The sequence below is a fragment of the Protobothrops mucrosquamatus genome, unplaced genomic scaffold (assembly GCF_001527695.2).
Source record: "Protobothrops mucrosquamatus isolate PMUCROS unplaced genomic scaffold, P.Mucros_1.0 scaffold511, whole genome shotgun sequence".
Classification (NCBI taxonomy): domain Eukaryota; kingdom Metazoa; phylum Chordata; class Lepidosauria; order Squamata; family Viperidae; genus Protobothrops; species Protobothrops mucrosquamatus.
This window is the reverse complement of record NW_015386825.1, coordinates 2427-74515: the sequence shown is the minus strand read 5'-3', so window position 1 is coordinate 74515 and position 72089 is coordinate 2427. Positions and strand designations below refer to the sequence as shown.

General features: G+C 39.6%; 2 protein-coding genes across 2 annotated transcripts; both read right to left on the bottom strand.

Annotated features, from left to right (window-relative positions):
- Positions 1-18695: 18695 nt before the first annotated feature.
- On the bottom strand, positions 18696-35293 carry RSPH3 (radial spoke head 3). The gene is made up of 9 exons (XM_015816852.2): positions 35169-35293; positions 34094-34178; positions 31202-31343; positions 30166-30311; positions 29210-29413; positions 27621-27783; positions 23340-23426; positions 20705-20796; positions 18696-18779 (listed from the first exon to the last, which is right to left on the bottom strand). Exons 1-9 carry the CDS (start codon positions 35291-35293, stop codon positions 18696-18698), a joined length of 1128 nt encoding a protein of 375 aa, XP_015672338.2.
- A 6061-nt stretch (positions 35294-41354) lies between these two features.
- TAGAP (T cell activation RhoGTPase activating protein) lies at positions 41355-50833 on the bottom strand. The gene is made up of 9 exons (XM_015816853.1): positions 50792-50833; positions 50630-50683; positions 49420-49486; positions 48113-48282; positions 47417-47578; positions 47014-47123; positions 45015-45210; positions 43488-43593; positions 41355-42834 (listed from the first exon to the last, which is right to left on the bottom strand). Exons 1-9 carry the CDS (start codon positions 50816-50818, stop codon positions 41561-41563), a joined length of 2166 nt encoding a protein of 721 aa, XP_015672339.1. The 5' UTR covers positions 50819-50833; the 3' UTR covers positions 41355-41560.
- Between the last annotated feature and the right edge of the window lie 21256 nt (positions 50834-72089).

Below are 72089 nucleotides of genomic sequence, written 5' to 3'. Positions count from 1 at the left end.
GAAAGTAACCAGGATGACAAGGGCCTTGAAAGGAAACTCTTCTGAGGAATAGCTAAAATTATTGATTATATTTAACTGGGAAAAAAGAAGACAGGCCGAAGGTACAATAGCTACTTTCAAGAATCCAAAGGGCTTCCAAGTAAATGCCGGATCAGAATTATTCAGAGTTGTTCCAGAAAGTGAGTAAATTAAATTACAAGGAAGTATATTTTAGTTGGACATTGGGAAACGTTTCCTAAAGCGCAGTTTAATAATAGAACAGACTGCTTTGGAAAGTGGTGGTCTATCCTTTGCTGGATATGTTTAAGCAGAGGCTAGATGACCATTTGTTAGGCATTCTGAAAAAATGGCTTCCTGCACAAGGGTTACAGCAGGGGTCGGCAACCTTGACAACTTTATACTGGCTGAGGAATTCTGGGAGCTGAAGTCCACAAGTCTTAAAAGTTGTCAAGGTTGCAGACTCCTGGGTTACAGGGCTGGACTGCACGATCTCCAAGATATTTCTCAATCAGACTGGAAATGTATCTTATTATATACAAAGTTTCAAAGTCTTGGCTTAGTGGCACAGCTTAATCATACATTGTTTGCAATCCATGTTTTATGGTTTAGCATGTTATGTGAACCCAACCAAATGTAGCTTATTCAATAAGCCATGATTGAACAAACCATGCCTTAATTGAATGTGTGTAGACTGAGTCACTGTCAGCTGAAATCTATTCCTTTCTTCAGGTTGACAATGCCTTTGGGCTATAAAGATTAGAGAAATAATATATCCAACAGGGCACATTTAATGATGTGAAGTACATAACATTTCATCAGCCTAATCCTATGCCATAATGAGATAGGATTGATGGCTAATGGGAAGCTAACCTTTTACTGGGGTGTTAGAAAACAGTGCTGCCAAATTCTGCAGGCACAGTGTGTGTGATCTGTCACTCCTTTCTCATTCTGGGTAGTCAGTCCCTTCTAAGAGAATGCCCCAAAATGAAGTGTGAATCTCTAAAGCAGTTCCCTAGGCCTGTGTTAGCATATTGTTGCCCAAAATACAGAAAAGGCTCAATTTCTCCTCAAAGTGTTTACATACATGTGCTTACATGCATATGCATGTACATGTACTGGATACAGAACAGAACAGAGTTGGAAGAGACCTTGGAGGTCTTCTAGTCCAACCCCCTGCTTAGGTAGGAAATCCTATACCATTTCAGACAAATGGTTGTCCAATCTCTTCTTAAAAACTTCCAGTGTTTTGGAGCATTCACAACTTCTGGAGGCAAGTCGTTCCACTGATTAATTGTTCTGTCAGGAAATTTCTTCTTAGTGCTAGGTTGTTTCTCTCCTTGATTAGTTACCATCCATTGCTTCTTTTCCTGCCTTCAGGTGCTTTGGAGAATAGCTTGACTCCCTCTTCTTTGTGGCAACCTGTTATAGATGTTGATGGGAACAGAGAAGTGGAAATAAAGGAAAATTGAGAAAAGAATATATCTAAAAAAAAGCAATGCTTTTTTTGTACTGGATTTGATAGAAAATGAAAACAGTGTTGCAGAATTGACAACCTCTCCATAGCTACAATTACTGGTAGTGATACTGATACCACAATACAAACAAAATACTTTTTTCTCTGGAAAATAAGGTGGAGAAAATATTCATATCATTTCATTTTTGAGATCTTCTGTACCATCAAACCCTGACTACTAACTGGATTAACAATTAATTAATTAACTCTAGTTAACCCTTAATTAACTCTAGTGAGGAGAAGGAACTAGAGAAGAATTAGCAGAAAGGCTGTAATGTGATTGTACTAGAATGGAGACCTTTATACCAGAGGAAGAAAAATAAAACACTTGCATAACTTCTCTATTCAATAAATAGTTCAAATTAAAATTTCAGAGCAGAGCATGATCTGAGCCCCCCCCATGGCTCAAAGCCAATCGATGGTTGGAATTTCAATAACAGTTATTCAATCATTACCTATATTCTAGAAGTGAGAAACTTAAGGACAATTACTTTCCAAGCTGCCCCATTTGATTATATGAACTATTTAAGAAGACAGAAAAGATTTTTGATCTGTGCTGCCAGTGCAGCTATGATAGCATATAAGAAATTACCAACAGAAACAATGTTTAAGTCACAGTGTCTTGTTTTGGGGATTAATCTTGAATATACCTTTAAACACACCTTTTTTATTTGGTATTCTATTCAGGATGAACGTAAATTGAAAACTCCCTGATTAAAAAAAAAATGTGGTTGGCTTTATGAGGCTTACGGTATTAGACCATCAAAACCCTTGGCATCTGACAGAAAATGTGCTGTTACAATTTTATTCATTTCTACACCACTTGCCCAACTACATACTTGCTTGAGTCTGCACCATGAAAGCAACTCCTACTCGAAACAGTGACACTACTTGTTGCATCATTGTTACACAATACCTGCAAGGCTGGCTTCACATCCCTTTTTTGTGAAGCATATCAAGTTCTGATACGCAGAATCCTGATTTGCCTAAATAAAAACTTACAGGCATCGGCTTGCTTTTTCCTCGCAGGAACTTTTGGGCAAGTTCTTATCTCACCTACACCCCCTTCTGCATTTGATAAATCCTAATTTGCATGGCTGAAGGAGATTGTTCAATCCAAGGAGATACGGTGGCACCAACTTGGATTACCCCCTCCCTTTTCCTAACCAACTTGCCAGAGGAAAAATTCTTGAAACCGAATGCCTACGGTGGTATTTGTACAATTTCACTGGGCCTCAGAAAGGTATGGCCTCTAGAGCAGGGGTCTTCAAACTTGGCCCTTTTTATGACTTGTGGACTTCAACTCCCAGAATTCTTCAGCCAGACACGCTGGCTGAGGGATTCTGGGAGTTGAAGTCCACAAGTCATAAAAGGGCCAAGTTTGAAGACCCCTGCTCTAGAGATCTCAGAATCCCCCAGAATAAGAACCATTGCAGATGAGGGCACCACGCTGTTTCATGTTGAACATTTCTTTGCCACCAGGAAAATTATCAACAGCGCGCTCTTAAGTATTCCTACTCAATGGGACTCCCCCACGCCCCAGTCTTCTTGCATCGGTCCCTTCGTTTACCAAGGCCGAAAAGATCATTGAATCTTCAACTAGATCAGGGGTTCTCAACCTTGGCAACTTTGCTGGCTGAGGAATTCTGGGAGTTGAAGTCCACAAGTCTTAAAGTTGCCAAGGTTGAGAACCCCTGAACTAGACCAAGGCGGGGAAGTTCCGTGATTAAAACTCCGACTCAAAATATTTCAGAAAAGGAAGGCGGAGGCGGGGGGTGGCGGTGGCGGTGGTGAGTTTGGACCTTCCCCTCCGGTTTCTTCTAGGTCGCCACCAGCTCCTCGGAGACGTCAGGGACGGGACTCCTAAACCACCTTGTCCTTGGTCCACGTTGTCAGAGGTGGCGACGGCGCCGCTTGCTGCAAAAGCCAAGCCTAACAGGAGGCCAGATTATTAAGTATCTGTACATACAAGAATCGCAGACGGAAACTTCCGCCTCTGTAAACCGATCGCCTACCTCTCCCCGCCTAAGTTTCGTTCTCTCGGGGCGGGGGGGGGGAAACGAAGGGCGGGCGGTGGAACTTTGCCCTGAGCGCGATTTTGCTGTCATAAAGATCGGCAGCCAATGAACGGGACAGGTTAAAATAGAGCCTTATATATAGCTGAGCAGGCCGGGCCGTGAAGGCGACACGGAGCGTAGTTACCTATTGCATAGATCCTGCGGATTGCTGTAAAACTTCAGTCGGTCTCTTGATCTGGAACGCTGCCCCGAACGCATTATTATGCGTTCAGTTATTATAAAACGAAGCGTCTCTAGAAGTTCGCTTAACTCTTGTCCTCCGTTATTATCATTTTTACCATAGCCAGATTTAATGTGGATAAGAGTACGCCTTTGTAAAGGTGGTGTGGTCAGTAACGAGTTTCATCTAGTTCAGGGGTCCTCAACCTTGGCAACTTTAAGACTTGTGGACTTCAACTCCCAGAATTCCTCAGCCAGCTTTGCTGGCTGAGGAATTCTGGGAGTTGAAGTCCACAAGTCTTAAAGTTGCCAAGGTTGAGGACCCCTGAGTTTGTTTCCCTCCTGCCGAATTGCGACAGAATTTTATTAAGTGGCCTTGGTTTAAATATTTGGAATGGTCTCATATTATTTTCCCGATTGGCATCCATTGTATTTCCTAGCTTTGGTTTGTAGATTGACTTTTTCTTCTCCATTAAACTGCAACTTGCATTCTCCATTAAGTAAGCATTTAATGGAAACGTTTCAAGGAGAAAAAAAACTGAATTCCCCTTTGCTGTCTTTCTATAGCTCTGGATAATTTACAACAGCTTAAAAACAGGAAAACCACAATCAAACTACTGTATAATTGGGAAAAAACGGACCTCTTTCCTGAATACATGAACCTTTTTTTAAAAAAATGAAAGTGGGTTTTTTTTTTGTCAAACAGTGCAGTTGATCTGATGTTGAACTAGTGATCTGCCTTTGAAAAGATTTTTTTTAATGATAAGTATTATGGAATTGCTATCTGTAGCAATGTGTGGTGTTTCTTGTATATTTATATTTTATTGGTCAATGTAAGAAGCATACATGAGACTGCCAAACTCATCTCACTGGCTGGGCTAACACAAGACTGCTATGGTTTACCATAGTGATCAAATTTGTGCATTGTACCAAGTTATATTGTGGCTTAGGATGCATGAACTAAAGTTACCCCAAATCTGACCTGCAAAAACCCAGACCAGATGACAGCAAAGGAAAGGAGATTTTCGTTTCTTTGTCTTGCTATCAAGTGGCCACCTAGATTTTTGTTGCCAGATCTACTAACTCTAGATCAGACATGCCAAACACAAGGCCCGGGGGCCGGATGCGGCCCGCGAAGTGGTTTCATGTGGCCCGCGAAGCCATCCTGGAAACTGAGGGAACGACCCCTGCTGCCTTGGCCCTGGCCCAGGCCGGCTGGGAGCCAATGTACAATTTTGTGGTGGCCATCTATGCTGAAATGCATTCAGTCTTAGCTCCACAAGGCCGTCTGGAAACAGCGAGGAACCAGCCCCTGCTGCATCGCCCCTGCCCCCTGGGTGCATGCTGGGGAGGTGTCACCCTTTGTGAGGAATGAAGAAATGCACCATTGCCTGGAAGTGGCCAGCAAATGGCCCTCGCCTACTTCACATATCCGGCTTGATGGGTTCTGCCCTGGTCTCACCCCTTTCTGCCAGAGACCCTCAGATCTGTCCCACTCCTGCCCAGGCCCCCACAGGCATCCTTGATGTGAATGATGTAGAGCTGGCCACACCCACCCAGTAGGCCACACCCATTCCATCCACGCTCACCCAGTAGGTCGCACCCACCCTGGCCACACCTGGCCCCCCGAGGGCAACTGCAATGCTGATGCAGCCCTCAATGAAATTGAGTTTGACACCCCTGCTCTAGATAGAGTAAACTCAGATGTTATGGCTTATATGTGATGCTTTCTGGCTTAACATTATTGTCTGGGTTAATAATCACAAACCATTATTTATGAAGCACATTGGCTAGGTTAAAATGTGAAGCCAAAGAACTCATACTCTTATTAAGTCCAATATGAGAATCAGGTCACTGTGTTAATGGTAATGAGATATATAATTCTGTTTTCTGCTCACTGAAGGTTTCAATCATCAAGAAAGACAAATTGATGACTAACAGATATAGCTAAAAAAACATAGTAATCTTGAGAGAGATGGTATAAACATCTTTCTAAAGTAGAATAAGTAACTGTCAAAATACAGGTTTTAATCACGTTTGCCTAATTCCATTTGGGATGTGCTAGCTTTTGAATTTGGAACATTTTGACAAATAATTATTTAAAAAATAAAGTGTTCATGATATTCCTGGATTGAAGTCAATACAAATGTGTTAATCATACTTTGCTGAACAAACCATAACAGGCTAAGATGCAAAACATGGTTTACTAACCATAATGGCCTTGATTCACTAAACAAGAATAAATCATGTTATTTTGAATCAGGATAATAATATAGAATCGCTTTCTTCAAAAGCTGAACAGTAGTTTTAAAAGAATTTTTAGAATATTACAGAAGAAAATATTTTAACTATTTCCACTGAACTATTAGAATTAGATGGAAATATACTCTAGATACCTTACTAATCTAGTTGTACGAAAGCAGATATTACCTTGCTTATATGAAGTATAATTTTCAGAAGGATTTTTATTATTTATTTATCCTCTGTGCAAAGTAGGCACACTTCTTGATGGCATGTTAGATACTGGGCATATAGTCAAGAAGAACATATAAATCTTTGAGAAAAAAATAATCACCGGTAAATTTCCACCAACAATACACTGTACTATAGATTTCTGCCCAAAGAATGGTAATACTAAGATAAGCCCAGATCATATGAGTGAATGTACATCATTTACAGTAAGATAATTGCAACCACTCATTAGGTTTCCTCTAAGGATTCATTTGCACAAATAAAATTTTATGTTGTGTTAACTTTTTATAATCAAAAGAAATAATGTCCATTTTGAAAGACATTTTTACTTGTATAACAAACATGCTTCAGTGAATAAACTGACAAACACTCTAAAGTAATGTAAGTTCAGTTTTAAAATCTGTGAAGGTCTTTAAAACCGTTCTGTTAGAATTAAGTTGATTTAAAGTAAAACAATCATGAAAAATCTTTTTTACCCACAACATAGACTTAACTAGCCATTCTTAAAGTTTGGTTGTCCCATAATATAAACTTTTATTGGATAAAGGATCATTATCTGTGTGACCCATTATTGTCCTGTGTATTTTGCAGCATTTAGTGCAACTATTGTAACCAAATCTCCAATAAACAAGGATCCCAATATAGTTCTGCCAAAATTTCAGTGGAGTCAAATACAGTAGTGGCCAAAATTGTGGAAACCTTTTGGGAAAAATGTACAGTAGAAATGCCACCTTTGTTTAAGTTTCCACCAATTTTTCTTCTAATTTCTTTTATAACTGTAGCTTTGTTCACTTAATAATACTATTTTACATTGCTTTCTGGGCAACCAGTCAACTCTTTGTACCATTACTTTAATTTTATTACGTTTTACAAGCTCACTAAAGGAAAGGAAAAAAACCAACAACCAGCTTGATAGCGATCACGTAACACACTGACAAATGTCCTCCTCTCAGCTTCAATACATGACATCAATAACTGAATCCTATTGTGATCTGATTGACTCATTGCCAAAACAAGATGACACCTGATTGGCTCTCTAAACACTTATGCTCATTGGCTACAATCAGATGAAGGAAAGCTACCTGATATCAACCTAAATAAATTGTGCTTCCTTTTTCTGGTTATTTGGCTATAACTTTTCATAGAATACAGTACAGATAATTGAACAAACTATGTTGCATTATATTCTTGATTAAATTATCTTTCCGTTGACATATAATTTTATGGTACTACTCCAAAAAAAAAGTGGTGTTATTAGCCATCAAACCTTAAATGTACACTTTTCCCAAAAGGTTTCCACAATTTTGACCACTACTGTACTTTAGTCACTTTCAAGGTGAGCTGAAAAAGGAACTGAATTCTGATGTTTCCTGTTCCAACTAAAAGGCCAACAGTAGGCCTAAAAGTGTGGAAATTTGTATCCAGTTGTAAGTGGTGGAACCAGAATTTCAAAAGTTGTTTTTAAAGTGTAGATTCATGTAATATAATGTGAAGAAATAAAAAAAAACAGGAGAATCTTGCTAAATTATGTGGCTTGCAGTTTTAGATGGCTCAATAGTTCATTTAACTGAAATTAGCGCTATTTCAGTGACTGATAGCAGGCATCAGATGAATTAAAATCTTCCTTAATTGCACTTATTGAAGAAAGTGGGTATTAGAGGAAACATTTTATATTTGTTATAGATTGAAATACCAGTGCTAAATATGATTAGGTTACAACAAAAATGTGATTTTGAAATTTGATTGTAATGATATCTTTAGCACAGAAAATTAAGACATGTTCTACTCTTATTCTTTATAAAATGAATGAGACATAATCATATATGGACTGAAATGCAAATAATATCCCCTTCCCACTTTCTCTGTTGTACTGGTTAGCATTATAAAAACTCATTTTACATAAACGAAGAAATGAATGAGCGGGTCTTCTGTTGTGTTTTGGGTTAGAGACAAATACATTATCTCTTCCTTTGTTCTCATAGTTTCTTGTGAATTACCAAGGTGTTTTTATGAACCATAAATTTCTCTTTTACAGATTTATCATGATCATTACTTTTCATAAAACAGAAATGGAAAAGCTTAGCAATTAAGTTTAAATGCCATTTGTGTATTTTTGGAATCTATGTACTACTAAAACTCTCATCGTGAGCTTTAATTGGGTGAAACAGTGCATCATAGGGCAACAATTTTTGAACCAAGGTACTCAAAAGGGCTAATTACAGAATGTGTCCAAAATCCAGGACCCATGGCTCCCTTGGGAATGAAACTTGGCAAGGTTGTTACTGCTTCAGTGGTGGTTGCTGCTGCTTCAGACATGTGATCTTCATTTTCAATATTCCATGACAGTTTCCCAGCCAGTTTTGCAATTCACTGCTTTATCCCCCAGCAACATCAGCCACTGCTGGAAAGGAAAGTGAATGGGAAAGGCAGGCAGGCAGGCAGGTAGGCAGGCAGGCAGGCTTTCCAATGCTCCCTGCCAGATTCCCACAAGGAAACTATGGGGAAACTGGCAGGAAGTCAGAAGTCACTCCTCTTCCCATGCTTTTCTTCCCACCCTTGCTCATTCCATTTCTCTGTTTATTTGAGGAAATATCTCTGAAACGTTGACCCAACCGGTTGTCTAGTTATTTATAAATTGTGTGCCGATCTTCAAAGGGGCACTTAGCTTCACTAAGCTTGGTTCAAAGTGTTCCTTCAAAGTAAAGCAATGCCCCGTTTATCTTCATAGAGGCAGAACAGCTGTACTGCTTTGCTCAGTGATTGTGATTTGTGAAGAACACCATCAGAATCACCTCACTCTTCCTAGAAGTGAACCAATGTAGCACACTGAGATAGAGCCATAAGGCAATCTTCATACTTCTTAAATCAGTGGTTCTCAACCTGTGGGTTGGGACCCCATTTGGGGTCAATCGACCATTTCACGGGGGTCGCCAAGCAAGGCTGTCCGCCATTTTTTTGTCCGCCATTTTTTTGTCTGCCATTTTTTTCCCCTTTTCCGGCGGGTGCCTTACCTCCCTTGGGCTGGGCCAGCTGGTGGTCAGCCTGCTCCATCTCTGCCGCTTGCCAGCTACGCCTCAGCTGGCGCAGGGGGCGGAACCACGCATGCGCGGCGCTCCTGGGCAGGGAAAGTCCTCGACTTACGACCGGTTTAGTCCTCAACTTACGACCGGTTTAGTCCTCGACTTACGACTGGTTGGGGTTGTGGCATTAAAAAGGTTGAGAACCACTGTCTTAAATTTTATATGGCCGACATCTATTCTTGGCTTTCTAGCATTTGGTTGGAAGGTTTCTATGTATCATTGTAGGTGGGGTTATTTTTGGTAGGGCTTCGTGATAAAACTTGACAAGATCCAAAATCCAGGCATTTTATCAAGCATGACAATGCAGGGAGAAGCCAGTTTGCAGACCAAAAAAAGGTTATCCTTCAAATAATTATAAAATCCTTTGCAGATCAATAATTTGCACATGAGTCAGACAGCCACACAGATAAATTTGTCCTATGCAACTGCCACTTCTTCTGATGAGTTTAGATAAATAATTCTATTACCTCTGTTATGTAAGTTATATTTTCACAAGGATGCACTGTTCTCGTGGCATTAGAAACACACCCTTTGTATGCAGCATTTTTTCCTTTCTTGAAATGTTTGTTCTGCCCAGAAGATTAATGTTGTGATTTTTTTCAGGGTTCAGGTTATTCACCAGAGGTTAACCCTTTACCATGGTTTAGAAGAAGGAAAGCAAATTAAGAAAAGCAACTAAAACATTATCAACATCTGTCCTCTTTCAGTTTAGCAATTAAATAAGGGCAAAGAAAAACTTACCGTAGATCAAAATAATGCTATTGGGGGAATTCAGTCCCAGCAAAAACAAGATGGCCAAAAAGTACGTAATAACTACAATCACACTTTTTCTTAATGGTGTCTCCCTGATGATTCTTCCCTTTTCTCTCAATACTATTTGCCTGGTTAGGGAAAATTATATGCAGGGAGTGTAAAGAAATTAAATAAATAAGTAGAGAAATAGCAATCTTTTTAAAAAATCTCTGTATTCCATCTTTTCCCACACTTTATTACTGCATTAAAACTCAGTATTGAATATAACCATCCAGAAATGATGTCTGGTATAACTTGGAGAATTCTGGAATATGGATTCCTTACTACTCAGGTTTACCAGGTAGGGTGTTCCCTAAAGTAGTATTATCTATATGCAACTTCTTTCAAAACAGATTTATCTGGCTAGTTCATTCTAAATATTTAATGGATGATGGAAAGACTAAGTACTTGTTTAGATTATATTTTTCCAACTTAGTACCTATGTTGTGATTTTGGACTGGAACGTCCGAAACAGGCAATTATAATGTAGATGTTTTTTACACTGCTGACAATGTTTTGGGAACTGATTTTCTGTACCACTCCTGTTATTCCAATGCTTTAACTGAAATACAGATTTACATTTATAAACATTTTAAATGATTATTTCTGGGGATTTACAGGTTGGTGACCTACTGTGGAGTAACAATACAGGAAGAAAAATAAGTCAGATCTCTTTGAACGCACAAAGAATTATTTTATATTGTGCTTCTTTTAGCAACACTGCATTCCATATGAATAAACTATTTTAACAATACTCAAAAACTATTCAAATATAATACAAATAGTCCTCAATTTACAACAATTCATTTTGAGACCATTCAAAGTTACAACGGCACTGAAAAAAGTGACATGACCATTTTTCACACTTACGACCGGTGCAGTATTCCTATGGTCACATGATCAAAATCCAGACACTTGGCAACTGACTCATATTTGTGATGGTCACAGTGTCCTGGGACCATGTGATCCCCTTTTGCAACCTTCTGACAAGCAAAGTCAATCGGGAAGCCGGATTCACTTAACAGCTGTGTTACTTATTTAATGACTGCAGTGATTCACTTAGCAACTGTGGCAAGAAAGGTCATAAAATGGGGCAAAACTCATTTAACAAATCTCTCACTTAGCAAACGAAACTTTGAGCTCAATTGTGGTTGTAAGTCAAGGACTACCTGCATTCCCTTTTTAAAACATTGGATGTTCACTAGCCAGCGGATCATAAAACATGCACCATTGGAAACCAGACTGAGAACCTGTCAAGAGAATTTTTATCATCAGAAAAAGTTTACATCATACAACCGTCACATCATATTTGTTTTTACTGAAGTAATCTGAAAAGTGCAGATATGATTGCAAACTTAATACGATTTGTAAATATAAAAGCAACAGAAATGTTCTAATATCAAAAACATGACCTTGTGGGAATCAAGAGTAGACTATACTTTTTAGAACCGGTCAAACAGTCATCTTTTTTTTTTTTTCAAGGTCTTGACTTTATATCAAAAAGATAAGCCAAGGGGCATGTCCTGATGTCAAAAAGGAGCTATGGACACTGATGACATGCACCTCTTCTTGATGTTCCAGGTGTAGTAAATGAAATACTGTATATAATATTATGTAATTACACTCAGTGCATTGCAAGGAATTTGGTTTGACCTGAAACTGTTCCATAAAATGTTTATTCTAGCTGGTGCCAATCAGAGCTAATTTTTTAGTATTAGAGTTTTCAGCATGTCTGTATGCTTTATTTCCCGCATTTATGAAGGATCCTGTATTTCTCATTTATCATTTTTGTTACAATTTTCACACAATTGGACAAGCGACCTTGAAATGCTAATGGGAAGTCAGCAGAATAATCCGTCCAAATCTTGTTTTTTCTTTCTAACTGACATTTTGAAAAACAAACCAGCAAACACAGAACCATTGTTGTATTTTGTATAAATATGTGCATATAGTCCACAATTGAATACAAAATAAAAGAAAAATAGTGACGTGAAAATAATTTATTTTACAATAGAAGCATATGCCATAGTATAGATACAAGCATGTAGTAGATGGCTATCAGTCCATTAGAAAGGAAGATAGCAGTTTTTTAGAATAACGTTTAAATGCAATTTAGCTTCATTACAGGATAAAGGCTATATAATCAAGTGAATATTTTTCCCCAGTATATTTGTTATAAAATGTTAATATCTTTCCTTAAAAATGGACTTAAACAAAATAAATTAGAATATAATTATTAAAATCAGTAACAGATAAAAATAGCATACTGTAATGAAAGATTAGTATAGATCCAGTGGAAAACATGAGAAATAACTAATTAAGCTAATTTAGGTCATTTTGATTTTAATGGGTATAATTTAATAGGGCTAAACCCAAATTTCCTCCACATATCGGAATATATATATATTTTTACAGGAATAGTATACTGTATTCCTATATGTTTCTCTCAATTACAAAAGATTATTATAGAAATTATAACTATAATGACAAGAGTTTAAAACAAAATGCCCAGTTAACAGCTTTCTTCACAAGTATTCAGTAGATTCTCCCAAATGGTTATATAAAATCTTCTTAGATTCTGTGGAGACATAAAACAAACAAAAACATGATTTAACATTGGGCATTATCTATTTCATTTAACAATTTTTTAAAAAACAAAAACAAAAACATCAAACTATACTATTTGGGTTACTTACAGTGCAAATAAGGTTTATGTGATTTTAATCACTGTTTAACAAGTTCATTATTTAGTTTTTTCTAAACTCTGAGTTTATATAGTTGGTTAAGAACAAATTATTAATAGAAAATGACACCAGAACACATAATTAACAGTGCACAATATATATAACATTATATATCTAACAATCCAGCCAAAATGTTGACAAGATTTTGAAGCTTCACTGAGTTCTGTGAAAACAAGTTAAACAAATGCTAATTTCTCCATTGAAAGTTGTGTTACAAATTCCTTAACTTGGTCCTGACAGTACTCATAGTATATATTATATTGTTTTTACAGAAATATTTATTGGGTAAATATACCAAACTAATTTATTAAACAGAGACAGGGTTATTATGGCTCCTGATTCTCAAGTAGATTGATGGCTAACAGTTCAAAATGAAGGTTTATGCTTTATTAAGGTGACCATGATGGTTATATGAACTACTAACTGAGAAACAATTTTAGGATTGGACAGACAAAACAAACCAGTAATATCTTATCTGGCAAATGGACACCCATATGAATTAACTTTAAAAATACATACATAAATATTGCAATGTGGTGGATTTTCTATTCAGGGTTCAGACTGTTTCATTCAGTGGCTTCCATGCACTGTTTATAATTTTCTGCCCATTAGCCTGCTCAATCACTGCTGAGCTGTTTACTTTTCTTCCTCTTAAATGACTCTTTTAATATTCCTGCAAGGGCTGAATGAAATTTTCCCCTTGGTGTTCTCTCACTTGGATGGTAGATTCTTTTTTGACTACAGAAGCTAATTTGTCCTCACACTTCATCCTAAGGTAGAGGAAAAAGGTTTGGAGAAGAAGGGTGGGCCCGCAGAGTTAGCAAAAACAAAAATTTGAAGGCTGAAATGGAAAGAATGTGGAGAGCTTCTGGCTATATTTAGTTTCAAGAGGCTGATGGTATCCAACTTTCTAGTAGAGAAGAAGCTGTAAAAGATACTTTTCAGGATTTCAAAGACAGGAAATCTGTTTGTTTCCAATATATTCATCCTACATATTTGTAAATAAAGCAAATATTACAAATCTTGCATCTCTTTCTCAGTAATAACCTGACTGGCTGAATTCCTATATCATGTTAAACAGTGGTTTGTTTAAAATGGCTTGTATATAGTATGCTAGTATAATACCAGTAGTATAGCAGAAAACTCCACCTGGAAACCCAATGTACATAGAAACAGCAAGCTCTCAGGTAGGATACATATGACAAATATGTATAATAATTAATCTTTTTTTAATAATTCACTTTCAGACTTTGGTTTATTAATAGTTAGCAAATTGCTCAGAGAGTAGCCTTAGTTGGCATACGAGGTTGAGCAAGGTGGGACTGTTCATAAGTAGTTAACAATTAAACTAATTTCCTGCAGTGGAATGCAGCCATGTTCTTTTAAGCAGCTATGTTCTTGAACTGCTGGCCTGCCTAGGCATTAGAGAGTGGCCCCCAACCTTTTGGGCACTAGGGACCGATTCCATGGAGAGGCGTTTTTCCGTGGACCGGAAGGGGTGTGGTTTCATGTGCTGCCTGCATCCTGTGGATGGGGCTTCGCTTGTTTGCGCGGCCCGGTTTCTGGCAGGCTGCGCCCAGTGCCGGTCCGCGGACCAGGGGTTGGAGACCCCTGCATTAGAAACAAGGTGAATTGCACTGACCAGTTAGTACAATTATGCTAGAATGCTTCATGAAAACTAACTGGCACAAGTTAAAGCTCCTTACATGATTAGGCATGGTTCCAACATCTCTAGCATAGATATATTTAAGGATCAGAAGGAGATGTAGGGTGTTTTCCACATTGCAACTCTGCCTTGTTTTTAGTTTTAAAAAGTACTGGATATCCTAATGCAGTGGTTCTCAATCTGTGGTCTGTGCATCCCTAGGTGGTCATGATGTCATCACGGGGTCCATGAAGGCTTGAAGAAATGTTATGATTTAAATCTTGAGTTAAGTCTTGGTGGTCTATAGCCATGGTTTGTGGCCACAAAAAGGTATCTAAAAGAGGTCCGTGGTGAAGAAAACGTTGAGAACCACTGCCCTAATGTATCATGTGCATCTGACAGAGTGCACATGGCTAGATTAATACACACTATTCTCCTGTGCTTTAATTTGTTTTAATCATAGTTCATTGACTATGCCATAAAGCAGGGGTCCCCAACCCCCGGTCCATAGACTGGTACCTGGCTGCAGCATGCCAGCAACTGGGCCAGACAAACAAGCAAAGCCTCATCCATGGGATGCAGGCAACACACAAAACCACACCCCCTCTAGTCCGCAGAAAAACCTCTTGCCATGTAACCGGTCCCTGGTGCTCAAAAGGTTGAGGACCTCTTCCATAAAAGGTGGGTTTACTTTTTACATTAAACTATGGTTTTCTTAACTATGATTTATTGAATAAACGCAGCTGGCTGGGTTCTCAATTTGTAATCCATTATATATAAGCACAGTGACTGGCTTCACCTATTAATGAAATAGTGACTGCAGTCTATGTATGAGTTAGGACTAATGGATCGAGGTCCAATAGTGCTTCAGATTTTTGTAGCCCAGCATGGAAGAAATGTGAATTTTCTAGGTGAATGAGAAAAAAAAAGTCATGATATGATTTAGAGATGCATGGCTGGCTAATTACTGCCTCATCTGCCAATCTTCTATCTGGGAAACCGTGATTTAATGTACCTTAAGAAAGAACTTTGCCAAGGAAACTAAGGGGAAAATGGAAGTCTGATTTGACTTCTTCCAGCTAAAATGTGGTTGCCTAATGTATGGTGTAGTAGTGCATTGTAAAAACTTGTTTAATACCCCATGGATAATTTAACCATGGGTAATCTTCATTGTTCCGTCACATTCAGTACTATTTGTATTTGCTGTTAGCAGCACTCTAGGTGTTTTTAGATAAATTCTCATGTTTTCTTCCTAAGAATCTGAAAATGGACTTATCAAAGGCTACACATAAGAGATTCATATATATGTATGCAGTTCAGCACTAAGCTGTTATTACTACATGCTACACATGGAGCTATAGATGCTACTTATATCTTATGTTACCCATATACTATTCTCTTGGTATATAACATATAAGCAGTATGCTCTAGCATTGTACCGTTCTGGTGTTTTGTAGTACATCCCTGTTAATTAGCCGATGTGGCCTTTGGTCACATTAGTTGACGATGGTACTTAGTGCCAGGTCACGGATTACAACCAGAGTTGCTGGTACTCTGAAAATCCACTCAAAATAAAATAAGAGTGTTGCATATTCTATCACCTTTCATGAATGTTGTCTATTAATTTTCAGCTAATCCCACCAATGATGATGTAGGCCAGTGATGGCGAACCTTTTAGGGACCGAGTGCCCAAATTGCAACCCAAAACCCACTTATTTATACTGGGTACCAGGTGGGCGTGGCCCACTGGGTGGGTGTGGCTGTGGTGGTCATGGCAGACTGGGTGGGTGTGGGCGTGGTCACCTTGATGTTGCTCATGGTGAGGGATGCCTGTGGGAGCCAGGCAGGGTTCGGGGAGATCCAGGGGGTCTCTGGCAGGTGGGGCAGTGGGCAGGAGGCTTGTCCTGCAGGGTGAGGCGAGGCAAGGCAAGGCAGGGCTGGGGTGCCATTGTCGCAGGGCGAGGCAAGGGCTGGGGCGGCTGCTGCCTGACATCATCGGCCCCCGCACACAGAGGCTAGCAAGCACATGGGGGCCAACAGTGTCTTCAGCAGCCACAGCCTGCCGGCCCCTCGACCGGTGCACTCTGGGGCTCCGCAGCCCGTCACCAGAAGTTCAGAGAAGCCGCCAATGAGCTGGACAGACGGCCGACAACTGAAGAGGCAATGCAGTGGGTCGTGCCTGGGAAAAGCTGAGCATGCGAGGCCAGGAGGGATGGGACAGGGGGGAGGGAAACTAGTCGTGCTGGGATGCATCCGGCCACGTGGGACCTCGGTGAGTTAGCGGGTGGCTGGTTGAAGAGGGACGGTTGCCATCTCTGGGGCATGGCACGCGTGCCCACAGAGAGGGCTCCGAGTGCCGCCTCTGGCACGTGTGCCATAGGTTCGCTACCACTGATATAGGCTTTTGGGGGAGGTGGGGGTTGCAATGCAATCAGATTGGTTTTAATTCTGAAGGAAACACACATTGCTCAATATCAAATGACCAGTACTAAAAGATATTAAGGCTGTGTTCCCATAAATTCATGGGACTTGAGTGAGTCTTTTTGGTCTTTGTGAGTAGCTATGCCTAATACATGCATACTTAAAAATGTATTGCATGCTCAAGAACACAGAAGTATAGTTTGCTTCTAATAATTTTACTGACATCTAGTGGTAACATTTGCAGAAACTGTGAGAAATTATTAATTTAGAATTAGAATTTCATGAAAGGCAAGATCCAGTCACGATTAAAAAAACAATAAAATGCATTCATTCTTATTCTGCCCCTGCAATACCTTGGCTGTTTGCTAAATATCTCAACTTTGTTACTTCTGTTACTTCTTGATTTTTTTCAAATTTTAGTTTTAAAAATCTATCATATATATAATCCTCCATAGCAAATACAATTGGAGGCAGCAAAACTGATCAACATGAAATATACGAAAGTGTATATGTAGTTTTTGACTTATGACCACGATACAGCTCAGAATTTTGGTCATAAGTCACTGCAGTCATTAACTTGAGGCACCGCACGAGAGGACTTGATTTTACAAACATTTTAATAATGGTCGTAAAATGAGTCATTCTGGCCCTTAAGTGAACCACATGCTTATTAAGCAAATCCATTCTTCTGAATGGGCGGGTTTTTTTTTCCTGGGATCTGGCAAAAAATATCATGAATTGTGGTCATGTTGGTCATGTGACCGCAGAACACTGCAACTGGTTGTCAATGCGAGTCAGTTGCCAAGCACCCAAAATGTGATCACGTGACACAGAATAGCGGCAGTCATAATTTCAAGGATGACTTGTAAGCAGCTTTTTTGAAATCATCATAACTTCGAATGGACTTTAACAACAAGTTGTAAGTTGAGGACTATTAGTAGCATTTTACTGATCTTTCCTTTGTCAGGTTTTCATTTTAATGTCTCAATCGGGGCAGAAATTGCACACACACCCATACCCTTCTGTTTGAAACAGTACCAGATCAAGTTGAAATGTGCCCATACAAGAGATTTTCTTTCCCATCAAATCTAATCAGGATTTTACCTTTTCTGAGTTACAAACAAGTGCATTGATTGGATTCAAATTCTAAACCAGGGGTAAGCAACCTTGGCTCTTTTATGATTCGTGGACTTTAACTCCCAGAATTCCTGAGCCAGCATGGCTCAGCTTGGAAACCTCTCCCTTTCCCCTCAGCATGGCTGGCTTAGGAATTCTGGGAGTTGAAGTCCACGAGTCATAAAAGAGCCAAGGTTGCCTAGCCCTGTTCTAAACCATTGTTTTCTCCCAGAGCTCCTTTCTGGGAGGGCCACTATTGTTAGCATGTATGGAGGGTTAGGACATGCTCTGGATCAGGATAAGAAAAACAGTTCGTGGTAGCAGTACAAAAGGGAAGTCGGTTAAAATTAGGGAAGCAAATTAGGGTTTCAAATTAGACGTTGTAGGGGCTTCATCACTGGAGGCTTTTAAGAAAAGACTGGACAGACACCTATCTGAAATGGTATAGGGCAGGGATCTGCAACCTTGACAACTTTAAGACTTGTGGACTTCAGCTATGCTGGCTGAGGAATTCTGGGAGCTGAAGTCCACAAGTCTTAAAGTTGTCAAGGTTGTAGACCCCTGGTATAGGGTCGAGCAGGGGGTTGGGCTAGAAGACCACCAAGGTCCCTTCCAGCTCTACTCTCATTGATTGATTGGGTGGAACACCCCCCCACAAAATTATATAGAGAATTCTTAAGTCTTTGCTGCCATCTGAAGATTATCTGGATTTTTACACTCCAGATCTGGCTGTCCTAATTTAAACATTCTCAGTTCCATCTTCCAGCAAGGAAAAAGAGTTGGAACCCATCTCACTCTGCGTATGAAAAAGCATTTGCAATAATGACATCCAGCTGTTAATAAGGACCATGTGAACAATACGCAATTCCCCCAGCCCAGTTCATTGGCAGCACAAAACTGTTTCTGTTGTGTCTCCAGTTCATTATTTTAGTTGTACTACAGGTAGTCTTCGATTTTCAACCATAACTGAGTCCAAAATTTTTGTTGCTAAGCGAGGTAATTGTTACGTGAATTTTGTCCCAATTTACGACCTTTCTTGCCACAGTTGTTAAGTGAATCATTGCAGCTGTTAAGTTAGTGACACAGTTCTTAAATGAATCTGGCTTCCCCAGTGACTTTGCTTGTCAGAAGATTGCAAATGGTGATCACATGATCCCGGGACATGGCAACTGTCATAAACATGAACTCAGTTGTCACACATCTGAATTTTGATCCTGTGACCATGGGGATGTTGCAATGGTCATAAGCGAGAAAAACAGTCAGAAATAAGGTTTTTCCCCCGGTGCCATTGTAATTTTGAATGGTCCCTAAATGAACTATTGTACGTCAAGGACTAGCTGTGCTTTGTCTGAAATGGATGGCTTTTCATCCAAATAGTTCAGCAAGATCTCTGTATCGATCCTTCACCAGATAAAACCCCAAGTTCCAACAACCAGTTTCCACAGAGAGGGTCCAGTTGATTTCCAGAGAGCATTAATATTCCTTTATTACATCCCTGACTGTGATCAAGCATATAATTTACAACATAATAAGCAGAAAAAAATGAATCGAGAATTCATACAAGAGTAAGTCAGAAGATCCAATGTCTTGTTTTGCTTAGAGCAGGTGTAGGCAACCTTGGCTCTTTTATGACTCGTGGACTTCAACTCCCAGAATTCCTGAGCCAGCCATGGCTGGCTCAGGAATTCTGGAAGTTGAAGTCCACGAGTCATAAAAGAGCCAAGGTTGCCTACCCCTGGCTTAGAGCATAGCTGGCTGGGGGATTCTGGGAGTTGAAGTCCACCTGTCTTAAAGTGGCCAAGGTTGGGAAACACTGACTTGGAGAATTATGTGTGTCTTGAGAATGACGTATTCTGTTTTTATTCTCTTTTTAACTGTTAGCTGCCCAGAATTATACATACGAGATGGGTGTCCACGCCAAAACAAATAAACTTATTAACCAGAATATCCATATAATCTTTCAGCTTGTCTTATTTTGCTAAATATGTAAGGTCTTAACAATACTTCATTTTTTTCACATTTCTGTGTGGCCTATCTTCCTCAAAGTGTAAGGCATTAAAGTGTTAACTGGGTAAAGCAACAAATATAGTGCTACATTTTACCAAATAAACAACATGATCTATATCATTTCTTGGTAATAAGAATGGAATAGCTAATCTAACAATACCCATCCGAAGGGGGCTAATTTGCAGATAGGGCAGCCTTTTCATGTAATATAGTGAAATGACTGCTTCAAGATTTTTTTTTTTATAGAGATAGTAACTGTTTGAACGATGTAGTCCTTCTCGATGGAGAGGTAGTATTGCTTTTGGCTAGCCAGCAGTGCACCAAAGGAGCTCACTGACCCCAGTCAGACTTGGGTGGTGACAGAGACCATTGAAAGAAATTGATGTTCTTTAACCCCTTGATCTTGTAGACTACAGTCTACACCGGGGTGTCCAACCTTGACTACTTTAAGACTTTTGGATTTCAACTCCCAGAATTCCCCATTCCTCAGCATGACTGGCTAAGGAATTCTGGGAGTTGAAGTCAACAAGTCTTAAAGCAGCCAAGGTTGGACATTCCTGGTCTAAACTGTGCAAAATCTTCACTAAGATGATAGCCAAGAAGTATACAGTATCACCTTGGTAGGACTATTTTTTTTCTAATTACCTGAATCGTAGACATCCTCCTTACTGTCTCACCAAAGGTCTTTTTAAATTAGAGCCAGACTTTTTCAGTAATTGATTTTCCTTGTAGTTGTCCAATCTCTTTTGGGTGATTTCATTAATTAAGCCTGCAAAAGTAATTACCTTAAGTTAACATTTACCTGAGCAGATAATCTCTTAGCTATAGAAATAGCTTTAGTTTTGAAATTGCATTTTGTTTCATCAGCATGGACTCAGAATACACATCATTAAGGAAGGCAATAGAACTGAATAAAAAAAAAGTCAAAGACATAATTTGAATGCAACCAGGATAGTGGGTTAATGTTGAAATGTATGTTCAGAAAGGAGTAGATAGATGGAAGCTAAATTTGCTGCTCCTGCATCTTTGGGTTCTTTTGTGTTTTCTGAGCAGCTTCACAATAGACATGTGTAGAATATCTGGCAAGAAACTCCTTGGAGTTTCACATCATCATTTTCAATCTAGAGGTAACACAACATAAGCAGGCAAGAAACCAAAAACTTCACTCCAAACACGCCACTCGCCAGTTGTTTTACAACTTCTTTTCCTGGAAAACAGCTTCTTTTCCTTACCTATTTCTCTGCATACAAAAGTTCTCTTTCTGACATTCTCATTCTCCCATGCTTTGATTGTGTTGGGGTGGTTCAGGGTTAGCCACTCTTCTTGCCTCTCACATCATCATTCAGCCAACAACAGTAACTGCACTCTAAGAAGTGCAGTTAATGGGGGCAGTGTAGTGAAAAAGCAGATTTATACACGGAACAGCTTGCAGATCACACCTGTTATGTTCACTAATAATAGCACTTAGACTTATATATCGCTTCACAGTGCTTTACAACCCCCTCTAAGCGGTTTACAGAGTCATCATATTGACCCCAACAATCTGGCACCTTATTTTACCGACTTTGGAAGAATGGAAGGCTGAGTCAACCTGGAGCCAGTCAGAATTGAATGCCTGGCAGTGAGCAGAGTTAGCCTGCAATACTGCATTCTAACCACTACACCACCACATCTCCTGGTTAATAATGTAAGAGAGTTTAATAATGTAAGAGAGGTTTAATAATATAAGAGAGCCAAGGACATCTTAATGCAGCATTTTATTTCTTACAGGGCGTGACCAAATGCCACAGAATCTTGCTGCTCTCATCAGAATGACAAACACAGCATAGCACCAAGCAAGGTCTGGCCCTTTGGGGCATGCATGCAATGTGGTGACATATGTGGAAGGGCTTGCACTGAGAAACTGCAGTGCTGAATCAGTCTGACCCACTGTCCCCTTGCTGCCCCTCAAGCAGAAGATGAAGAATTTAGATTGTTCTGTACAAAGAAAATTCTCCAGGTTCTTTGGAATACTTAGGAGCATGATTATGGTGCCTCTGTAAGCAGAGATTTTTTTTTTCAGTCTCACGTGGATGCCTGAAAAAAAGATGCAGCTGCTTTAAAGAGATGTTATGTTCATGATCCTATGCATTCTGAAACTATACTTCTGAAATATTTTCAAAGCATGCAGAGTCTAGGAGAGAGACTACTCTCCCACCATAGGTCCCCTGCAAGCAGTATTTGGTGGCATGCTTCCCGCAATAGAGAGGGAACACTCAGGCATCACTTCTAACAGTCTATTAAGCCTGTCTTCCATGGATGTAAAGGCAACGGAGTTAGTGGCCATTGCCATGTCTTGTGGAAATGAGTTTCACAGGTTAATTCTACACAATGATTAGGTGTTGTTTCTTTCAGCTGTTTTAATTTTCCATCCATTCAGTTTTATTGGATAGTGCCTGATTCTTGTTTTTGAGAGAGAAAGAAAAAATTATTTGGACTATTTTATTGATACTATGTATGATTCTATATACTTTGGTCATCTCTCCTTTTAGATGCCTTGTTTTGTATGTTAAAAAGTCTCAAATCTGCTTTTTTCACCTAAGGGGAATATTTGAGCCCCAGATCAGTTTGGTAAACCTCTTTTGTACATTTTCCAGCATAAAAGCACCCTTTTTTCAAATGGATAACCAGATTTGCACACAATATTCCTGATAATAATTTGCCGTAGATGAATATATGGACATTACACTGTTAGCAGTTTTTCAATAAAGACAATATCATGCAACCCTTTGCACACCCTCTTGGTCTTTAGATCTTGCACACCTTACAGCCAGTTATAACATGACATGGTCGTCTGCTACTGCTAGATAACCAAAAATTCACATGTAAACTTTCAGCTATTTCAGATGGATGATTATTAAGTGGTATGCCAGGGATTAAATGTAAAAAAAAAAAAAAAGAGCGTGCCTAAAGTGAAAACTACATGATTAATCAAATCATGCAGTTTTGCCCAAATGAAATCAACTCAGGGCAGTTACTATGATGACCATATATGTGTTTAATACCTTCCCTTTTCTGTCTTATTAAATGGATGACAAAAATATTGGATGGGATTGTGGAAGCTATGACCAAGCCTCTTGGTGGTTCACACAATTATGCCTTCCTGCATTAAAGCAAGCATTGAGTTCTGGCCATTATACTAGTGTCCTTTCCTCTGATTTTTGTATAATTCAGGCGTTCAAAATGCTAAATGCTTGGCCATCATATTGGTTTGGCTATTCTCTGAGCGGCAGGAGAGAATCCTGGATAGACAGAGCATTTCTGCATACTTACAATCTGTCATTATTCTTCCTAGAAGCTTCTTCTGCAGTCGATTTTCTACACGGCCCATCACATATGGAAGGAATCCTTTCTCAATATCTATGCAAAATACCAAACAAGCATTATACTGTGATTCTTAAATATATAAAAAAACTCCTGTGTCTGCTAAAGCAGGGCTTTTCAACCTTTTCACCAATTGTACCACTTTTAGGATATGGCAATATTCGAGTATCATCTAGGAAGGTGTCCAAAAACTTAATGACAAAAAAAAAGGAAAAAAGTGATAAAGTACAGGTAGTCTTTGACTTACAACAATTCGCTTAGTGACTGTTGAAAGTTACTTATGACCATTTTTCACACTTATGACTGTTGCAGCATCCCCAGGGTCATGTGATTTATATTTGGATGTTTGGCAACTGATTCATATTTATGATGGTCACAGTGTCCCAGGGTCATGTGATCCCCTTTTGCAACCTTTTGAAAAGCAAAGTCAATGGCAGGGCTGCTGGTAGCCAAGTGCTAAGGCGGGACTTCTTTTAGACCCTCCCTCCCTTTCATGCCAATCTCCCTCCCTCCTCTTTTCCTTCCTGTTTCCCTCCCTCCCGGCCTCCCAGCTGGAAAGCAAGCCCCCAGTTTTTCCTTCCAACACATTCTTCCTTTCCGTTTCCCTCCCTCCCTCCTGCTCTCTGCCTCCCTCTTTCTCATTGCTATCTCCTTCCTTCCTTCCTCCCTCCGTGCCTCACCTCCAGCCGATGCTGCCTTTCTTCATTCCTCGTGGAGGGTGACTCCTCCCCTGCTGCGTTTCTTGCCTTTTTGTCACTCCCACCTGTGTGCACACCTGGCACAGATGGCTGCCACAGAAGTTGTAGATCGTCTCCCAGCTGGCCTGGTTTGATCTCCTCTCCTCTTTCCCCTCCCTCCTCCTTTTTTCCCCTTCGGTGCAGCTCCAGCTGATTCCTCTTCCCAAGGCTGCATCTTTTTTTTTCTCCCTCTCACGCCCAAACTGCCTCCTTTTATAGCCTCTCCTGTCTTGCCCCCCCTCCTTTCTCTTCCGGGTGAGCTGGAAGTGCCGATTCTAGGGCCTTTGCCTCGCCCCAGCCGCCCTGCAACTCTTGAGGACTCTCTCATGGCAAGTCCTGCACTGCGCCACTTTGTCTTGTTCTCTCCCCCGCTACGCTTGGCTGGGGAGGGTTGCGTACCACCTGCCAGGTGCCAATGTACCTGTCAACGCTGCTAACATTGGATGCTCCCGCTTTGACAACTGATGAAAATGCAGCCATTTTCTCTATTCCTTTAACATGCTTTTTCTTACTTTAGAAATTAGGTGCAGCAAAAAGAAGGGGGGATTGGAATGTAAACTCAGCTAGCCATAACATAACGCTGTGGTGGGAACCCAAGGACAAGTTGATAATGTTTTGGCGGACTGTGGAGCTAAGGGGAAAGCCTGCGCTTTAAGTTAATTGGGAAATGTGATTTATGACATTTTATTGGGGGTGGGAATTGCACTTTGTTACTTTGTATTGGGGGAAGGGAATTTAGTTTTTGGGTTCAACTATGTAGTGCCGATACTTTGTTTCCCAAATAAAAAGTTTCTTTAAGGTAAACAATGCCTCGAAGTTCTTTTGAAGGGTTTCATCTATCGGAACCATGACAGTACCACCGGTGGTATGTGTACCACTGGTTGAAAAGTCCTGTGCTAAAGTACAATGTCTGTCTCTTTAGAAATTATAATAAATAAGATTACTATTTATCAGGTTGACATTTTTTGTATATAAGTTAGATGATTTTATATGTGAAGCAAAGTAAGAAAAATGAAATATAGCATGACCCTGGATATAATTACTGGGTGACATATCCATTCTGTTCCATAACATTCTTCCCAAATACATAAGAACTTTTCTAGGATTAGCTAACTATGCAGTGCTATTTCTTTATTTCCTTTTGCATATGTGCTATCTTTTTTTTAAACAATAAATAATTAGAAGAATTTAATGTTTTAAGTAACTTTCAAACTATCCAGAGAACTGACTTGGATTAAAAGTTTAATAGAGCAGCTACTTAATACATAATATTTTACAAATAGGTTATAAATCACTGTGGGTTTTTGTATTTATCAGCATAGTCCTTGCGTTCAGAAAATATTTCTAACTGTAAAATACTAAGCACTCTTACTCTGAAAGAAGAGTTAAGCCTAGTACTGATTCACAAAACATGGTTTGTGAAATATGTCCTGTGGAACTCAAGAGTATCCTCTATGGAACTAACATGGGGTTCTGTATGGATAGAATTCCATAAGAAACTAATGGTTAAAAAAAAGTCACTTAAGCATAGCTTTTTCTTTGACTCTCAATCAGGGGTTCCAGAGTATTATTACTTTTTTTTTAAACAGGTATCACAGTCTGGAAACTTTGAAGTCCTTGCTTTAACGGATAATCCAGTTCTCTTGCCAGGTCCTGCTCCCCCCCCTACTTGGCCTAGGATATTTTCTATATATCCATCTTGTCTCAAAGAGTTTGTGATTCCTCTCTGAATGTTTTGGGAAACCAATAGCTTTTTGTTTGTTTTCTTCTTCTTTCCTTTCCCTTTTTTAATATGCAAAAACAACAATATGTGGAGTCTTTAGGATTAGCTATTAAATTTAAGACAGAAAGCTTTAGTATATAATAAATGTTTGTGGTTTATTGATGCCACACTCATCTTTAAATCTAAGTAACCTTATGCTTATCAAATGAATATTTCAGAAATCACAGTTAATATTGATACAAACCTTTTATTTTTAATGGTTAATTGCCTTTAAAATAATACTTAGTCAACATTGTGTAAATATCACTGCTAATTATGTGCCATCAAGTTGTTTGTGACTCCTAATAACCACATAGATAGATTTTCTCCATGGCAATCTAGCCAAATACCACTGTCCCCAAAAATCTATATAAATAAAAATGTAAATGTTCGTTTGTTCAAAATCTTAAATCTCCGAAAGTTCTTCACCAATTGCTTTGAAATTTTGACACAACATTGCATTTGAATACGCGTGTGTTTTTATATACCTATCATTATATAGATGTCACACCTGTGACAGGTAAAACATGCTTTTTTTGAAAAACAGCACCATCTGTTGGACGTAAAAGCAACACACGCTAGCATTGTGAAATTAAACATATTACAAACGTGCGCTTTCTCTTTTCTTTCTTTTCCATTTAACCAGACTGAGCCACAGCAACACGTGGCCGGGTACAGCTAGTAATAATAATAAAAATAAGGGTTTTGGATCAAGCAATATAAACATTTTAACCATCTGAACCTGCTTGCTGCTTAAAAATAAATGATTGAGGCTCGTGGTACTGTACAGATTATCCTTCTCCAGAGATTAGGCAAGATGATTAATGGAGTTTAAAGCTCCTTTCATAGGGAACTTTGGCTGCTGCTGTTTTTAGTGTCCTCTAAGTATCAGCTTAAGACACTTCTGCTTTCTCAATAGAGCTTAACCATCAAGGTTCTTACGTAATTATATTACTTGCCAGTTTAAGCTACTCATTAATTCTTACTGTAGGGGTTTTTCTTTTAATCTCATCCATATTATAGAGTTTATCAGGATTGATTTTTTTAAACAAAAAACTCTGCCCAAGATATTAAAAGGCAGTCATATCTGAACGTATCAAGCAAACACCACGTACAATCTTATTAGCCACCTTGAGAATTTTAAAAAATGTAAAATAAGAAAAAAAATGAAGCAACACACGAACAAGAGAAATACTGTCCTAGCCAAACCTTTTTAAATATGCTACACATTTGGGCTTGGCACATTTTGGGGGCAAAGTGTTATCACACAGGATGATTTAAGGCAGTGGTTCTCAACCTTTTTAATGCTGCGACCCCCAACCGGTCGTAAGTCGAGGACTAAACCGGTCGTAAGTCGAGGACTAAACCAGTCGTAAGTCGAGGACTACCCAACCGGTCGTAAGTCGAGGACTTTCTCTGCCTGGGAGCGCCACGCATGCGTGGTTCCGCCCCCTGTGCCGGCTGAGGCGTAGCTGGCAAGCGGCAGAGACGGAGCAGGCCGACCACCAGCTGGCCCAGCCCAAAGGAGGTAAGGCACCCGCTGGAAAAGGGGAAAAAAAATGGCGGACAAAAAAATGGACAAAAAAAATGGCGGACAGCCTTGCTTGGTGACCCCCATGAAATGGTCGATCGACCCCAAATGGGGTCCCGACCCACAGGTTGATAACCACTGATTTAAGGGATTACTGATATAGATTTAAAAAAATTATTTTCAGTCCAAATGACACTTACCGCTTTGTACTTCATCATAGAAAAATCCTTTATTCCGAAGGCTAAAAAAGACTGAAGGAAACAGATCTGCCAGATATTGCAAAGCAAATGCCCGGGATGCCACTTTCTTAGACACCATTGCTCCCTTTTGTTGTATTTCGTACTCCTTTTCCATGCGACGTTCCTTTAAACAATCATCAAATTTTTCCAGATGACTTTTTGTACAGATATTTTTACATAATATATAAAACATGCGGACTTTCCCCCTTTTCCTAATCTGTAAATATTGAACAATTCATTGATTCCAGAAAAAACCCCAGTAATAATTACCTTCTGCTGAAAGTGATTGTTGTATTATGATTGTCTTGTTAACATTTGTATGGATCCAGTTACAAGTCATTTCTCAGACTGCTTTCACAAGTCAAGAAAAGCAAGGGTCTAACAAATATATAGCTGGGTTATCTATCCCAAGGAACCTGTCTACTTTCTCAGGAGCTACAGGACCAAATTCCTTCCAGGTAACCAATTATACTTCTGTCACCTCGACCCAATCTGCCTAGTTGGAATTAAATTCCAAGTGAATATCAGCAACACTGTTTGTTAGGTACTTGGCATATATTAAGAATATGCTGTATGGATAAAGCAGTAGAAATCTATTTTTTACCCTGAAGGCAGGACAAAAGGCACTGGATGGAAACTAATCAAGGAGAGAACCAACTAAGAAATGAAGATAAATTTCTTGACAGTTAGAACAATTAATCAGTGGAACGACTTGCCTTCAGAAATTGTGGATACTCCAACACTGGAAGTTTTTAAGAAGAGACTGGACAGCCACTTGTCTGAAATGTTATAGGGGGTTGGACTAGAAGACCTCCAAGATCTCTTCTAACTCTGTTATTCTGTTATGTGATGTATTTATACACCTTGATCCTCATATTTGTATTTAACAGTATCAGTTTGTCTTACTTTACTTGCTATAAAAGAAGCTGTCTTTTTGAGATCATATCTAATTTAAATAATTTGTAACTTCAAGTCACGGAGAACTTGACTGATTTGAAACTAAGTACATAAAAACCACTAATTTTTAGGGTGGGATGAAGACAGTTTGATGCTCAAGGCAAAGGACAAGATGCCACTCAGCCTCAATTCCTTGTTTAAAAAAATATATACAGCAAAATATATAAGCATCAAAGCAAACCACTAAGTCAGTGGTTCTCAACCTTTTTAATGCTGCGACCCCCAACCGGTCGTAAGTCGAGGACTAAACCGGTTGTAAGTCGAGGACTAAACCGGTCGTAAGTCGAGGACTAAACCGGTCGTAAGTTGAGGACTTTCCCTGCCCGGGAGTGCCACGCATGCGTGGTTCCGCCCCCTGCGCCGGCCGAGGCGTAGCTGGCAAGTGGCAGAGACGGAGCAGGCCGACCACCAGCTGGCCCAGCCCAAGGGAGGTAAGGCACCTGTCGGAAAAGGGGGAAAAAATGGCGGACAAAAAAAATGGCGGACAGCCTTGCTTGGCGACCCCCATGAAATGGTCGATCGACCCCAAATGGGGTCGTGACCCATAGGTTGAGAACCGCTGAACTAAGTAATGGTTTCTACAGCAGTTCTACCTTCTCCTCTCTGTGTCGCCGCTCATTTTCTTCAAGGCGTTGCACTTCAGCCAACTCTGCATTGCGCAGTTCCTGATAAGCATATTGGTGTGCCCGAAGATTGCTAAGATCCTCTTCTTCCATGACTTCAAGGAAAGCTTGCTCCAAGGTTTTCCCTACTAACACCTCAAGCATTGGTTTAACTTCAATGTCAAAGTTAAAGAGCTGAGGGTTAAAAAAAGAAGCGAATGAATGCTGTTCAGTATCATTCCAATCCATGACAGGAAACAAGAAAATATATTCTTCTGATTGGGCCATAGACAAGCCTTTCATTTGTCAAAAGGAGACAATCATTCTTATAAAGGAGAATATTTGTAATTCAGGGTTGAAATGAAGGGTCCTTGGGTGCTCTCTGAGCTTGATTGTTTCCTTGCAGATGTTTCATTACCCAAACTAGGTAACGTCATCAGTGCAACCAATTCTAGCAATGAGTGTGGGCACAATTAGGGCGAGCTGCCCTTCCGTCATTGTATCTGAGCATACTCAGATGCTTTAAACATGCTGAGAATGTAAATACAGCAAATGTTGTTAGGAAAGCAGGTGCAACAATGATTTTTCTGGAGCATCTGCTAGATACCTCTTGGTCATATTGTGTCACATGCTGCTTTCCTTGCTTTACTGAATGATTGTTAGGACCTTAGAGACAGGTCTTTATGGGCACATCACTGCCCCCTCCAAATTAGCTGACTCCTATTTTCTTGCAAGCACTTCAGTTGAAAAAAAAATAGAAGTGGGGTTCAGAATATCTGATGTGGTGTTTCACAGTCCCCATAAGGTATTGAATTTTAGTATGCTTGAAAGAACAGAGTATTACAAAATGTTTTAACTTCTAAAGCTTCTAAAATTAGAAGTTTTTAAAAATGTGTTTGGCATTATCTCTTGGATTATTTAGAATAGTATTGAAATATTGTTGGTACCTCTCCTTCTTCAATTTGTGTTGCTACATCAATGCCAGTCTTCTGTGGGATGAACACTGGGCTGGGTAGCCTTTTTATAAAAGCATCTGTTTGACACTCCATGTCAACTTCAATAATGCGATCTAAAATCTCTTCCAGGTATAATTCTGAAAAATAAAATACATGGAAGTCTGTCTAGAAAGACTTCATGTTCCTAGGCTCTATTTGTGGTTCCTAAAATAGCCACTGAAAAAAATATAGATTTCTTTTTTATTTTACTTATGCAGGTGTACTTGTGGATGGCATTAAAACAAAAAAACAAAATGGTGGCCTTGATCGCACAGTCATGTCACTAGCTAGATTTTTTTTTTATTTTCTCCCTCTTGTGAATATCCATTTTTAGGACACCCTTCTTGCCCAAAATATATAACAATATAAGTACAGTATTGACAGTATTGTTGACTTGTTGCTCTAGGGTGATTTGTTGTTCGTTAAAAAGCAAGTATTGAAGCTATTACCATGATTGTTAATAATAATAATAAAAAAACAAGAACAAATAACGCTGTGTATTGAATGTATCCTATAGTGCAGGGGTGTCAAACTGCTGGCCTGCAGGCCACTTGCATCATGCAGAGGCCACGCCGACCCCAGCTCCGGCAATACAAAAAAAGTCACGATACGTGATGACACGTCACGTGACGTGAGTTTGACACCTGTGCTATAGTGAATATGTTTTGGATGTCATCTTGAAAATGATACGCAGTATGTACAGTGCAGAGAATGCTAATAGGAAAGACAAAAACTTTAAACCAGATGGCCCCTGCAAGATATTAGAATGGGATGTGTAACAACATATGCCCTAGCAACATGCTCTTTTTATAATGTCATGAGAAAAACACGAAAGTATAAAATGTAAGAAAAAAAAGGAAAGTTGAAAAGAAAAAGGAAAAGTCCTTGATGGTCCATCACTTGGGTGGGTATTTGGGCCTGACAGATTATCATTTGTCTCAGGTCTAGAAGCCATTTGATAATTGGTTGATGCTGTCTGGTGCTTTACCTGTCTGCACATCACTGCGATGTTCAATATCCTTAATTTCGGGTACATGGATCTCATTCTCTTTCTTTCTTTCCTTCTGTTCAAGTATTTTCTTGTGAGCTTCATGTCGCTTCTTGATTTCAGCAGGAGCAGGTTCTGGACTCTGGAGAGGAAGGAGAAGAATTCTCTGCTATTTTACATGGTGTTCTTTCTTATTTTCTTATGTATAGCTGGCTTTTCATTCAAGAGATCCTGGGGGCATACACCATGCTCCCATCTCCTATCTTCCCCATAACCACAACCCTCAGAGGTAGGTTGGGTTGAGTTAAAGAGTGTTAAAGTCTCCCAGGGCTGAGAGTGGACTTGAACCTTGATCTCCTTGCTCCTAATCCAACTACATCACACTGACTCTCATTGGAGACTGAAAACCTTATAGTATAGTCCCCAAGAAACTCTTCAAGCTGCTGACAGTATCATTTTATTCTTTACTTTCTTTACTTCTTGTTATCTCCCTCTTTTGCAATATAGAACTAATTTGTTTACATATAGGATGCTAGGATCATCACACACATCTTTGAACTATCCTAGCCTCATTCCTCAGTTGATAATTACTCGAAGTCCAGTCTGTGCTCAACCAAAAATGGCCCTTCATTCAGCCTCCCTTGCTGGCATTTATCAGGCAATACTGTCCTCTGTGCTTTTCCCAAGCAAAGCAATGGTGCTGGGCAGCTGCTCTTCCACAGATGGGAGAGGAACAACGAGTCACAGATGACTGATAGAATAAGCCAAAGAAAACTAAGCCTTTTCAAACTGTGTGGAGAGCAATGGGACACACAGTGTAAAGCATGTCTGTAAAGAATTAAACCTTGCAGAATTCCTTGGGAGTTATTCTGGAGTAAATAAGGCCTTTGAGACTGAAATACAATCATCTTCAAACTATATCCCATATTTATAGAACACTAGTGATGTCCAGCAAAAGTCAGGGGAGATAAGGCCACCAGGTTTTTAACTTGCTTCATTCATGCATCCACAAATATCCAATCTATCAGATACTACACTCTTCTCTCAGTCCTCAGAATTGGAATGACTTTCTAGAGCAGAGGCCCCCAACCTTTTGGGCACCAGGTACTGGTTCTGTGGTGAAAGGTTTTTCTGCGAACCGGAGAGTGCGTGGTTTTGTGTGCTGCCTGCATCCCATGGATAGGGCTTTGCTTGTTTGTGCAGACTGGTTGCTGGCATGCCACGACCTGGTACCGGTCCACGGACCGGAGGTTAGGGACCCCTGTTCTAGAGCATGAATATCATAGTATTCCTTGGCATCAAGGACAATGTTAGAAGGCCTCATCGCACATTACATTGATTGGACTAAAACAGGGTGGATGCTTTGCATATTAATACAATTTTCGTGTTTGTGTTCCTTCATTAACTGTCTTAGCCATGTTTACTCACAAGTACCAAGAAGACCCATGAATCCTGAGAACTGATAGGACAAGAGCTTTAGGATATTTCATGTACTGGTTATGTTAGGATTATTATCATGACAGATATTTTGAGCATAAATGGGCATTTATTTCGGAATTAAAGTCTCCCTTCTCCTGGGAATCTGCATTTGACTTATAATTCATGAGTTGCTGACTCCTGAGGTACATCTAATACATGACATTGTATGGCATTGCTAGTTAAATTGCTTTATTGCAGATAAAGTAGAACATATATAGCACGCACGTGTGCACACACACACACACACAGAGAGAGAGAGAGAGAGAGATCAAGCCCTATATACATATGTCTGCCTCAGCTTTCAAATTCTAGTCTTTTCCTCCTACCTGCTTTTGAATCAATGGACATTCCTCACCTGGAGTTGGGAGATATATTCCAACTTTACACAATGGTTCTGTGTAGTATGAAAAGGTTGTTTCTCAACTTTAGTCCTTATGGAGAACCTTTGAGCACAACCATGCAGGATATTTTGGGCAGTATTATGACAGTAATTTGCCATTACCAATTTCTGGAATATTTTGCAACTTCTCAGTATAGTATACGGAGATTCTCACTAACAAACCTGACTTTTCTTAGAGTTGCTCAGACAAGTCAGCTGAGCACTATCATCTGAAGAGATATTTTGCAACACATATGTCCTAACTATAATAGTCCATTGCATAAACTTTCCATTAGCTATCCAATTTTGATTTCTTTTCTAAAATCATGAGTATGCTAACCATATGATCATGAAGGCTATTTCCTACAGTGTGCTTTTATAGATCATTTATGAAGATATTGAAAAGTACTGGGCCTAAAACTGAACCTTGGGTACCCCACTACTTACTTCCCTCCATGTGGATGTACTTCCGTTGAGGACTACACATTGAATATGGCTTGTCAGCCAGTTACAAATTCATCTGGTGATGATGCTGTCTATCCCACATTTTTCTTATCTTACCAAGTAGGTTGTGATCTATTGTGTCAAATGCCTTACTGAAGTATAAGTATATTATGTCCGTGGCATTTCGCTGATCCACTAATTTAGTCACTTTGTCAAAGAATGAAGTAAGATTTGTTTGGCATGATCTGTTTTTGACGAACCCATGTTGGATACTGATTATAATTTTATTTGTTTCTAGGTATCTAGAAAGCCAGATATTTATTTGTTTCTAGATAATTTTGATATTATTATAATGATTATATTTAGATACTTGTTTCTGGATATTTGTTTCTAGGTCTCTAAGAAAGCTGGATATTTGAGGATGGAAATGTATTTCTTCAGTGATAAATCTATCCATGAACATCACTCACTGAGCAGCACATGTGAATTAGATATCACTACACCCTCATAAATACGTATATTTCACCAATAACATTCCAGCCTTCCCATAATTAAAAGAGGTAAAAATATTTATAAGAAAGGGAACCTACCCAGGATAACAACTGCATAGCATATGTGTTTCCTCGAACCACTCTACGATCATACATGAGGTTCCCGTAGTTAAGTGGCCCTTCTCTGTAATTCATAAAATTAAGAAGGGAATATATCAATGTCTCAAAAATACTGCCAATCAGGGATTTATGAAAGAGACAACAAAAATATAGACATTTGATCCCATAAATAGAGCGGTGGGATATTGCTAATTGTTTTATGAAACGGGAGCCATTTTAAAATGTAGAATATAGATGCGCTTTGTATCCATTCGGTTTTAGATTGCCTACTTTGACTGTATGTCTTCCTGATCTCAGATGGCAGCTTTCCCCACATCTGGCTACTGTACCTGATATTTTCAGAAAAACAGAGATGGAAGAGTGATTTGGGGATCTTCTGCTTGCGAAGCAGCTGCTCTAAACCAAGCTTTGGTACCTCCCATGGAAACAAATTGTAACTTTGGGTTTTAGTGATGGTGGTGTTTCACTTGGTATTTTGTTTCCAAATAAAAAGATTATACTGGCACAACTCAATAGAATGATTGAGTAACTTTGCACACTCTGGGCAGTGTGGTTTATGACTGGGGTTTACAAATTCATCTTGCTAGCAGCAGAAAAGGCACAGACACATTCCCTTTCAAGGATGTGCTCACCTGTAATGCACAACAGGATACATTCGTTAAACATAACATGAATAAGAGCTAGGTCAATAGAACCCATTGTCCTTTCTTCAGTTTGCAGTGCACTGTCCCAAATGATAGGGTTTTTTTCTCAATAGTAAGAAAGACATAAAGACATAAAGAAAAATATCCAGTGTATAGTGCTGCTGTTATCTGGAATAAGCATTCCAATAAAAGGAAAAGATCTGATAATTTTATATACAGTCAAGAGCACTTTAACAGGATAGATTTAATGCTCATGTGAATGCAAGGTTAGAGTTGGAGAACAGAAGGTAGCCAATTGGCAAGGGAGGGGGAAAAAAGGAGAAAGAATATAAGCTTGATCAGGCTGAGTCAGATTTGTAATGGGGTTAGATGTTGAGTCCAAAACTGTAAAGTTAAATGTCATTACTCACTGCACATTGTTTACGTAATGTTCTTGGTACCGCTTTCTGTTGGGTAGCACTCGGGGATGGCTGCTATAGGTGTAGGTTTCTGTAGATACTCTTGTATCCTCCTGGTTGAGAACCACTGAGGTCATGCTGGGTCTAGGCTACCATGGGTTCCAAGAGAGCTTACAAAGCCTTAGTGGCACATTGTGGAACAATCCACCCCGCCTACTATTGTTATGCGATGAGGAATTCCATCCTAACAACAGTTGTCAAGATAAACTGATCCCAGATCAGGGAGTTGGGTTGATTCACTGGAATTGTTTGAATGTTCCCAATATATACATTTTCTGGCATAAAAAGAGCCAGGAGTCAGGTTGCGGTGCTTGTGGAATTCACATCATGTCTCGTATAGCGCCAAGGAATTATGACTTGCATCTAAACTAAGCTTCCAGGAATAGAAAAATCATATTTCATGCAGAGATAGCAGAGAATTGGACAATGACCCGATCATGATAGTGGAAGGGGAGCCAGTTGAGAAAGTGTCCAAACTTGGTAGAATTTTTCCCAAGTAGGAGGAAAATATCAGATAATATTCCCAGCACCTCATAAGATGATGTGGTGGTGGTAGCAGTAGTATGATTCATGTCCTCTCCACCTTCCTTTTGTCTTTCAAAACCTTCAGATATTCTACTTAGATTTCTGATTTTATACCATAAAGTGCTGGAATGTTTCATAAGACACTCATTTTAAAGATCTGCTGCTTTTAATTTTTTTAAATTATAATAATAATAATAGTAAAGTTGGAAGGGACCTTGGAGGTCATCTAGTCCAACCCGCTGCTCAGGCAGGAAACCCTATACCATTTCGGACAAATGGCTGTCCAGTCTCTTCTTAACAACCTCCAGTGTTGGAGCATTCACCGCTTCTGGAGGCAGGTTGTTCCACTGGTTAATTGTTCTAACTGTCAGGAAGTTTCTCCTTAGTTCTAGGTTGCTTCTCTCCTTGCTTAGTTTGTTATTTGTTATTGTTATTTTCAAATGCTGTTTTTAATGAACAAGCCTGCTTTGATGCTCATACCAGTTAGGCAGAATGGACAGGGGGAAAAAAGAGATTATACTAGTGATTGCATATAGATGATACACGTCAAAAATACCAGATCTTTTTTTTTTATGGTTACTCATGAGAATTTAACCACAAGATGTCACTTCTGTCCTTGTTGGTGTCATTGTCATGTGCCTTGGACTACCAGCTTTAGATTGCAAGAAAAGCAAACCACAGTGCAGATATTGTACAGAAACTGTCACTACATCTGCAAAATAGAAGCAGATAAGTAAGGACTGAATGATTAACAGGAAAATCAGAATAATGTGCAAAGCTTAGCAGCATCAATGATAAACATAAAATAAAGCCTGCGATATTACTGGGAAGAAAAGTTTCAATGATGTCATTTTCTATTAAGATCACATATCTTTTAAACTAGAGATGGGGAATCTATGGCCAAAATGGAAACAGCCCTTTGAATAGTACAAGGGAGAGTGGAAGAGACTGAACTATAATGATAGAATAGAATAGAATAGAATAGAATAGAATAGAATAGAATAGAATAGAATAGAATAGAATAATAGAATAGAATAGAAGGGACCATGGAAGTCTTCTAATCCAGCCACCTGCTCAAGCAGGAGAACCTATACCATTTCAGACAAGTGACTGTCCAGTCTCTTTTTAAAAACCTCCAACGATGGAGCGCCCACGATTTCTGGAGGCAAGCTGTTCCACTGGTTAATTGTTCTCACTGTTAGGAAGTTTCTCCTTAATTCCAGGTTGCTTCTCTCTTTGATCAGTTTCCAATCATTTTTTCTTGTCCTTCCCTCTGGTGCTTTGAAGAATAATTTGATCCTCTCTTCTTTGTGGCAGCCCCTCAAATACTGGAAAGAAATTGAAATGGAGAGTAAAGAGAAACATCCCTTTGCAATTAATCAGTTCAATTCTTTGGGAAAAAGGACAAGAAAGATTCAGCAACTAAAATGGACAATGAAATCAAAGAAGGATGAGTTGGAGAAGAAGACATCTGGTCTGTAGGGTTCTAGCTGGGTGTATTACATATGTGGGTAATCAGTTTAGACAGCTTTTTCCCAAAGACAAAGTGTATAATTTTTCTTATCAGATGACTTTAAAATATTTCTGAAATAGCAAATCCTCTTCATGGAGTTTGAATTCCAATGTGTAATTAGTGATCTCTTAGTTAACTTAAGACTGTTCATATCTGTAATCAGGGATACTCAGAGTTCTGGTGCAAATAGCTGGAAAGCTCTAGGTATCCTAGTCTTCGTGTGGCATATACTGTATATGTTCAGAGTTTTGTGTTACTTTTTCTAAGTTTAGCAGAAAGGTTGCACATACTTATAGAAGAAGAGATGAATGAAGTGTAGGGTTAATGTTTAGGATCAGGATTTGTAACACATAGGTTCAAGGCCCATTAGACATAGAAATCAATTTATGAAAAATTGATTTGGATTAGAAATAATCTATCCATCCATCTTGAATGTACTGGGGAGATTGAACACACAGGGAGGTAGATGCATGGATCGCATCTGGCCATTACTAAATCTTCTCCAAATATTGACTTGATTCCGATTGAATTATGCTGCTGAAAATAGACCTAAAGAAAAATTAACAGAAACCTCAATGATACGAATGAGCCACAGAATTCTTTTATGGAATGAAGTTGCAAGTTTCCATATATGTTTTTGTTCATCTATTTCATCCTTTCCTTTAGTTGGTGTTATTCTGATCAGAAAATGGTGTAACTAATATCATATTGTAGTAGAAGACAACTTCAATTTATTCGTGGAAACAAAAGTTCAGAATTGATTGTACCCAACCTGACAGGCATCATGAGTCATATCATGGCAACTTTGTTTACCTTAAACCGTCAGGAAAACACGGGGAAAGTCTCAAGATCTGTGAACAGATGGAAGCACTGAGTCATTTTCCTAGAATATGATGGTGTCATACAGGCACAACAAAACAGGCAAAGAAAATATCTGCTGATGAACCCAGAAATTTGCACAAAAAGCAGGGATAGAAACGGCCTGGTAAATAGAAACTGTCTTGTCCTCTGACACTGAAGCTTAGGAACATAGATTAAGAACATCTATATTTTAATCTAGATTAAAGATTAAGATTAAGAACTCAAGTCCCTGATGAGAGAAAATCCTGACTAAATTTGGAAAAAACTCACCAGCAATAGGAAACAATCTGACTTTGATTTTTATTTTCCATGTTAATGATTTGCTTTGTATGGAACATAAACAGCTGTGATTTCCAATGCCCCATCTTCTATAGTTTTTAAATGAAACTGTGTGTGTGTATGTTTTTCTCAGCCTGGTTAATAAATACATGTAATATCCATAGATTTCAGTCATATAGGTGGAAAAAGAATCAAACGTGCTGTATTAACCGTATCAGATCCACCTCACACCCGAGTTCACACAAAGCACTCATTCCCAAATACCAATTCTCACATTTGATTAGTTTAGCATTCTGTTCAAACTCAACTCTGAATAGTCCAGCCAATGCCTCCCATCAGTTAGGGGCCAATTATACCTTACCAACTTACCCAGCCTGATGTATTGAAGATGTTTTTGTACTAAAACACTAAAACTGCTAAAAGTCCATACACACAGCTGATCTTTGAAGAGATATGCTTAATGGAGAACCATTCACTTTCATTTAATCAACTATAAAAGGATGCACTGAACATATAGGACCTTGTGAGCTTTCCACAACTGGCCTTGTGAAAATGTTAATATTGGGAATATGGGGACCTGTGTGAGACTTTTATGCAAGCTGTATCTGGGCTTGCTAGTTGTCTCATATCTTTCATCTGAAAAGATGAAGAACAAGAAGAACAATACCTCCTTGTCCTTCTGGAAATATTTACTTTTTGGGTCCTTAAAGCATTCATGTAATATGATCTGGTGGTCACAGAGTCTGTGATCAAGCAGCCACCCCAGCTAAAATCCTCATGGTTCATCAATCCTCATGGGGGATGGAACAGAATCCATTGCATTAACATCAGGGCTAAATAATTTGTGTGGCTGCTTGAGGGATAGATCAGGAATGTAAGGAGCTTAGGAGGTGGCAGACCCATTACATCACCCAGCATTCTTCAGGCATATCCTTGATAGGTCCTGTTTTGATCCCAATATTTCTGCCATTATTGGGGAAAACTTCTGGCAACATGCAACTGATATTCTGCTAGATACCTTTGAGGTCTTCTGCTTCTCTGGCTCATCATTCGCTATTCTGGCAAGTATAGAATTGTTTTCTAAGAGTCAATGCCAGTGGTGGGATTCAGCCGGTTCACACCACCTCAGCAGAACTGGTAGCTAATTTTTTGTTGCCCAGGCCCAGAATGGACTTCTGGAAGTGACATCCACACAGTGAATCAGTTGTTCACATATTTGAATCCCACCACTGGTCAATGCACACATTATTGGGAAATGACTGACTTTAGATTTTTCATAACAACCATATTGCTGGAAATATATGCAGGAATGTTAGATCACAGGATCCTTCTGCTTGTATTTATTTTGTTTTACAGAGACATATCCCTGAATACACAGGCTGGCCACATAACAGTATGGTTCTGAGTGAAACTTCAGGGGACTGTTTAAAAGAAGCTATCTGACTATTCCTGGGATATTAGCTGCCTTCTTCTATATATTTTGAGTTAATATTTGCAAAGGAAGCAATTTTAATATTAAGGGTGAGGTTTTCAGTGACTGGAATCACATAGCACACTAAGCATTTATTTTAATCACTTTTTCTTGAATAAGTCATAGTGGCTGGATTTGGACATTCTACTAAGCCATAATCCCTGGTTAGTGGCAAAGTCCACAAACTATATTGAAGCCAAACAAATAAACCACATTATGGCATTATACAATGAGTAATATTTATAGTTGTTTGATATATAAAGTTTATATTCAACATCTTTGATCTGACTCCTGGAATTATGGGGAAACATCAAGCTACACAATGTTGATCTACATTAGGGGTGTCAAACTCAATTTCATTGAGGGCCACATCAGCATTGTGGTTGCCCTCGGGGGAGACAGGGGGGTGCAGCCTACTGGGTGGGCGTGGATGGAGTGGGTGTGGCCTACTGGGTGGGCATGGCCAGCTCTACATCGTTCGCATCAAGGGTGCCTGTGGGGGCCTGGGCAGAGTGGGACAGATCTGAGGGTCTCTGGCAGAAGGGGGTGGAACTGGGGCAAGAGCCAAGGCATGGCCCATTTCTTCATTCCTCACAAAGGATGACACCTCCCCAGCATGCACCCAGGGGGCAGGGCCGATGCGGCAGGGGCTGGTTCCTCGCTGTTTCCAGACAACCTTGTGGAGCTAAGACTGAATGCGTTTCAGCATAGATGGCCACCACAAAATTGTACATTGGCTCTTGGCTGGCCTGGGCCAGGGCCAAGGCAGCGGGGGCCGTTCCCTCGCTGTTTCCAGGATGGCTTCGCAGGCCACATGAAACCATTTCGTGGGCTGCATCTGGCCCCCAGGCCTTGTGTTTGACATGTCTGATCTACATGAATATTCAGTCAGGGTTTCTTCAAGTTGGCATTTTCCAGATGAGTTAGGGCATCCTTCTGAATTCCCAGATTACACAGCTGAGATTTGCCATTTCAACACTTCTAAAACGTATGAAGTTGGGGAAGACTAAAATAATTTAGAAAGGCTTTATACATTCAGACTATTTCTCTCATGCTCACCCTGGTCCCAGTGTGATATGTTCCAGAAGGAAACTTACACTATTAGAATTTTCAGGGATAGTATCATGAAACAGAAAGTCTCGCTGTTTCTACTGCAAGAACCATTTCACAACATTGAGGTTTAGTTCAGTTGAAAATCCTTTACAAATAGGAAGTGGTGGTAGAAGAAACTGTATCACTTGAGAAACGCAAAACCAGACAAAACAGCAGAGCCAAGTCTGTTGAAAACTATACTTTTGCTTGTCATATGATAGAGATTGGTCAAGATCTCTGCAGCATTTCCCCTTATCTTTTGCTTCTCTATTTCTGTTTATATTGGATCCCTGTCTAGGCTTTTAACAGAAAAAGAAGAAATCACTCATGCGGGGGAACAAAGTGAATAAAGCTAAAAGGATGTATTGCATTGGTTTTAAAATCTGCTTTTACATTCATGGGAATAGCCAAGCCCAGGTTAGGACATAATTATTTTGTACAAAATGGGCCAAAGAGCAAAACACATTACACAGGATTCTAGACAAAAATACAATTTTATGGAAAGTTGGATTTATATCTGCTTAGGCAATAATGTTTGGCAAAAGTCTTGCTTCCATGCCCAGTATAAAATATATACATTTGTAATGAAATGAGAAAATTAAGTTAAACATAGGATTCTTTTGCACGTTGTAAGTGCTCAAAAGTTATCTGATTGTTCTGTAGTGTCACATATTCTTGCTTGTTCTTTTGATATGACCCAGACATGGTCCTGAGACGATACACTTGAGGAGTCAGAGGCAAATTTGCCCGTGAATGTATTCCAATAACAAAATCCACAACTGGTGTTTTGTCCTGGGAGTCATTGATCAAAGTGGGTCTATCATTAAAAAGGTTCTCATTTGCTTTGTTTGTGATCTCTTTCTTAAGCCTCAGACATTGAGATGCAGAATCCTGAGGAACCTTGGTGAGCCTCAGAGGATGAGCTCTTAAATTGTTGTGTGAGGAAAATCTACCAGGAGAAAAGTGTTTGGTTGCCTCTTCATAGGAAGGAGGCCTTCTGGGTTTATTTTGATCTACAAGTCGAAACACTTCAACTGCTGACATAAAACGGGATCTTAGTTGACAGCCTGAGGGTTCTGGACTGGGAACAGTCTCATGAGTTGCTTGAACAATTTGACAAGAAAGTGGTCTTTCTTTTCTGAGCCCCTTTTTGAAACTTCCCTTTTGAAAGCCTCCTCTGCCTTGACTTTCCATTTTGGCCAGCGTCTTCTTGCGGGTTGCCACAGAAAATGACATGGAGTGCTTCTTGAGCTCTGAGACAGCACTGTCACTTCCATTTGAAGTTTTGGTAGAGAAGGACCGTGGCCGAATTAAGACATTGTTCTTGAAGATGGCAGGCGATGAGAGTGGTGAGCTAGTGAAGACAGAAGAGTCCGAGACAGAGGAGGCACTGTCTAGAGAACTGGAAGAAGATGCGCTGAGTAAGGAATCGCTTGATAATTCTGAGGGCAAGTTGGCTTTGATTCTGAGATTTGATGGCTTTTTGTTCCTGTAGAGACCTGAAGGATGGGATTCTTCAACTGTCTGGGTTCCCGTTCTCAGCTCTCTACCCTTCAGTCCCAATTCCTTCTGCAGAATAAAATTCTCTTCACTTTTGGAAAGTTTGGGAAGTTTCACACAGCCTTTTTGGCAATTCTTGGAAGACTGCAACTCTGGTTCTGAGGACCTCCTCTCAAGTTTCTTCATCGTTGTTTTAAAACGGGCCAGGGACAAGGCAGAAGGGATCTGGGTTCGTGGCTGTTTGGGGTACAGTTCTGTACTGCTTGGCCTGCTAGTGTGGGATGAGCCCTTGAGATGAAGGTCACTGAGACTGCATTCCCCTTCAAGGTCGGTGCTGTCGTAAGCAGAATCACGATGCTGGTTTGGTGCTGACGTTTCTGGAGGAAGGAAAGGAAATGTTGAGACTAATGGACAGAATCAGAAATAAGTCAGTGGTCACTAACAGCTATAAAGTATGTGAACATCACTTGCAATTGAGGAATAAAGGCTTCCTGCCCAAAGGTGTTTAAAAAATAAATAAATGGTAAGGATACAAAACTGTAAGGATCAAGTTACATAAAAATAATAAAACTAATAACAAAACTAAACTGAACAGTCCATGAAAAGAAAAATGATAAAAAACAAAAAGAGGAACAAAAAATGAGCCATATTTATATGAAACTTAGAAATAAACACTGGTTTTAGCAAAAATACCCTATAATGCTATATAATAATTTGATATCCACAAATTGGACCCAGTCTCTCTGATAAATCTTCCCCAAACTTTACATATATTATTTCTGTTTCTCTACCCTGGTTTGAAAGGAACCTCAATGAGAGATGACTCTCTTGTGAAACTCTTTAAGATATACTGTGGTTAACATTTAGAAATGGCTTACTGTTGTCACTGGTTGGTTATTTTTTGCCACTTCCTTAGTATCTAGAACCAAACATTGTTAAATAGTACTTTCAATGTAATCTAAGCATATTCTGAGAAAAATGATTAGCCAGACTCTGTTTTAAATATACAAAATATGCAAAATCAGGGTACCTGTCATATCGAGGGAATTATCAGTATTCCTAAAGAGCAGTGAGTAGATTTCTTCTCCAAATATATCCGAACAATTATTAATGAGGAATTCCATCAGTGCCTTCACCTAAGCAAGCCAAATAAAGAATGTAAATCAGAGATTAACTTGGAGTCATTTCAACATTAAATTATTAGTGGAATCTATATATTAAGAACTATATATGAAGAATATCTTGATAGGAAATCCACATGTAAATTCCGGCCTTGAAGAGTACAAGCATAAAAACAACATACAGAATTCTTGTCTTTTCCTGCCTTGCTTTCCAGTAAGAATAAAATACTTCTGAGATAGCCCCCCATTGTTTGTTTGTTTATGTGGGCTTGTTAACCTCTTCATTTGAACCTACGGAAGCTTATCTTCTATGGAATAACTTTGCAATTGTGTTGCTGTGGCTTTAGCTGGTTGCCTAATTCTCAAAGCTTATGCCCTGATGCCAGAACTAGCTTTTGCTACTGAACCACAATTGCAGGACTTTTAATGATTGCATGTTTTAAAAATCAACCGAGAAAGCTGTACTTTCCAGCTAAGAGAATCTGAAGTCTGTTCTTAAAATGTTGGGGAGTTTCTTAACCAGCTATAGAAGATGACCAAGATCATTATAAATTGCCAACGAGCTCTTAGTTCAGGGTGGGAAACTTTTGCTTTGAGTTTTAGAGAGTTATATTTCCTTGGGAGCAATTTATGTTTGGGATAAACAGGCTTGAAACCAACAGTGGATGTAACCTGGGCCATCCTCTTTTTCCCCATGAGATCCTTTGCTTTCTCTTCGTCTCCTCCAGTCTTATATAACATAAGGTCATATGAAGCAACGCCATTTGGCTCTATAGGGCTGCCCCAATTCCATTTGTTGGTGTGGTTGCCTTTGAGATACTATCTCGACGCAGAGAAAGCATGATCCTTAATGCTTGTAGTTAAAAAGCCCTGAGGCAGGGTACTTTTCTGTACCCACCCATGTTACTTGTGTAGAAATGTCTTCTGCAAATGGGAGGTGCAGAAAGTCAAAGGCTAGCAAAGCATCAATTTGAAGCAGCACCTTGTTCCACTCTGCTGCACAGAAATGGGACACAGCTTCTTAATATCAGATCAGAGAAGCACTTTATTGAAAGATGAATTCGAGAAGGGCCCCTTTAAAGCTTCCTATAATTCTGGTGTGCTGGAGCTGAATTAATTAGGATGTTGCAATGCAGCCTACAGCAGGGGTTCTCAATCTCAGCAACTTTAAGATGTGTGGATTCCAAGTCCCAGAATTCTAGTTGGGAGATGCTGGGAGTTGAAGGCCACATATCTTAAAGTTGTCAAGATTGGGAACCTCTGGTCTACAGGATAGGGCCAGTATTTCAAGTGTGAAACTATTTCACTGTGAGTCAGGTTAATGCCAAAGGGATTCACTGCCAGGATGTTGTACTGACTGGCTTCCTTGTAGCTAGAGAAAAAAACAGTCAAAGATAAAAGACAATGTGGAACAGGTGGAAAGAAAACAAAGGTACCTTATCAGCCAATTCTTTCTGGATTTCAAGTGGCAGGCTTTTGTCACAATTTGGACTCAACATGGTTGGTCCAAAACAGATGGCGAGGTTGCTAGAATCCATTTTATTGACTTTTGAGTTTTTGCTGATGTGGTGAAGAAGAGAAAGCAAGTGTTTGAGCAAATGAAGATTTAGCTGTGGCAATTTGCTTGCAACCCTGCAAAAATGAACATAAGGGGGGGGGGAAGTTATCCTCAGATTGTAGCTTCTGGTTTGTTTTTTTTAAATATAAACTTTGCATTCACTTATATGAGTAACACTTCCTCTAAAATGTGGAAGTACTGATTTAAAGTGGTTACCCAAAATTCCCATTCAAAAGTCCCAGTGAGTGAATTCATTGTGAGTTTCTGTACGCGAGATGGGCAGTTCCAAAGCTAGCTAGCTAGCTAGCTAGCTAGATAGAATTTATCTAGCTAGCTAGCTAAATTCATAGCAGATAGACATAAATGCCTGAATAGACACCAAGCAGAAATTGTTTTGTTTCCTGGGAAATTATGGGGTAAAATGCTCTTAAATTTATAATTAAACTTGTATAAGATTTATATAATATGCACATCTGTTTTTTTTCATTATGTGGTATTTAGATTAATTCCTTATTCATCAGCTGAGATATTACAGGTATTCCTTGTTTAGCGACACTATTGGGACTGACAATTTGGTTGTTAAAGTAAAGCAGTTGCTAAGTAAAACCATGACTGTTGTTATGATCTTCAACTTTCTTTTGCTTTACAGAACTGTGAAAGTCATAAATGTGAGGACTGATCGCAAAGTTACATTTTCATCACCACTGTAACTGCAAACAGTCACTGAAAGAGGCGGTCGCTAAATATGGACTATCAATACTCACTGGTTTGATTCATGGGACCCTTTCATTCTATGTATGTAGGTATGCAGAAATGTATTTTATTCCTGCATACCTACATTTTATTCCTTGCACATTTTATTCCTTGCATTGTATTCTGGCATAGCTTCAAATTTGAAATGAATTGGTGGCATTGTGTTGTCATGAAGTCAGTCAGATTTGGTGATGGGATGATATTACTGCTCTCCCCCATTTTGAAAGGGAAAAAATGGCATTATTGCAAAAGCCATTTAGGTTTTTACTCTCCCCATTGCTAGTGTGTACCGCAGAGATTCGTTCTTCCTCCTGTTTACCCATTATGAATAGTTCCCCAGTTTTCAATAAAGATGAATAAAAAATATGGAAACCCACACATGTCTAGTCACAAGAAAGTATCTGAAACTGCAACAAAACACAAACCTAACCACGTTTTTTTGGGAAGAAGTTCTATTGAATTCAATGAGAATGACAGAGTAAAAATTGTAGGAGATATTTTGGTTGGCTACACCATTAGCCAGGCTTACTTGACAGCATGACCCATTAAAAATTAGTGTCATTTTAAGCAGGCAGAGGGCTTCACTTCAATACAGCTTTTTCAATTTTGTTTCATTTCAGAATAGATAGATGTTGTAAAATAGGGGTGTCAAACTCGCAACGTCACGTGACGTGTCACGATGTATTGCAACTTTTTTTCCATTGCCGGCAATGGGATGGGTGCGGTTTCAGCATGATGCATCCGGCCCGCGGGGCGGCAGTTTGACACCCCTGTTATAAAACTTTAATCTGAAGTGTATAGTCTTAGATATCATTTCCTCTGGCATCAGTCAACTTTTCCAGATAAAACTTTTACCCTGCTTTGCTTCATTGATGAGATTTTTTTGGGGGGGGGGGAGGGAGCAGAATGTGGGGAAAAAATGTCATTTCCCATTCATAATTCTCTTCCATAGCTTTTTTGTTACATGAGTGGGACTAAAGAGGGAATCATGTAATGCTTTCTGATTTCTTGAGTTAAGAGCTATTTGTCTGCGAGCATCCAAGTAAGGATTTCAGAATCTGTATCTATTTGCGTTGCTTATTACAGAGCAACAAAAAGCCACTCTTGAAGAGAGGTCCACTTACTCTTTCAGGGCTTCAATTTTCTCTTGATGATTCATTTTTTCTAAAGCTGTCATCCACTCATCGTAAAGCTCAGTCAGCAACAATTTGTGGGGAATGCTTCGGAGGAAGTCCTACAAGAAACAACCTTCAGTTAAGCCATGGTAGGCAACTTACAGCCAACATGCATCTTGGAACTCTTTCAATTTGGTTCATACCACAGTTTCCTGGGATTGTGTATCCCAAAGTCAGAGACAGATCATAAAAACAGCAGCTCTGTCTCCTACCATTTTCCATTGGAGGCTAAATACACAAAATGCAACAATAGCAGAATTTATTTCCTAACTGCACTGGTTTTAGGAATATCTCTTCCTAATACTTGAGAAACTGGAACCTATAATAAGAAACCAAATGAACAGATGTATACCTTAAAAACCGCCGCTAGCAGATAAACAGATTTTTTTCCTAAGGCAACGTTGTCTCCAGCATTTAATTCCTCTCTCAGCTCCTTGCGTGCCTTCTCATTGGCACCTTTTCGAAATATCCCTTCAGTGAGTGGTCCTTTCTGGAAGAGTATTGTAAGGATGTCCTACAATGTGAACAGGAATAAAAAGAATATCACATGTGTTAAGTTCCAGACAGGGAACTGAACACCATCATTATTCTATGCTTACCTTTTCAGCAACATGTATTTGGCAGGACAACTTTTATATACATTATGATACTGACTTCCTGAGTTACATACAACTGCTCCCTTTTCTTCCTTAATCATTTTTCTCTCTCCATATTTTCCCTAGCCTTTAGACTGTTTGCTTTTTAGTTATCCCAGACCTAAGTAGAAATGCCTTTCTCCCTGCAGAAGGCGAAATTCTTGACACAATATTGTAAAACCTCAGTAATATACTGTACAACTCATGATTCAGCTTAGCCTTAGAGAAGAGTTTGCTTGGCATAGATTTGAATTATTTTAAAGAACATGTTTAATCGTAATTCAACTTCTTCCATATATGACTAGTAAGAGGAAGAAAATCCTCCTGTTGCTTATATTAGGGATTATCTTATGCAGACAAAGCGCAGAGCACTATTCATATAAGATAGATACAATACTCTACTGCTTATTTACCTGTATAGATTTGGGCAGCGTATCTTCAGCACCGCAAACAAGTGACAGAGGGAGATCAAACAGAGGTGGTTTCAACTCAGATTCTAGATGTCCCTGACTATCTGATTCATGGGTAGACCGTCTGAACATAAATGGCAAAGATATTACATTCTTTCTTTTCCTGTGACGATCTGTTGGAAGAACAAAAGGAGTAGGAATAATGTGCAACCAATGAATGACAGCAGCACTAGATACATGAATATAGGACTATAGAATTATATGAATCACCTATTCTCCACAAAATTATCTTTAGATGCTTCAGAGCAGGGGTGTCAAACTGCCGGCCCACAGGCCAGATGCATCATAGCAAAACCACGCCCACCCCATTGCGGGCAATGGCAAAAAAGTCGCGATATGTTGTGACACATTACGTGACATAGCGAGTTTGACACTCCTGCTTTAGACTGTAGCTCCTGTTCTGATTAAGTGCCAAACTGGCTAGGCATGGACTGGGGATAATGAGGTTTGTAGTCTATTACAAATTGGGAAAAGTTGCTATAGTTATACTCCTTATTAGCATCCAGCAATGCTAGAAGAAGCAATCAGATCAATTGAATCTAAACAAATGCAGTTTGCAAAACTGTAAATCAGTCGCAAAAAAGGCCAGCTCAGTTGTTCTTGGTACCAGAGGTAAAAATTGGTTTCTTGTCAAAAGTGATTGAGAATGGTCAATGTGGCAAATATATCACTTTTGAACTGATCGCAAACCTAGCTTAATTAAAATGGGACTTCCGTTCTACTATCAACCCAGCTGTAAACTCTCCACCTCTTTGTTCTTGCTGGAACCATGCATTATGTAGCACTTGCAGATTTAAATTTTATCCACAATCCCCTTCTTAAGGAAATCAGCCTCTGTTTCAACCATCAGTGGTGGCAGTTAAATATGTAGTTAACCTGCCATCCTATGGTTTGTCTTAGAACAGCCAGCCAACCAACTAACCAACCAACCAACCAACCAACCAGTTTATAGCTCTGGACATTTTAGGTGTATATATATTGCCACCAGGGGGCAATTTAGAGTTATAAGTTATGATTTAAACCTGAGAACCCACCAGCCTGTGACTACTACATAAAAATGTGGCCATCCTCAGTGCCAGAAAAGAGTAGTCAACTATCCAATCCCTTGACCATGACAGAGCTTGGGAGTCATCCTGTCACTTCCTGCATCATCCAAAAGAGCAGGATAAATGCCCCTCACTTGTAGAGAACAAAGTTCAAGGCACGTTGGGCTTAGCATAATCCCACTGTTCCTGTTCCTGCACACGTACCAATCAGCTGACATGGCTCATCTTCATTATCACATGTCATGGAGAAATGACGTTTTTTGAGATCCTCCTGAAATTTAAGAAAGTCAGTAAAAATCATCAATTCGTCATGCAGCAGAGAATCCAATAAAGCTGTAATACATCACGTTGCTCAGTTCCTCAAAACAAACAGACAAAACCCACACCCTCTTGTTACAGGAAAGGATGCATTCAATTGCAACACTGAATTGCATGGCACTTAACCAAACATTAAACAGAAGCAACAATAAATATTAAAACTGTCCACAGCTATCCTGTTTACTTTGGTTAAAGGAATCCTTAGTGAGCTCTGCAAACAATATAGATCCAAAACATGATAACAAGCAAAACATGGTTGGTTTCAAACCAGTGGCCATGGTTACTATTGACATCAATGGGTCTTTTATTATTCAGGACTAACTAAACGTCTACTGATGTCAATGGATTTATTCTAAGTTTGATTGAGTAATGAGAGCCTGCAGGGAAAAGTGGGTGGGTGAGAAGAAAAGTTAAACAGATACATTTCAGACAGGAATTAATGTGTGATAGAGAGGATTGCAGCCAGGAATTTCCCAGGGCAAATGTGAGCTGTTTTATGTGAGCTGCTCTTTGGATGTCAGCCATACATCCAAGTAAGGCTATAAAGGGATTGCTAACTGCACTGGAAACAGGCTCACTGAAATTAATAGGTTTTTGAAGTAACAGGTGTTTAGAATTTGGACATTATAATCCAGACTATAGCCTTACATATTTCTGTTCTGAACTCTATTATGAGCACAAATCTCATTCCTTTGGCTTGATCTGTAGCAGGGAGCTCATAACACACTCATTCATGTTTAAACAGACTTCCTAAAATTGCTAATGAGTGTGGATGGCAGTTCAGGAGTTTTCGTTTCATTCAGTCTTTAAGGTGATTTGAATTCAGTAATGATGAAGATGCAAGCAGAAGATTAAGTGTACTATTATAAAACATTGGCTAGAATTACAGTGCTATTAAAAATGACTTCATTTCCCCCCCTCATAAGCTAAAACTGAGCAGGAATGACTGACCATGACTTTACAAAAGCATAGGATGTGCTCTACAATTCTGAGTGAGTTTACTCAGAAGTAAGCCTCACAGAGTCCCATAAGAAGTACGCTTACAATCACAAACTCTTAATACATAGAAATAGCGAAGGGCTTTATGTGTGCTTACCTCTGATGAGTGTGCAGTTAAAGCCTCCATCTCTTTTGCATTTAAACTTTTGGGCTGTAAAGTAAAACAAAAGAAAAATATAATCAGAAATCATCTAGTTTCAGCAGCACTCACTTGCAACACTTCTAGAGAGAGAGGAATATGAAGAGAAAAGGCACTCACCGCATGGCAACTGCTTAGCACCTTCATCAGTAACCCAACTGTTACAGCTTTAATGATCTTGCTTTCCTGGGTTTCTCTTGTTTGCCTGTTTCAGAGGACAAGAATGATATTAGCAATATCTGCTAAAGCACATAACTGTACTTTTTTCCGTTGCAAAATTAAACTCGATACAGACTAAGCAATTTAAGATAGAGGTGCTGGCCTAAGTAATTTGTTTTTTTCTGTTTATTGTCTTTGATTTCTGATAAAACAACAAAAAGGAGGCTTGACCGCTCTATAAACAGTTCTACTCTCTGGAAAAAAAAAAGATTGTAACTTGCGGAAACAAATCTGAACGAGCAAATCCCACAGATAATCCTTCATAGCACAATGTTATAGCAGCTCTGAAAACCACTTATTAATCACATGCTAAGTTGAACGAATATTCTACAGTTTGAAACAGCAAGGGAGGACATGAATAACTCACTAAAATAAAACAAGTCATACAGCATATGCTAAGAATTTATCAGTCAGTCAAGCCTTATCCCAGAGTTCATTATGAACAAGCATCTTGTCAGCAGTACAACGTAGCTAAGCTGGCTGGGGGATTGGGGCTGGAAGCTATCTGAAATCTTTTTTTCTGATTCAAAGACCCAATATTACAGGACTGTCCTGATCATTTCCATATGCTTATCTTATAAACTTACCGGGAAAGGGTCTCTGCCTGAGTTTTTTCACCTTACGCGAACTGCAGAGGAGGAGAGAAGCAGCATAACCGCTTGGCTGTAACTACTGTAACTTGCTGGAGAGAACTGAGGACTCAGCCACTCAGCCCCACATGTGCTGCATTCGGAATGATTGCTGGTGGTTGTAGTTGAGGAGGCAGGTGGAAAGTCACAACGTCAGAACAACAGGAAAAAGCATCACAGAGGGCAGAGCTAAGCGAAGCATTCACTGGCAGATGCCTGCTAGCTCATGGGTTTCCTCTTCCTTTTAGGGCAGCTGCAGCCACTGTTGTAAGAGAAGAATTTTTCCCACTTCTTACAAAAAAAAAAAAAAGTCCGGTGTGGTCACTGATAGAAACGTGATGGAACAGATGAGGTGTGTTGTAGGCAGAAGTTCCAAGGAGAATTGGGTGGGATGTGTGAAAAACTCTATTGCTCTCTGTAGGTTGGCGTAAGCGGGCCTACACAGCAATAAAGGGTAACTTACACATCCAGACAGAAATTTCTTATCAGAAGAGTGTATCTTTTACGTACAATTGCTCTGAAGATATCAAATCTGACCACAAGTAAACCTCAGTGGCTTTAAAAGTACAAGTTTAAATCCTCAATTAACCTTTTAAAAAGCACCCATGTTGTGCACTGAGAGGTGTCGGCAAATACACCACATTCCTCTTCTCAAATTTATTATCATTTTATTGTTTTGATTGTTTCTTTACTTTGGGGATGGCATTTTAATAAAATAGTGATGTTGTATAATGATCAGAGTCTTTGTTACATTTGCTCCAGTATGCCCAGTATATGTCTAAAGATTGACATTCCTTTCCTCCCCCCTCCCTCCCCCCCCTCTCTCTCTCTCTGTGTGTGTGTGTGTGTAAAAAATAGGCGCAATTGTTACATGTGTGATTTTCCAGAATGGTCCTTTGTATTCAGAAGATTTGGGTATCACAGACTTGAATATTCTGAGCTATGCACCCTTAAAGTAAACATTAAACATTCCCTAAGTGTACCACATATAGATCTATTGTCCTATTTTACAAAGCAACCAGATCACTGTTTTAAAAAAGAAATGCCAGATTAGGAAATGACCTCTATTGAAGTCCCATAAAGTGTAACAGAAATCCACCAAGCTAGTGGAGCAGCTGGTGACAGGCAGACAGCACCTGGTGGGGTGGGATGGGGGAGAGATAAAAATGGTCAGTGGCCTGAAACGAACAATGGGCTCGTTGCAGCTGCTGGGGTGGGTATGCCTTTTGTAAAGACATAGAATTGCTAAACTGGTTTTGCATCTTATGGTGACAGATGGCACACACAGAGAGAGGCTTGAAGCCTTACTTCAGCGGCTGAAAGGTTGGGATTCTCTCTGTTTGAAGACCAAGAGAACTTCAGAAGCTACTCGGGTGGGGGGTGGGATTCCCTCATAGACTTGGCATGTTCTTAGGCAGCCTGATTCCAGAGATTTGGGGAAATGAGATGATTTGAAGAAAAGGGACATGGCAATCAAGCAGCCTCTTGGTGTGTCCCTTTTCTATATAAGAAAGGAATTTTTCTTTCCTTTTTTTCAGGCCAACTTACTTGCACACTTGGAAAGTAGCTTTGGATAAACATTCCCTTAGAAAACTCCCTGATTTTCTTTATTGCCAAATCCATTGGTTATTTTGATTCCTGAACAGGGAACCTCTTGGCATCAGTACAGAGATGCCACTATCTGCCTCTCTCTCTCTCTCTCTCTCTCTCTGTGTGTTTATCATATTTCAAATTCAGGAAATTCTTAAGTCAATATTAAGAATAATTAAAACCTACCAAAATACACGGTGCTACAGAGAAGAGAAGGCAAAGACAACTAAAAGGGTCATGGAAATCAAAAGCTACAGAGGCAAACTGCAGAGGATTTGTTTTTTCTCTCTTCCTCAAGAAGCATACAAATTTGTGTGTGTGTGTGTGTGTGTGTGTTCTTCTACGAAACCACGAGAGGGAAAATCCCAAGCATCACAAATGTTTGTCTGTTTTCAACAGAGTTTTAATCAACTGATGACCGTTGTAGATGGGGGTTGCCCGTGAGCAAATGGTGACCAATCTGTGTTTGTTATAGTGTCATGCTAATGAGAAAATGGTAAAGGTTCAGAACAGTTATAGGGACGATAGAATGCTGCTCAGCCAAGGAGTGTTTTAAAGCTGAGTGCACAATGGAGGAAAATAATGGGAGTCTGGACTGGGCCTCTGGATATTCATATATAGAATGGATTCCAGCTTTGTCAGAGTTGGCACATTCATCTTCTCCAGGGAAACCATGGAAACACTGGATAAATAGAAAGGGTACCATTATATAACCCATGGACAGCAAGCTTTTTTATCTTTTGTTGTTAAAAAATATTTTGTTCTGCTTAGCCTTGCCAGTAATTTTAAAAAAAAATATCCTCTGGTTCCCTCTCCCACGTGGTGTTTTTGACATTCAGAAATGGGTCTTATTCTGTTTTCGATGTAAAGGCATTGAGATGAGGCAGGAGTAACAACAGTCTACTCTTTATTCAGATCTCAACAGAACCAATACAAAATGGCGCGGATTCCTTTTATAACCCTTTGCAGGGACAGTGTCAACCAATCAATGCAACGGATTCTCCCACCTTGCACATGCGCAATAGGCTGGAGACAGGTTGTCTGGTCCCGGGCATCCACGTGGTCTGCCCGGGCCTCTCTGCAGCTTCCTGCACCGGCTGAGTCACTCAGCAGGCCCAGGACATAACAGGTCTCAAAGAGGAATTAAGGTCCATAATGTAGCTTGATTAGTTTGTTATTTTCAGTTGCACAGCTTGGAACGGAGGACGTGCACCAGGTTATCCCTAGACATTTTGCAAGGGAGGAATGCATCTATTCCATAAAAGCAATCAAATACCAACCCTTACACATAGGAAAGCCTGAAGTTCTGTAGACAGCCAGCCACTGATAACGAGTAAGCTTCATCTCCAGCCAGTGCTGGCAGGGAATAACAGTGCTGGCAGCCAAGTGATCACGGAGTTGTATTGTGGCCTCATGATTGCCAGCATCCAGAAGCACTCTTTGAAAAGCCAAGTTTCACCTTAGATTTGAATGAATGTTGTTTGATTGCTGGAGTAATGTGCAGCTAATCCTTGACTTACGACCACAATTGAGCCCCAAATCTATGTTGCTAAGCGAGACACTTGTAAAGTGAGTTTTGCCCCAATTTACGACCTTTCTTGCCACAGTTGTTAACCAAACCACTGCAGTTGTTAAGTCAGTATCACAGTTGTTAACTGACTCTGGTTCCCTCACTGACTTTGCTTGTCAGAAGTTTGCAAAAGGTGATCACATAACCCCGCAACACTGGAACCATCATAAACATGAACCAATTACCAAGCACCTGAATTTTGTTAATACGACCATGGGATTGCTGCAGCAGTCGTAAGTGTGAAACCGGTCATAAATTTTCAGTGCCATTGTAACTCTGAATGGTCACTAAATGAGAAGCTGTAAGTTGCTATTTTTAATTTTGGAAAGCTTTTCGGGCTTGTTTGGAATAGGTGGCCTACAAATACAGCAAATAGTTTTAGATGTGCATAATTATTATTTGCCTCTACATAATAACGTCCCTCGTTAACATGTCGCTTGGTGCCACCAAAGCTGGTATAGAGTGAGCAAAATGTCCCCTGGTCCCCTGGTCCCATAGGTAATATGGTGCTTTTCATAAAGAGCCGTAGAAACTACAGCTGCAGGAGACTGAGACTGAGAGATCAGGCAGAATCCAGTTGCCTTTTGATTGCTTTTCTAGTTTAAGTGGACCTTTTATGCAGCACAGGGTTTGGGCTCTTTTAAAAAAGGGCTAAACCTGTGTTTAAAAAGTAGATTTCACGTTCTTTCAAATAAGCCTAAATTCATGTCTGTGAGAAGTGTATAAGCTCTAAAAAGTGCTGGTGAGCCATAATATAGGCAAATGCTTTGCAGAAGTCAGGTGTGTGGTCTCTGTTAGACACAATCTAAAGTGGCAACAGAAGAAAATTCATGAGAAAAAAGGTGTGCCCTCAGCAACTTAAGTGTCCAGTAAAATCCTTGACTATATCAGCAATCAAATGTCAGTGTAACTTGCCAGATTGTATCGATAGCAAAACTTGTGTTGAGAGAAGAGGGAAAACAGATCTTGAAAACTGGAACAGTTAATGTGACATCATAGCAGTATTCCAATATTTGAGGGAAAAAAGAGAGAGTCAATCTATTCTCCAAGGCACCTGAAGGCAGGACAAGAAGCAACAGATGGAAACTAATCAAGGAGAGAACCTAGAAATAAGGAGAAATTTCCTGACAGAAAACAGAACAATTGTTAGAACAATTAAACAACGGAATGACTTGCCTTCAGAAGTCGTGGGTGTTCCATCACTGGAGATTTTAAAGAAGAGATTAGACAATCACTTATCTGAAAGGACATAGGGCCTTCTAGAGAAGGGGGTTGGACTAGAATACCTCCAAGGTCCCTTCCAATTCTGTTAAGTTGCTGTTAAAGTTTGATTTTAAGTTGCTTCAAAGATGGAACAGGTGAGACACAGACAACATAGATGTAATAGGACATATGCAGCTGTTATTGTCAGACCAGTATGATTCTGTATAGGTGGCTAAATCCTGCTGCACCATTTATAAAAGCAGCCACACCTTGATTGCATCGATGATCAAGTCATAAACTGTTTTATTTTGTTCTGTTTGTTGGATTCTGGTTGGTGACTGTGATAAGAATATGTATAGGTATATGTAGGACATGGCAGAAAAAGTGAGTAAATCTGGATAGGTTTGAGGAGTCATTAAGAGCAACAGAAAAAACCTTGCAGAACAGAGTCCAAGAGGCCTTGTGAGGCAAGAGTTCCTCAAAGAATTCATGAGTCAGACCCATGACAAGCTGTCCTGAACCAGATATTTTTTTCTTAAAAAAGATCAATTTTAGTACTGACTCCGATCATTTCCAATCATAAATAAGTTGACTCAGATTTCCAAAGCAAATGATGGTATGTGAAATCACACTGGCAGGAAGCTAAATGTGGAGTGGTCCAAAAACCTTGTGTGGAAGTGTTTACTATGAATCTGGCTGAAAGAGCCGCATTTTGGGTGTATACAAGGGCTTGATGCTGTTAAAAGAAGAAAATTAAAAAGGAGAAAATAAATCCATTAACTCACCATATGGGACCATTAAAGGATGAATTTCAAAAGGAAGAGCTGGGAAGCCAAACTGTTCCAAATCCTCCTGGGAAGATAGGGGATCTGAGACCTGGAATCAGTGATTTTTAAAAACTATTTCCAGTGTACCTATATGGTGCTAATGGAGGTGTGGGAGACATTGAAAACTGACACAATTATTTTTTAAATTATCTCCGTGCATTTTTGAATGTTCAGACAATTAATGGACTTGCTGAGCAAACATAGTCAGCATTTGAGACCTGAAACAACAGAACCATTAAGAAGCAACCCTTTGAAGTCCCCCCACAAGGCTACAGTAGGTATTTGTGCTTGGTGTCTGTTATGTCCTGGGCCTGCTGAATGACTCAGCAGGCTCAGGAGGCTGCAGAAGGCCCAGGCAGACCACGTGGTTGCCCGGGACCAGACAGGCTATCTCCAGCCTTGTGTGCATGTGCAAGGCGGGAGACTAGCCTTGCATTGATTGGCTGACGCTGTCCCTGCAAGGAGAGTATAAAAGGTCTCTGCGCCATTTTGTTTGCTGTTCTGTTGGTGGATTTCAATAAAGGAAGACTGTTTTCGTTGCACCTGCTTCGTCTCAATGCCTGCTTCTTGGAAACAGAACAGTCTCCATGCTTCAAACAGATTAATTGAGTGTGATTCTTGGGTGGCAACTGGGTTTGAAGAGATACTGCTGTGGCATTGCCTTCTGCAGAGAAGGGGCTGCATTGACAATCCTATTCTGTAGCCCAAAGCACATCACCCAACCTGTTTTTACTGTGTATTTCTTTTCTCCCAGTATACTGAGAGTTTGAATGCACTTTTCTTTTTGAAAGGTGAAAAACCAGAATTATTTTATTTCCTCCCCCCAATTGGGAAAAAAAAGTCCCAAATCAATTCCCCAACTATGCAAAGCGAACTCATTAAATTTGTAAAAGTGATCAGAATGCAAAAGTCTGGCAGCTCTGTATAAGAGGTTTCCAGAAAGAATGAATTTTTGTACCATGTATATGATATTCTATAAACCTGATTATCATAAATTTTAGTTATCTTTCTTATAATCTTCCTTCTCCAAGACCTAACTTGCACAACCAGTACAAAGGTTGCCAAGTTTTCTTGGCTAGCTATGACTTGCAGGTGTTGGATGAAATCCTCTCCTTGCAATTGTTTCAGGTTTGCTTTTTCCCTCCTGCATTTTAAATTTTGCACTTATGTTTTATTGAAGCGTTTGCATTTGAAATTGTGAATATGTGTCACGATGGGTAGTTGCATGATTGAAGCCATTTATTTATTTACTTATTTATTTGTATCCTGCCTTTATTATTTTTACAAATAAGTCAAGACAGCGAACCTGTCCAACACACCTTCCTCCTCCTATTTTCCCTACTACAAAAACAACCCTGTGAAGTGGGTTGGGCCAAGAGAGAATGACTGGCCCAAAGTCTCCCAGTTGGCTTTCATGGCTAAGGCGGGACTTGAACTCACGTTTTCATGCTTTCTAGCCTAGTGCCCTATTAGATGGCTCTCTTTATGTGTCATTGATGACCCTACAAGAGCACAGGGCTTCAATCAAGCCAGCCTGACTTTTTTGAGCCCTTGTTCCCAAGCCCCTTGAGTCAAAGGAATTTCTCACCTACTTGCTGTGCTTCGTTCTGTCCTACACAAAAGCTTTCATTCAATTGTGCGGTGAGGCTCCCTGCATCTGCCCCTCGGCCTCCCTCTCGCTTGTCAATGCTCATTTCATGCTGGGATGCCTGCACAGATGGTTGGACCATTGTCGTTGTTGTTAATGTTGGTGGGGATGGTTTTGTTTGTAGACTCAGTAGTGGAAGTGTGACCGTTTGTCTATTTGGTTCTTTCTGTTAACAGGGGGAATTTGAAAATAATTTTGCTCTGTTTCTGCTTCTATCCCAGGTGACAGGGAGAACTGTTAAACTGTGATTTGCTCTTTTAAAAACCAAACCAAACCAGGTAGAATGGTGAAATGCTGGCTTTTTCCCCCTATCATAAATAAAATTTTATTTTATTTTATTTTATTTTATTTTATTTTATTTTATTTTATTTTATTTTATTTTATTTTATTATTTTATTTTATTTTATTTTATTTTATTATTTTATTTTATTTTATTTTATTTTATTTTATTTTATTTTATTTTATTTTATTTTATTTTATTATTTTATTTTATTTTATTTTATTTTATTTTATTTTATTTTATTTTATTTTATTTTATTATTTTATTTTATTTTATTTATTATTTTATTTTATTTATTTTTTGCATTTCTTCCTTCTCCCTCAGTGAGGGACTCTGGGCCATGCACCATAAAATATCAGAGTATAATAGAAGCATATAAAAATTAAAATGTTAGAATCAAAATTTCAAAGTTAAACTTTTTTTAGAGGGAGGCAAGCGTAATTAAGCCCTGTTAAAAATGGAATTGAAAAGGTGAAGGGAGGGCTCTCATTTTGAAATTTATGGAAATCCCCCCCCTTCTAACTCAAGAGAGAGGAAGAAGAGTAAAAATACCATTCTCCCTCCCCCGCTTCCAAAAAGACAAGCCTTTGGAGTGGAAAGCCATTGACAGTTGCTTTCCAAGTTGGAGGGAGTCATGGAAGGAGCAGTGGAATCCACCCATCAAGGGCAGGTTAGGCAAAACACCAAGGCTCAACATCCCTGTGACCAGAATTGAAGAAAAGATTGAAATTTGGAAGAGGGACTTTTTCAGTTGGCTTCATTTCCAGCCAGACTCCTGTGAGCTTAAGCATGCTTAGCTCAATATTAGTTTGCACTTTTGCTAGAAACACATTTGGCCTGAGAAAATATGGGACAAAATGTTCTGAAGTACGAAGAGCTCAGCATTCAGATAAATCATGCAGACAAACAAAAACTAAGCATTTTTTTTTATTTTAAAAAAGATCTCTATGTGCTGCGTTGCTGCTGTTAGCCACCGGTACTGTTCCTTTATTGCTTTTTAACAAACTCTCCCGTTTTTTTAAAAAAATAAAATGTCTTTGTTGTGGTCCTTACAAGGTTATTTGGGTTCTTCATACCACGTGGACTTTGTGACAAGCAGAGAAGCCCAACTTGGGGTCCAAGAGATAGTCCACAAAGATGTAGTAGAAAAGATAGTTCAAGATGCCCTGGACGATAAGCACCCGATTTTATCTTGTGGTGTTTTGGGTTTTTTTTTGGAAAACTGCTTCTCCTTCTGTTTTAAAATGCCATATTGTCTGCCTTCATTAAATTTTCTGTTATTTTTAATTACATGTATAAGGCTGCCCAACTGTACAATAATTCTGGATGGTATATAGTAACAACAATCCAAAATAAAAGAAAATAAAATACATAAAAACTAAAACGTCTAGAACAGAGGTGGAGAACAATGGCCCTTTTATGATTTGTGGACTTCAACTCCCAGAGCAGGCTGGCTCAGGAATTCTGGGAGTTGAAGTCCACAAGTCATAAAAAGGCCATCGTTCCCCATTCCTGGTCTAGAAGAACAATAACCATTAAAAAGTAGTCAAGGATTGTCATCTCTTCTAACTCAAAGCCTGGGAAAAGATCCATGTTTGCAGAGCCCTTTTAAACCCAGTCAGGATAGGGGAATTTGATTCCAGATAACAGGAACTATGACAGAGAAGGCCTGCTTCCTAGGTCTCATCAAATGGCTAATGGATGGAATTGGAGCATGCCAGCTGTGCCTGATTATTCAGGCTGGGCAGAGTCCGTGCAGACAGTCCTTTAAGTTATCAGGCCCTCTGCCATGAAGAACTTTATCAGTGATCACCAGCACCTTGAAGTGCACTTAAAAGCCTACTGATAACCAGGCAGGTCATGCAACAAAGGTGACGAGGAGGCCTACCCATAATTGCCTGTGTCAACTCTAGTTTTCCAATATTTTCAAGGGCAGCTCCATGCATGGGTAGAAATGTTTTCAAAATTCCTGAGATGGATAAAACATAGTCCATATTGTCACTGAAGCACTGTTGCCTTACAAAAAACTGTATAAAGTTTTCAGTATGAGAGCTGTGGTGGTGCAGTGGTTAGAATGCAGTATTGCTCACTGCCAGAACTTCGATTCTTTCGATCCTAACAGGCTCAAGGTTGACTCAGCCTTCCATCCTTCTGAGGTCAGTAAAATGAGGGCCCAGATTGTTGGGGGGCAATATGCTGATCTTGTAAACCATTTAGAGTGTGCTGTAAAGCACTGTGAAGTGGTATACAAGTCTAAGTGCTATTGCTATAAAGCACGGGTGTCAAACTCGCTGCGTCACCTGACATGTATGACGTATCGTGACTTTTTTTTGCATTGGCGGAGTTGAGGTGGGTGCGGCCTTCATATGATGCAACCGGTCAGTGGGCCGGCAGTTTGACACCCCTGCTATAAAGGATTGGCAAATGAACAATGTAGTTCAGTTATACATACTCTTAACTTAAATGATGTGGAACTATTGAGATGCAAATGACTTTTAATACCCTGCTATCCAGACTTACTGTATTGCATTGTCATCAATGTCATTTACACTCTTGCAGATGTCCAAGACTTGTTTCAGATTTTAAGGCATTTTATTGTTCTTTCCAGATAATGTCTATGTATGCTTTCTTCCCTATGTCATGGCTGCCTGCATTTTCTACTCTTTTATGATGTCAACTGCTCAATTAGCCGTAATAAAGATCATCAGGAGTTGTAAAAGACTAGATAGGCACTGAACTGAACCGCTCATTAACTCCAGGGATCCAAATTCATGTCTTTCTAATCTTGGCTTGAAGACACACAGTGAAGGGAAGCCCATTCTTTTTTTTAGTTAACTGGTTCCACTAGAGTATTAAAACACCCACATCTCAAGATAAATAAAGCTACAAATCACAAATGAAATACAGAGATAGAAAGATATTTAGTTTGGTTATTAAAACCAATCAAGAAAATTTTATAATCAAGTGTCGGGATGTCATTGTGATGGAAAACATCCCCCCTGGAAGGTCCGCAAGTGCCTCAAGCATTCTGGATGCCCTGACATCAAAACATTCCTTCAGTAAGCTGTAGAACTTTTTCTGAAAAGGATTGGAAAGGGCAATGGACCATCAGTAGAAAGCATCACATCATTTAAGTTAAGAGTATGTGTGTTCTAATAGGATTATGTATGCTCATGGGTTTATGCATTCTTCAGGGGAAAAGGCACTGCTTACACTAAGTGTGCTTTAGAATACTTTTTTGCTCATATGAACTAGAGTGAGTCTGTGTAACCACAGCAAAAAGATCGGCGTGTTAAAAATTCCAAACATCTTTTCCTTTTAAAGAACCATTTTGGCTTTTCCTTTCTTCATTTATCATATGAATAAATTAAATTGAGACAATTTTCTCCAAGAACAATGATAGCACGTTCCCTTATAAACAGAACCTTATTTGGTATCTGGTTGAAAGTTTCCATAATGAAGATCTTTTCCTTCAGATCTTTCCAAAATATTTAGGAAATCCATACATAAGAAAAGATATCATTCAGAAGGCAACTAAAGTTCAGGTTTCAGTTTATAGCTTCCAACTTGAATGGTTTAGCAGTTGCGAAGTAACATGGTTTACAAGCTACTCAGCTGCAACATTGTTATATACTGAACTACGGCATTAAGATTGGAAAGAACAGCCATACTAGCTCAGACTAATTTACTCCTGCACTCTTTTTATACAGTGGCCAAACAGTTGCCTTTAAGAAGCCCATTAGCATTACTTGAGGGGAATAATATTTTACAGTGTTCTCTGGCAATGCACATTGGATGCCGTTGACTCAGGAAATAGCATGTAATCTTTGCCCTCGTACATGAAACAGTGTAATGCCATTGTGGTGTAGTGGTTAAGATCCTGAACTAGGACTTGGGAGGCCCAGATTCAAAACCACCTACAGCCATGAAAGCTCACTGGTGACTTTGGGACAGTAATGAGGTTGCTCATTGTTGCTGAATGTAAAGATACCATAAGAAGAACCCTGAAGCCCAATACTTCCATACCCTTAAATGCTTCAAAAGATGAAACATATAATGGAAGCATTGGAAGGCGTCTTGGAGATCATCTAATCTAACCATCTACCCTGTGCATACCTGGCAGAGGAACATTCACCCTCCATTTAAATACTTTTAGCAAAAGAGAATTGACTTTCTGAGTCACCGTTCCATGGTAAACAAGGAAGTGAGAAATTCAGGATAACTCCTACAATTGAACCTTCCAAAGGTGTCCCATCAGCTAGGAAGATACTGGTCCATGAAGAGCAGGACGGGCATCAAAGCTCACCACCTCATTTGGAGTGAGCATCTTGCTTGAGTTCTTTAGGCTTCCAGTGCAATACACACTGAGGCTGGCCAGCTGAATGTACATCTGACATAGCCTTCTGCTTGACAGCAGTGAGAAGACACTGAAGGAAATGTTCATCCAGGTTGGAAATGTATATGACATTACTCATTGTTGGCTGTTTGTGGACACCTTCTACATCAGAGAAAGGGCTTGTGCCTAGATCGGCAGTTCAGAGAGCATCAAAACACTCAGGGAGGGATCCAACCTAGAACTAAGGAGAAATTTCCTGACAGCTAGAACAATTAATCAAGCAATTAATTGCCTTCAGAAGTTGTGGGTGCCCCAACACTGAGGTTTTTAAGAAGAGATTGGACAACCATTTCTCTGGAATGGTACGGGATCTCCTGCTTGAGCAGGGGGTTGGACTAGACAGAAGACCTTCAAGGTCCCTTTCAACTCTATTCTGGAAGTTGTACTGCCCTCTGCCCTCTTATTTATTAAAATTATATGCTGCCCATCTCACTGTTGAAGTGACTCTGGGTGGCTGTTGAGGCTGGGTGCACCAGCATTCATCTGGGAGAAACCAGGTTGCTTCCAGCTCGCAGAAGATGAGGCCTTGGCAGATGCACCTCAAGCAGAGAAGACAGAGTTCCCAGCCTGGCCAGAAGGTCTGGCCTACTTCTTCAAACCGATTTTCAAACCCTTTTTTGCCTTTTCCTTTTGTCCACCTTTTCTAATAAACAGTCTGGTGGCCCTATCTTTAGGAAGGGCTGTTTCTTCCCTGCCTCTTATTTTGACAATGGTTAGATCTGTTATCATCCTGATTTTCTCTGATTGAATGGGAACTGACTCTCATAGAGATGATGGTTGGGAAAGAAAAAAAAAGCCAGGGAATCCATCAAGTGCCACCCTCAAACTGTCCTGCATGAAATCTGTAAGGATAACGCCATTTGCCAGCTGTGTTGATGAGGCACAGTGAAGTTTGGCCATATGATATTGATCTACTTTGGAATAAGTTACCTTCTCTGAAGAGAAGATTCAGAATATGTCTACAGGATGATACTTTGACTGTTTGATACTCTGACTATACAGATAGATGGATGGCTGAATTTAGAACAGGGTCACTTTTTTTTTTTTACAAATTTTTTATTAATTTTCAAATAAACAAATTCTTAATACAAATATGGTGCACATAAAAAAGGAAAAAAAAACCTATTAAACATCATATTTTCAGAGGTGGTCGGCAGTCCCCCCCCCCCACATCCACCCTCTCTTTCACCCTTCCTACCTACTTCCCTCTTCCTTTCCTCCCCTCCTACCTACACCTCTCTCTTCTTTCTCTTCCAACTACCCTACACATCCCACCTCCTTCTTTTCCTCAATCTTCGGATGCAGTTTTGGGGTACCAGCCGACACCTTCTCTTCACAAAGAAAAAAATACATTATTTCTCTATAACATATTAATACACCAAATTTTATATAACTCTACCCCCTTCATCCCCTTCCCCCCCCCCCCCCCCCCCCCCCCCCCCCCCCCCCNAGGAGGAGGAGGAGGAGGAGGAGGAGGAGGAGGAGAATGAAGAGGGAAAGGGAAAGGGAAAAGGGAAGGGAAAGACTGCTATATGGGCCTGCTGAACAAGCTGCCAAAATTCTGACATACTACATGAACCAGACTGATTCAGTAGTTAGCAGTTCTATTTGAGGGAGGTCCTGTTCGATCAAAGATGTTTACTGTGAGCTAACAAAATGTTGCAGTCTCTGCTGGGATATCAGAAAAAGGAACTTCTTGATATGAGAGAAATTGGAGCAGGGGAACTACTTGTTTATTTAAATATGCTTACCTTAATTTGTCTTAATTACATTAAGGAAGGTGTTGCGCTCTGTAGGTAAGGCCAGGCTTCTATTAAACATTAAGGAAAAACATCATGAGAAAATTCCACCCACGAGGCCTTTCCATAAAGAGGAATTTTGTCAGCTCTTAAGGACAAGGCCATAATTAAGAAATTTAGTGAGTGTTTTTTTTCTTTGAGGAATTTGGAAAAACCATCCTCTATGTGTAAGTAAGAGTCCTGGGCCCTATATAAGATTCAAAGATTCATTTCAGGGAATTGAAGGCAAAAGTTAATGCATTCCACCTAAGTATCACCTTTATGCTAAAATCTAACTTACCCAGGGATATGAAACTAGTGGTCCATGGGCCAGATGTGTCACGTGTGGGCCATGCCCACCCGGCTCCACAAAGGCAAAAAACTTCACGAAACGTCACGATACGTCATAGGTTGCGATCATGTTTGACACTCGTGAACTTACCTCCTCTTGTTTTATAAGTTATAGTGGATAGAGGTTTTTTTAAAATGCTTCAACTGATATCTAAGTTTAACTGCTATTTATTCTCTATAATGGAGTGTATTTTTTAATTGACATGATCTGATAATAGATCTACCCTTCTGGGATTAGCTTTTCTTTCCCTGAAATAAAGCAACAATTTGAGGAAGGTTCGTGACACAATGCTAACAGGTTTTCTAATAAAGAGGAAGAGTAAATAGCCTGCATATCTCTGGTGCAGTGACTCAGATAAGTGTTTCACAAATAATAGAATTTAAGAGCAATCGGATCTTTTGAAAACTCTTTCAATATTGCGATTCTTAAGAATTATTACAACAGGCATTTTGAGTTTGTGAGTCCATGACAAAGCTTTTTAATTAAGAATCTTATCCCTTCTTAATCCAAAAAGGAACTCATTATTAAGCAAACTTATATGAATATTCCATTGAAGCCAGGTTTAAGCAGTTGCTTTTTAAATTATCTTTTCTTTAATAAGCCACGATGGGATCACATATTAAGCCATCATTTCCAAGCTAAAATAGTTGGTTGGCATATTACATAAACCTAAACCCAACAAATCACATTATGGCTTATTCCAATAACCTAGTCAATATTGTCACAGGGTGTACATAAATAGTAGGACCTCTAGTTCGCATTTTGTCAAGATAAACTCACTCTTAATTGGTACTAGAGATAAATTTTTCACAATTCAACCTTGGCTTAGTGTTCCATGGAACAATGAAATTCCATCAAATATTATGGGATAGACTTCAGTAAGCAAATTGTTTACATGCTAAAAGAAGCTCCTTTAAACGTTGAGCATATGTACCACTTCCCTTTCTTCTTTCTGTGTGGGTTGAAAAGAACTCCCAACCCTAATTCTTCTCCTAAATTAGGACTTGTGAAGTTGTCTGCATCAAGGATCATGATTCATAACAGATTCTGGTCAGTTTCCAAAGATTGATTGCAGGCACTGGCAATCAATCTGAAGCTGTAAGTTTAGTTAAGCAGAATTTGTTATAATCCCTTCGAAGTTGTAGTTTCAAGAAAAGCAGAATTAAAAACAATAAGGGAGGGAAGGAAAGAGGAAGGGAGATGAGTTCAAGGCTCAGAAAACTTTTCCACCTGATTTTTAGTGTAATGCTTTATTTAGTCATGTGATATGTCCCACAAATCTTGAATACTGGGCTTTGAAATGAAAGGTAGAAAAGTTCACACTTGCCAACAATCATATGCAGTTTCACACCAAACCTTTAAATATTTTATTAATGTTTTTTTCTTTTTCCCCGTAAGCAGGACTCTCTAAATTTGCCTCAAATATTTGTTTTAAAAGAAACTCTATAATTATTTGGAGATGTATATGAACTCTTCCAGGTTGACGAATTTTACTCTTCATCATCCTTCTTCTTTCAGGTGTATATGTTACATTAGGCTCATTCTTAATGGGTGGATAATTAGTGCATGTTTGTGAGAAGAAATATTCTTTCCTTGGACTGCTATTTCAAAGTTATTTCTTGATATACTTTTGATATGTTTTGGTAACCAGGAGTCTCCAATATTTATCTTGGAATCTGAGACACTGTGAGGCAGTATAGCAATGAAGTTATAGGAATAAGAAGACCCAAGTTCAAGTCTACCCTCAGCTACAAATGTTCACCAATGATCTTGGGCCAGTCACTCTCTTTCTTGCCTAAACTACTTCACAGGGTAAGAAGAGGAGCACTATGTATGTCATCTTCAGTTTATGAATGATGGGTGGGATACAAATCTATCAAATATATAAATAAATACAGAATACGTATCGGTTCATCATCAAAATATGACTGCAAGGATGCAGTAAGAATTTGATCCAGCTTTGTTAACTATTTTTTTTCTTTTAACAACCCTGTAATCTCTTGTATAGGGGCGACTAAATGGAGCTGAACATTTATTGGGCGGATGCCCTTCCTGATGCCTATGTGCAGCTCACAGCAAGATATTTTCCCTTTGTGCCCAGAGGAAAAAATATCTGCCGCTTCTTCTTTTTCTTGTGCCATATCTGTTATCGGACGTTGGCGATCATGTTGGCAATCCTGTTTTTATCAGCAGCCGCACAAAAAAGTGCTGCTGAGTTTTGTCCAAACCAGTCCCTTAGATTTTGAAGACACAATGTTCTTCTTCTGCCTGGACTTCGTTTGCCTTCAATCTTTCCCTGGAGGATTAAATGGAGCATGCCGTATTTTTCTGGGTGTCACATCACATGTCCGAAATATTCTAATTTTTGTTTTTTAATTGTTTTGATGATTTCCCTTGGCTTTCCCAGGTGGCTTATCACCTCCTCATTTCTGATCTTGTCAACCCAGCTTATACATAACAGCCGCCTGTAAATCCACATTTCAAATGCTTCTAGTCTCTTCAGGTGGCCTTCTGTCAGAGACCAACTCTCTACTCCATAGAGCAGGATAGAAAAAATATAGCAAGCCTGATTTTCAGTCTTAGGCTTATGTCGTGACTGCAGAAGATCTTTTTCATTTTGAAGAATGCTGTTCGAGCTTTTTCTATCCTTGTCTTTACTTCAGCGGCCATGTCCCAGCTTTCATGTAAATCTGCTGCTACCTTGGATCAAACTCACAAGCCTCCTGATTGTGAGGTGAGAGTTCCACCTCTAGGCTACCATGGCATTCTTATTATCTAAAATAGTTAAGGGGGCTATATCTATAGCAGCTCCCTTCTCCAGTGCCTGAAAGTTATAAAGGAAAAAGGAAGCACATTCTGTTCTGAAAATAGATTGTTCTTCATGAAAATATCTCCAGCAGTCACTGATTTTTGTTGAGGACACAGTAAGGCTGCTTAGAGCAGTGGTGTCAAACTGCCGGCCCGCGGGCTGGAGGCGTCATGAGGAAACCGCGCCCACCCCATTGCCGGCAATGGGGAAAAAGTTTTGATACATCGCACGACATCATGTGATGTCACAAGCTTGACATGTCTGGCTTAGAGTCTTCTCACAGACTCACTGTAATGCAATGGCATATTATTTTTTTGGAAAAAATGTAATTCCCGGTCATCTTAGAAGTTCCAGATTAGGAAGGTTATTTTTAAAAGACTGTCATTTTATACATCTTGGAAACTGTATTAAAGTGACAAATATATTCCTGATGGTGATGTATAATCTATCCTGGCAAAATTGCAGTTAATTTATTTAGTGGAAGAATTGCTAAACGAGAAAATAAGGTTTTTCTTTATATTCATAGTACAAATTCCTGCAGTTCAGAATGAGATTATTTTAATGCCCAGTGATCTAATTCAGCTTGGTGCTTGAACGTTTTTGACTTACTGCATTTTTTGGGTTTTTTTTTCAGTTGATTAGAAGGACGCTATACAGGTATTCCTTGACTTACAACCATATGTTTGGTGATCATTCAAACAGCACTGAAAAATCACCATTTTTCACACTTACGACTGCTGCAGTATCACTATGACCAGTTGATCAAAGTTTGGAAACTTGGCAACTGGCATGTGTTTATGATGGTTCCGCGGTGATGTGATTGGCCTCTGTGACATTCTGACAGGCAAAGTCAATGGGGAAGCCAGATTCATTTAAAAGCCATCTTACTAACTTAACAACTGCACCGATTCACATGATTTTATGATGCTATGCCATATCTGTTGAGTTCCATTCTTTAGTTTTCCCCAGTTTGTTACAAACCTCCATTCCAAACTTCAGAGGTCTACTAAGGAAGGTAATTTCTTATTAAAGTCAAGCAACAGAAATTTACTTGCAAGAAATACAACTCGGTTTTGCAAAGTTACATTATAAGCTAATGGATTCAAATGACTACTCTGGAGAAGTCACATTTTGGCTTAATTTAGGTTTCTTGTGAAACTTAGTGTTTTTCTAAAAAGCATATAACAATTATCTTATCTTCCATGAACTCTTTCTCTTTTGTTATCCACAATGAATAAGAACCTTTCCAAAATTGTGCATGCTATAAATGGAATATATCCTAAATCAGGAATATATTTTGGAGGGTTATTCTATATTGGCCTTTGAGGGAGATAGAGGCTGTGGTACAAGAAATATATACATCCAGGAAAAGCAGTGAGCACAGACAGGATTTAAAAAAAACAAACCCAAATTTGATTTGATGTGCATGTACAATGTACATGGAATTAACAATACACTATATAAATAGTTAATATAATTGCCAGTGGCAGTGATTGTCTCATTACATCTACCAGATGCTCTCAAACTGCCAAGTATTCATTTGCCCACCCCATCACCCAGATATTGACTAAATCCAAGTACATCTGGAGGACATCATACTTGATATTCAATTTATCCTCATTCTTTCTTCCTTTGACACCATTGCTCCATTTTAATGCTGTTTTTATTGGGCTTGTAAAACATTTTAGGATGGTGACTTTGGGCCAGTCAGTCTCTCTCAGCCCAACCTACCTGGCAGGGTTGTGGTTGTCGTGGGGAAAATAGGAGGAAGATCTGTTAAATATATTCGCCACCTTGGGTTATTTGTAAAAATAATAAAGGGATGATAAATAATAGAGTTAAATAAATAAATAAATAAATTATTTGTAATAAGAAGCAAGACAGAAACCCCTGTAACAAAATTAATAATAAATCATAGAGGGCTAACTATGGTACCTTGTTCACTTGTTTGTCTTACTGGGTTAATTTGTTTGTTTTCCTACTGTATAAGACTATCTTATCTATCTTCTTTTAATAAGCAGAATTCATTCAAATGACCCAAGCCTGGAAGGTTTATAATCTGGTAGATGGTTATATGAAACTTGAAAGTTCTCTTTTTTTGTGAAAGCAAAACTCCCAGCATTTTGGAACTTCCCATTTCTGACCATTTTAGACACATCACAAATCTTTCTTGCCGTTTTTTTTTTAGTTTCACTTAAAAAAAAGAAAAAGCTAAATAATGAGTAAAATAATGTGGCAATACAAGTCCAGATTGTAACTGAATTTAGTGTAATTTATTCCTCTGAAAACAGAAATTTCATCATTGACGTTTGAATTCTATGAGGCCTTTTTCTTCTCGTCAAAACTTATTGACCCGCCTTGTAAAACAACCAATTTCCTTTCAAGATGTATCACAGAGCTACTGCAATTATTCCAGGAAAATTAGTTTCTGGAACAAAATGGGGAAATGATAGATTCAGGATAGAATTCTGAATATCACTAGTATAGATTCCAAAGCCCTTGATGCAGGTCCTAGTTTTGTTGCCCTTATATTTTATTTTATATTTTATATTATTGTGTAGTGGAGTTGGGGTGAGAATGGGGCCAGCTGAGAGGCTTTGCAGGAGCACTGCCAATTAGGTAGGAAGATGAGGAGCTCTGGCAGTTGCCATGAGTCTGATGGTGGGGCATGGCTTGGAGGAGGGAAGAAAAAGGAGGAGGAATCTGATAGAAGGGAGGAAGAGAGAAGCTGGGGAGAGAAGCTTGGTGGAGCTTGCCGTTCTGAGCCAGCTGATCAAAGAGAGAGTAAGAAGCTGGGGTTTTTCCATTTGCTTTTTTTTGCTTTGTTTCAGGCAAACCGGACGAAAGGGGGAGGGATAGAGAGAGTGAGAGTAGTTGCTGGAGCTGTTTGCTTGAAGCAGGCCAGGCAGGGAGGGATAGAGGGTGAGAGTAGTTGCTGGAGCCGTTTTCTGGAAGCAGGCCAGGCAGAGAGAGAGAGAGAGGGTGAGAATGGCTGGTTGGAGCTGTTTGCTTGAAGCAGGCTAGGCAGAGAGAGAGAGAGGGGTGGGTGGGGGTGGGGAAAGGTGAAGTTTTATTGTTTCTTTCTCTTTCGTTGTGGGCAGGCCAGACAAAGAGAGGGAGAGAGGGTAGTTTGGGGAGTTTTAATTCCTTTCCCTCGTTGGAGTAAGTTAGGCAGAGGGAGAGTTTGACATATGTCTTTTAGTGGGAGGTAAGTGTTTTTTTCTTTATAGGATCAGCTGGGGGAGATAAAAAAAGGGATTACATGGAGTGAGGTCAGAGAAGGGCAAGGAGAGCGGACAAGGGAGGCCTCTGCTAGTTCCAGAGATTGGCTGCCATCATTCTGGGCAAGTTGTTGTCATCAGATGCATTAATATCATCCTGGGCAAGTTGTTGCCACCAGAGAGTGGTTGCCATTGTTTTAGGCAAGTTGCTGTCACTAGAGACTAACCGCCATCGCTCTGGGCAAGTTGTTGTAATCAAAGATGGATTAACATCGTCCTAGGCAAGTTGTTGCCACCAGAGACTGGCTGCTGTTGTTTTAAGCAAGTTGCTGTCACCAGAGTCTAACCGCCATCGTTCTGGCCAAATTGTTGCCACCAGAGACTGGCTACCATTGCTTTAGGCAAGTTGCTGTCACCAGTGACTGACCGCCATTGTTCTAGGCAAGTTGCTGTCACCAGAGGCTGATTAACATCATTCTGGGCAAGTTGTTGTCATTAGAGATTGACTACCATCTTCCCTGTAAGTTCTTATTGCCTGCGATCAACCACCATCATCCCAAGTGAGTCACCATTGAGAGAGAGCAACCATCACCGCCCCATGTGTGTGGCTGCCGATCGTGACTGAATACCACCGTGTTATGTGCCCTGTTAGGCAGAGGCACCAATGTGAGAGACCTCTTTGGGCTGGTGGCCACTTGGAGGGGAGGTCGGGACGGCCCGGACTTAAGCAGTCCCTACAGGGTGGCGCTACATGTGGGGGCTCGTCTGGGATGTCCTGTCTGGCCTTCCCCTTTGTAGAAGGGGGGCAGGTGGTCTCACATAGGGATATGAGCCAGGTGAGCAAAATGGACCCCACCACCGTTACTAAGTGGTATGAGGACCAGAATAGTGAGGTA

Excerpts from the sequence above, each read along its gene's own strand:
- RSPH3 (XM_015816852.2), bottom strand. The coding sequence starts at position 35,293 with ATGACCTCAGTGGTTCTCAACCAGGAGGATACAAGAGTATCTACAGAA. Across the intron at positions 23,427-27,620 it reads CTATGATGAAGTACAAAGCG|ATATTGAGAAAGGATTCCTT; the intron begins GTAAGTGTCATT and ends TATTTTGCATAG. Across the intron at positions 20,797-23,339 it reads AGGAAGAATAATGACAGATT|GCTTAATTAATGAAATCACC; the intron begins GTAAGTATGCAG and ends TTACTTTTGCAG.
- TAGAP (XM_015816853.1), bottom strand. The coding sequence starts at position 50,818 with ATGAAGGTGCTAAGCAGTTGCCATGCG. Across the intron at positions 50,684-50,791 it reads TGCTAAGCAGTTGCCATGCG|CCCAAAAGTTTAAATGCAAA; the intron begins GTGAGTGCCTTT and ends TTTACTTTACAG. Across the intron at positions 47,579-48,112 it reads CGCTGCCCAAATCTATACAG|GACATCCTTACAATACTCTT; the intron begins GTAAATAAGCAG and ends TTCACATTGTAG.